We start from the raw sequence: 71586 nt of genomic DNA, 5'->3' as shown, positions 1-71586 counted from the left end.
CTTGCCTCTTTTCTCTCCCTCTTCCTGTTCCTCCCCTAAGCTCCTTTCCTTCTTGACCTTGAGAGCCCAGTAATGGGTTCCCTCCCATTACTGGCAGTCAGGCAAAGGCAGTGAGAAGCAGGTTCTCTTCAGTTGGGGCGGGGAAATGAAGAGGCAAAGTGACAGGGGGAGAGACGAGAGACCGAAAGTGCTGGAAACATCCCCTGCCATCTCCTCACACTCTACAGCATAGGAACAAGTCCTCTTCACGCCCAACTGGGGAGAGCAGCCCAGCCCCCAGGTTGCAGAGGAAATGTTTTGGCCAGTCACCTTCCGTGATTCCAACTCTGCAGAGGGGAAAACCTGCAGAGGACCTGACCCCGGGCATCCACAGGAGGCAAGGTGGGAATTACGGACCATTTTGCAGGAAAGAAGAGGCAGACTTTGCAGATTAGCCCACAAACAAAACAAAACAAAACAAAACAAAACAAAACAAAACAAAACAAAACACCCAGGTCTCCCTAGAGAGAAGGGGCAGAAGGAGGCGCTCAGTGACCTTTATTTGGGCCAAGACTGCTTTGTCTCAAGGATACAGACACACACGCCCAGGCGGCTAGGGGATCAGCTCTCCGCCAGGGATGAGGAATACCTTTCCCGCCCCTAGGAATCGCTTGTTTCAGTAGCCCGTTCTCCCCCAGATCTTTCCCTCCTTCCCCTTTGTTCTTCCCTAAGATAAATAAACTCTCCAGATTGCTAAACTCTTAGCTCCAAGGGAAGGAATCAGACTTGCAGACTGGTTGCCCGGACTTCGGGTGTGCTAGAAGGAGGGAAGGATTCCTGCCAATGACAGGTGTTACGCAGGTCTCAGCCTTCTGGTTTACTTGGAGGTGGGGTGTACTCGCTGGGCGACCCCTCCCCCAACTGGCATCCAGTGGCTCCAAAACAGTTGCTCCCAGCATAGCCCACAAATGAAATCGCTCTTGACCAGCTGCTCCTTCGGAGCCGCAAAGTTGTTGGGGAGAAGGTATGGTCCGGGGTGGGGGTAGGGGTTAAGAGGACCGGACCACGGACCGGGAAAGGAAAGAAAGGGAGAGGTACTCACAATCCCTTGGGGGTGCGTCCCTCGTCACCCGTTTGCTTCACTTACCATCTCAGTGTAGGCATCCTTGCTGAGCCTGGGGGTCAACTTGATAGTTCCCATGAAAACAAAGAAGAGTCCCAGGGCCACTGAGAGGGCCACGACAGTTATGGTTCTGGGGGATGCCATGGGGTCACCGAGGCAGGTCCCAACTAATCCCTCCGCTGGGCGCACCCCGTCTGTCTAAGGCGCAGGCAGTTAGCACAGAGAGAGCTAGAGGGACGCTGCGGAGGCAGCAGGCAGCTAGAATGACAAAGGGAGGGAGAGGAGGGAGCTCGAGAGAAAAATTGAGAGATCGAGATTCAACCTCTCTCACTACAACAATCTCTGGGTCCTAATGCCCTACGCTTACTCCTGGCCAAAAGCACAGTCTGGTAGTTAAAGACCTAAACTGAGGTGGAAACTTCACATCTTAAAATGGGGGGAAAGTAGGTTATGCTTCGAGGTCAGTCCCTGGGCTGCCTCTGGAAGGAGGAATCAGGGGAGACCTCCTGCCCACCACTTCCCGCCAGGCGCACCTTTTCATCTCTATAGACCTCTAGTTATTCACTCCCTTTTTGCAACCTCCCTCCTTCTCTCCCCTTTCCCTTTCCCTCAGTCGAAAGAGCGGTCCTCAGTTTCTTTGTTTCTGCAGTGGGTTAACACTCAAGGATAAAACTGCAAAGTTGTCAGGCTCCATTGCTCCTGAAAAAGGTTTATTTTTCTCTGCCTGGAAAATCTTTAATGGCTCCTATTGCCCAGTTGTTAACTCCAGAGTTTTAGATTTGGCATTTTGACCTCTGCCTCTCTTTGGAAGTTTAAATTCCAATAGCTCCCATGCCTCCCCTCCTCTCCTATCTACCCAGGGCCCCATACAATCTGAGCTTTCCCACCTCCCCTACATTCCCTTTCCCTACTCCATCACTATTCCTTAACAAATTCAACCTTTTCTTCAATGTCATTTCCGCAAAGCCTTTCCTGATCCAGTCCCAGCTGGATATGGCTTCTCCCTCCTCTGATTTCCTGAAATAATAACCAATATCTGTTTACTAAGTTTACTAAGTGCTAAACAACCACCCTTTACTTGTATTAACTCATTATCTTTACAGCAACACTGTGAGCTAGGTATGAGCTCCCAATTTATGGATGGACCCTTGAGGCACAGGGAAATAAGTAACTTGCCCAAGAGTACATGCTGGTAAGTGGGGGAGAGCCAGAATTCAAACCTAGGCAGTCTTTTTTTTTTAAGATTTTATTTATTTGACAGAGAGAGACACAACGAGAGAGGGAACACAAGCAGGGGAGTGGGAGAGGGAGAAGCAGGCTTCCCGCTGAGCAGGGAGCCTGATGCGGGGCTCCATCCCAGGACCCTGGGATCATGACCTGAGCCGAAGGCAGATGCTTAACGACTGAGCCACCCAGGCGCCCCCAAACCTAGGCAGTCTTAACCTGGGTTAAGAGCCCAGGTTCTTGGGCGCCTGGGTGACTCAGTCTTTGGGCGGGTGCCTTCGGCTCGGGTAGTGATCCAACGGTCCTGCCTCGGGACCCCTGCTCAGTGGAAGGCCTGCTTCTCCCTCTCCCTCTGCCGCTCCCCCTGCTTGGGCTCTCTCTCTGTCAGATAAAGAAATGAAATCTTAAAAAAAAAAAAAAAGCCCAGGTTCTTAACCATTGCCCTATTGCCTCTCCATATACTTCATACTCTGCATCATAAGTATGGCACTGATCTGATTCTGCTTTGCACTTTAACTACACACACACACACACACACACACACACCTTTTTGATGAGGCAGTGTTCATTGAGGTAATAGTGTGGAGTCAGGTCCAGAGGTCCAGGCTTTAAATGCTGGCTCTGCCACTAACTCTGGGAACTTGTCACTTAACTTCTCCGAGCCTCCACTTCCACATTTATAAAATGTCTATGAAAATTCCGCCTCAAAAGTTTGTTGTAAGAATTCAATAGAAGTAAATTGCCTAGCACAGTGTCTAACGTATAATGATGTAGTTCCCTTTTTGCTTCTTTTGTCTTCCTAATCCACCCCACAGTTAGTGTAGCTTATAAGCATTTCAAAGGTAGGAACAACTTCTGTATATCCCCCATAGTACCTAGAACAATATCTTCTGTGCACCAGATCCTAACAAATTTTCCTTGGGGATGGGGGAAACTGATGAATTTAAATGCACATATTATCCCTGGGAGTGGTTAATGCTTTAAGGTTTGGCAATCAGTTACATCTTATTGTGGAAGAATTTCAGTCTTTTGTGATTATGATTAGACCTGTAAATTACTGAGTTCTACAATGCACATACAATTGAATTAGGCACTATAGGAATTATATACCATTTTGCTTTCAAATTACATGATAATGGGAATAGTAATACTAATTATAAAATGTACAAAATACTGAATAATAATACTAATAATAAATATAAGGAAAAAATAACTCATGATCCCAACATGCTGAGATGAACATTGTTATTCTGATTGGTCAGTATTCTTTTTTTTTTTTTAATAATCTTTGAGAACTTCCTTGCCTTCTTTTTTTTTCCTGCCTTTTTTTCTTTTCAATGTTTTCTTTTAAAAAAAAAGATTTTATTTCTTTATTTGAGAGAGACACAGAGACAGAGCATGAGCGGGGGGGCGGGGGAGGAGGCAGAGGGAGAGGGAGAAGCAGACTCCTACTGAGTAGGGAGCCCGATGCAGATGCAGATACAGGGCTTTATCCCAGGACCCTGAGATTATGACCTGAGCTGAAGGCAGATGCTTAACCAACTGAGCCCACCCAGGCACCCCGAGTGGTCAATATTCTAATTGACCTTTTTCTTAAATATTTCTCTATGTACAAAATATATATAAATTCATTTTTCAAAATTTGATCCTACTATAGAGTCAGTTTTATACCCTGCCTTTTTTTCACTGGTTAGCATTTTTCTGTATCATTAAACTTTCTTCAAAAACAATCTTTCTGCATTGAGGATTTCAGTGTTTTTCATCTTCACCAATTTCATTCATAAAAATTTGTATTTTGTGGATTATTGGTGTGTTAGAACATTTTTCATATATTTGTTGGTCATGTGTATACTTGCTGTTTATGTCCCTTTCCATTTTTGTTTTGAGTGTTGGTGTTTTTGATCGATTCATAAGAGCTCTTTATATCATACTGACATCAATTATGTTTTAAATACCTTTCCCAGAGGTGCCTGGGTGGCTTAGTCTTTAAGTGTCTGCCTTCAGCTCAGCTCATGATCCCAGGGTCCTGGGATCGAGCCCCGCATTCTTCCACTCCCCCTGCTTGTGTTCCTTCTCTCTCTGTCAAATAAAGAAATAAACAAAATCTTAAAAAAAATAAAAAAGTATCTTTCCCACTTTGTTTTTGCCAATACATTTAATGGAGTCAAGTGTAGCAATACTTTTATGACTTTTCCATTGCTTTTTTGCTTAGAAAATTCTTCCCAATCTCAAAATTTAACATTTGCTTGCACTTTTTAAAGCTGTTTTATGCTTTCATTTTTTTTTTTTACATTTCATATGTTGATGAATTCTGTCCTTGTTGGTTTGTGATGCTTCCTTTATTGTATATTGGGTTCTTATCTTTTTACTAGGTCAGTCTCAAGGTTTCTATTCCACTGATTTGTTTGTTGATTCTTGTGACAATACTATAATGTTTTAAATATTATAACTTATATATACATTTTAATAGCTCATAAGCCAAGTATCCCATCATTATTATTCTTTCTTTGAAAATTTCATTGCTATACTCCTTATTTATTCTTTTGGGTGAACTTAGAATCACTTTATCATGGTAAATAACTTTGAATCTTGACTGGATTAAATTAAACATATGATTAATTTTTTAAAGCGGTCATCTTACAAAATTTAGCTTTCTCATCTAGAAATATGGCATCAATTTCCATTTATTCAAATCCTAGTCGCTGAGAGATATACAAATATCCTTCTTTTCTTTGTGCAGAGCATATGCCTCTTAAAAAATGTTATTTCTAGGGGTGCCTAGGTGGCTCAGTCGGTTGGGTGTCTTCTTTTTGGCTTGGTCATGATCCCAGGGTCCTGGGATTGAGCCCCACGCGGGGCTCTCTGCTCAGCGGGAGCCTGCTTCTCCCTCTCCCTGCTGCTCCCCCTGCTTGTGCTCTCTCTCTGTCAAATAAATAAATAAAAACTTTTAAAAAAGTTATTTCTAGGGATTCTATGCTATTTTTTGTTGTCATCACAAATGGATTTTTTTTCTTCCTTATATCTCCTAACTGGTTGTTGCTGGCTTATAGGAAAACTATTGATTGCTATTCAGTCACTTTGTTGAACTCTTTTTTCTGAGTTACATCTGAGTGTTTCAACTGATTCCCTTGGGTGTTCTCTGGAGCGACAAATGAATCAGCTACAAATAATGATGGTTTTTGTTTCCTTTTCCAATAGTTATACCTCATTCCTTTTTCATATCTTACTGTGCTAGCTACAGGCCAGCTTCTAAGATTTGCCTGGCCTGGGGCAAGAGTACAAATGGAGGTCCACTTACCACATGTCAAGGAACCATGAATTGGAACACAAAGAGAAGCCAGAAAGCCAATGCTTGTTACTACTGGGAAACAATCAGTGTTATGGAAGAATCTATTGCTATTGAGAGAGGAAGGACTTGACAGGTTGATTTATCTTTTCTCTTACTAAGCACTTCTGCTGCTCAAATTCTCCCTGCACACTAAAGCAGTGTCTGATATCAGCAGCAGCATAACTCACAAACCTTCAAGGCATTCGGATGCATTTGCCTTTTGTTTCAAGCACACAGGGCAAGCAATAGGAAGTATTCCCCTTGCATTTGAAGGATGTTAATTATGAGAGCAGAGGGTTAGGGTTATGTGTTGTGCCACACTGGGGATCCTGGGTGACACAGATGGCCATGTCTTCTTTATTTTTTTTATTTTTATTTTTTTTAAGATTTTATTTATTTTTTGAGAGAGAGAGAATGAGAGAGAGAGCACGAGAGGGAAGAGGGTCAGAGGGAGAAGCAGACTCCCTGCTGAGCAGGGAGCCCGATGCGGGACTCGATCCCGGGACTCCAGGATCATGACCTGAGCCGAAGGCAGTCGCTCAACCAACTGAGCCACCCAGGCGCCCCGGCCATGTCTTCTTTAATAAATTTATTTTTATGTATTTGTAATATGAGGGATCCTCTAAACTGTGGGTGCCAGAGCAGAAGCCCCTCTTGCCCAGGTCTGAGAATAGTACTGGTTGCTTGGAACATTTCTAAGCACTTTTAAATGGCAACAGCTTAGCTTTGTCTTCAATCCTAGTAAGAATGCTTTTAGTAATAGAGAGTTATCATTTACTGAGGGGTTACCATGTGTCAAATGCCATTATAAGTGCTTTACATACATTATCTCATTCATTCCTTACGGCAACGCCCCAAAATAGGAACTATCATTACTGGGCTTTGTTTGGTTAAGTAAATTGCTCAAAGTCACATGTCTGTATGTTACTGAGCTGGGATTTGAAACCCAGGTATGTCTGAAAAAAGTCCATTTTATTAACTGCTACATCATGCTAACTTCTATTTTATCATCTATCATAATGTTAGCTGTTGGTTTGAGATGATTCTTATCTTTATTTGGCTTTGGAGGCAAAATAGAACACTGGATTTTTTTTTAAAGATTTTATTTATTTATTTGACAGAGAGAGAGAGAGAGAGAGAGAGCAAGAGAGGGATTACAAGCAGGGGGAGTGGGAGAGGGAGAAGCAGACTCCCCGCCAAGCAGGGAGCCCGATGCGGGGCTCTATCCCATGACCCTGGGATCATGACCTGAGCCAAAGGCAGACGCTTAATGACTGAGCCACCCAGGCGCCCCAGAACACTGGATTTTTCAGCTTGAACTTGAAACTGAACTGAGTTCCAGTGCCTGGCTCCTACAAAGAGGTGGCCCTCCTTGCTGTCTCTTAGGGCATGAGAAGTTCTATTCTCTTTTTTAAGGTCTATTTATTTATTTTTAGAGAGAGAGGGAGAGGGAGAGAGGAGGGGCAGGGGGAGAGAGCGAGAGAATCTCCAGCAGACTCCTCGCTGAGCATGGAGCCCAACATGGGCTTGATCTCAGAATCCGAGATCATGACCTGAGCAGAAACCAAGAGTCGGATGCCCAACTGACCGAGCCACCCAGGCGCCCCAAGAAATCCTATTCTTGATCCATACCATTCCTTACATCCTATCATTTGCATATTTGTAGGTTTTTGCTCCACCTGTAGAGGTCTCTGGTGGTGACTACACCAGGGGTCATGAACTCACATGCTCACAGAGGGCGAAGAGTTCATGTAAATGTGTAAATCCCATGAGATATTAGGCAACAGATACTAAGTGTTTTGTATAGTGATCCCTGAATGCTCTGAAAATTCTGTTAAGTGAGTTCTCTTATTAGGCCAATTTTTTTAAAAAAATATTTTATTTATTTATTTGAGAGAGAGAGAATGAGAGAAAGCACATGAGAGGGGTTAGGGTCAGAGGGAGAAGCAGACTCCCTGCCGAGCAGGGAGCCCGATGCGGGACTCGATCCAGGGACTCCAAGATCATGACCCAAGCCGAAGGCAGCCGCCCAACCAACTGAGCCACCCAGGCGACCTAGGCCAATTTTTTAAAATTTTTTTATTGTTATGTTAATCTCCATACATTACATCATTAGTTTTTTATGTAGTGTTCCATGATTCATTGTTTGTGCATAACACCCAGTGCTCCACGCAGAACGTGCCCTCTTTAATACCCATCACCAGGCTAACCCATCCCCCCACCCCCCTCCCCTCTAGAACCCTCAGTTTGTTTTTCAGAGTCCTAGGCCAATTTTTACAGATGGGAAAATTGAGGCTCAAAGAGGTGAGGGCATTTGCCCAAGGTCATCTTCTTATGAGTGGTAGAGATAGCAATAGAGTCTGCCTAATAGCAGAGCCTATATTTTGGACCACTATTGGTTTTTAACCTTGGCTGGCCTTAGAATCACCTGGAAATTTCCTTTTAAGGCATATAAGCAGGGCCCATCTGCAGAGATTCTGATTTAATTGGTCTGGGGTGGGTCCCCAGCACTGGTATTTTCAAAAAAACTTTCCAACTGCTTCTAATGTGCGACCACACTAACGAACCCTGGACTCTGTTGCCTCAAAACTCAGCGACCTCAGCGGTATCTCAGGGAAACACAAGGCACATGGTGGGAAAAGAGTGAAAAGTGAAAAGAGAAACAAGGTTATGGTGGGGTGAGTGCCTCTGCCTACATATGTTCTTTATAAGGTAGGTGTGAACAGCAAGCTCTGAGGACAGCTTGCACAGTAATGGCTCTTTCCTAAGCTTCACAAGTAGTGCTAATCGAGACCCTCTACAGCACTGGACTGAATGTGTCAGTTTTATCAAAATCCCAACTGACAGGTAACTATACTCGGCAAATACTGCTCTTCAATTTTAACTCTTTGAGTTACTTCCACAAGAGAACCAGCTGTCAGGGCCAGGTTAGAAACTGAGCCTAACCCAGGCTGTGTCCATTTGCAGTAATCTTGTGTTCTGTGAGCGCAGCCCCTGCACTGTGTTCTCCCCCAGGGTGGAATCTCTTGTCTGGTCTTCCTGGAGAGGCAGAGGCAGTGACTGGAACCTGAAGTTCAGAACATCCCCAGGGTCCCTGAGCACTGAGCCATGAGGAGAGTGTAAGCTTTCTCATGTTCTTACAGCTAGAGGCTCTTCTGTCCTTGACAGAAGGCTATAGAGTACAGAGTACAGGTCCTCTGCTCCAGCAACAACAGCATCACTCGGGAACTTGTTAGAAATGCAAATTTTCTGGCCGTACCCTATACCCACTAAATCAGAAGCTCTGGAAAGGGGCCCCAGCAATCTGTTCTATCAAGTCCTCCAGGGAATTTGGAGGCACACTAAAATTTGAGAACCACCAATGAAAAGCTGAAAGATTAAAAGTGGAGACACAAGCATCAGACGGCTGAGTTCAAGTTCTGGTTCCACCACTTCCTGCATGACCTTGGGCAAGTTGTTGATCCCTCACTAAATGTCAGTTACCTCATCTGTAAAATATAGCTACCAATTTCTTACCTGTAAAATAGGTACTTACATGGGATAATGCACATAGAGCGCCAAGCACAGAGTGAGGCACAAAATAAGGATTCCATACATGCTGAATACTTATTATTATTATTATTTGATTACTATTATTAGGGCTGCTCGGGATAATCACTTTTATTTCCAACATAATTGGATTCCTTTGGAAAAGATCCTAATTACAAAATCAGAAACCAAACAAAATATCTTAAACAACTCAGTGGGGACGGGGCAGAAAGTATTTCATTTACATTTCTTCACAGAATCATGGAACATAAAAGCATAGGAGGGCATCTTAAAAACAATCTAGTCCTACCATTCCATTCAACTTGATAATGGCTCTTAAAAGAAATCCAGGTGCATAGCATCAGGAAAAGAAAGTAGAGATGAGTGTCATTAGTATTGAAGATTTGCTGCGGATGGTGATTTGGAGATGATGGAAATTGTAGCCTCTAGGTTGTTGCAGAATTTGTGCCCTTGGGCTGAGTCCCGGGCATGAAGCTGAGGTTCAGGTACTGATGGCATTCCAATGTGGACCAGGACATGGGAGAGGTGTCCCCCTGTTATTTCTCTACATCTAGTTCTGAGGGAAGAGATGCCAGTGTTGGAATGCTATTAATATTGAATTGCAAATTTCAACACTATAAAAAGCAAAGGGTTGGGACCTTATTAAGTGAGAAAGTGAACATCAGCACCAGCCATGTAAATGCGAGGTAGTAAATATCTGTGTTACCTTAGAAACCAGAACATAAAGGTAGCTAGGTAGTTTGGTGACAGTTTCCAGGGTAATTCCTCCCACATACAACATGAGAGCTTTCCTATTATGTTAACTCTTTCTCTATAAGCCCACTGGACCCTCACTCAGTGTTCCACTATCATCTCTCTCTCTCTCAAAAAACTCCCTTTCTGACCTCCTTATTTTTTGTAAGTGCCAATACCATTCTCCTAAGTACTCTCTTCAAAAACCCTTGATGTTTATCAGGGAACTGAAGGGCCCCAAAAGTAATATGTATCTCCAAACCTAAGAGATACAGTTTAGAAAAAATTAGAAACATAAATCAGGAAATGATAGACTCTTCAATAGAAAAAAAATTTTTTTAAAAAGCTCACAGTGAATGAAACTAGCCATCTGTGACTCTTCCCTGAAGCAACTTCTTGTAAATATAATTTGTAGATATACTGCAGATGAGATTAAGATGCTTCCCAATATCTCACCTGGGAGCAACCAACCCAGAATGTAATTCATGTAAGATGAGCTGTTACCTTGGCAACTGTGACATGAGGATAGGAGGCAGGTAATATTGTAATGACAGAAAATTCTGGTAAGTAGTTAGAGGTGATGGAAAAAAGAACAGTGGAGAGTCAGTGTTTATCCAACACTCTTCAAGTAACAGGAACGCTGGTCTGGAAAGCATGTTACAATTAACCCAAAGACCTCTCTCAAAACCATTCATCTCTGTTTAAATTGCAAGTGACCTTCTGATTGCTAGTTTGGTTTCTCCAGTACATAAATAGCTGGTAGGTATAACCCTAGATAGGAGATAAGAATATTTCAGTCACTAGAAACTGGCTTGTAAGCCAGTAGCCTAAAAATCTGCTACATGTAAGTTAGTCCCTCAGAGTCTAAATCACCTCCACAGGAACTGATAAAATCTGGTTCTCAGTTTCATAGTCTGGACTGTGCGGGCTTTACCAAGATGCGTCAATTCACTTTTTTTCTCTGATATTTTACTATTTTTCCTTATTATCAATGTAATGCCTGTCCATTGTGAAAAAAATTTGAAAAGTACAGAAGTGAAAAGCTGACAAGTGATTCATTCCTAAGTCTGCTATCTAGAGGCAACAATTGTAAAGAATTGTTGTATTGCCTTCCAATGCATTTTTTGCTTTATACATATAGGATCATACTGAACGCATAATTCTTTATCCTGCCTTTTTCATTTAAGGTTGCCTTCTACACATATTTCCATGCTGTTACAAACTTTTCAAAGACACAATTTCAAGTTAAATTTTTCCTAAAGTGTAACATACATACAGAAAAGTGCACATATCAAGAGTACAGACTGATCCATTTTTGCCAAGTGAATACACCTCTATAACCAGCACCGAGATGAAGAAATAGAATATTATCAGCACCTCAGAAGCCCCCTCATTCCCCCTGCCAGCCACTCCCCACACCCTAAAGGTAATGCCCTTCTGAATTCTAACACCATACCATGAGTGTCATTTTTAGTGTCTCTGCAGTAGTCTATGGACGGACCATATTTTATGTAATAACCATTCCCTATTTTTCCAATGTTGGACCTTAAAGATGCTTTTTAATTTAATTTAATTTTTATTTATTTATTTATTTGAGAGAGAGAGAGAGAGAGAGAGAGATAGCGAGAGAGAGCACAGAGAGGAGAGGGAGAAGCAGGCTCCCTGCCAAGCTAGGAGCCCGACGCAGGGCTCGATCCCAGCACCCTGGGATCATGACCTGAGCTGAAGGCAGAGGCTTAATTGACTGAGCCACCCAGGAGCCCCAATGCTTTCTTAATTTTTAACTGTAAGACCCTTCACATCTCTATCTCCTTAGAATAAACTTCCCGAGGTGGAATTTCAGGGGCAAATGATGTGATATTTTAGAAGATTCTTTTTTTTTAAAGATTTTATTTATTTATTTGACACAGAGAGACACAGTGAGAGAGGGAACACAAGCAGAGGGAGTGGGAGAGGGAGAAGCAGGCCTCCTGCTAGCAAGGAGCCTGATGCGGGGCTCGATCCCAGGACGCTCCATCCCAGGACCCCAGGATCACGACCCGAGCCGAAGGCAGATGCCCAACGATTGAGCCACCCAGGCGCCCCAAAAGATTCTTGATTCTAATTGCTTTCCAGGAACTTTATATCAATTTACAATCCTACCAGCAATATGCAAGAGCATCTGCCTCACTGTCCATGGTCTACTTTGAGGAATAACAGATTTTTTTAAATCTTTGCCAATCTATATACTTTGCATGTTCTGTCATTACTAGTGAGGTAGAACAAAGCACTATTTGACCAATTATATTTCTTTTCCTGTGAATTATTTCTTCAAACCTTTACCAAGGTCTCTATTGGGGTCACTGTGTTTTTCTTATCCGTTTATATAAGCTCTTTATACAATAAAGATAATGACCCTTTGCCAGACTTGTATATCTTTTTCCTTTGATATGTATTATTTAATTTGTTAATTATATCTTTGTCATATAGAAATTCTTAGGGTTTATGTAGTAAACTCGACCTACTTGGTGTTTTTTTTCCTACTGGTTTTCAGTTTAGAAAGTCCTCCTATGTCCAAATTTCAGATGCATAATTATCTATATTCTATTTTAGGGCTTTTTCGATTTGATTTTTTTGAACTTTCAACTAATCATCTAGTATTTCAGTTGATGCATGGTGGTAGGTCTCAAATTTTAATGGACATCACTATCAGTGCTTGTTAAAAATGCAAATATTTCTGAATACTATCCCCCTGAGATTTTGATTCTGTAGGTATGGGGGGTGGTTCACAAACCTGCATTTGTTACAATCACCCCAGCTGATTACATTGCAGATGGGCTCTTAATCCATTTTTAAAAAATTCTTTTTTTAAAGATTTTATTTATTTATTTGAGAGAGAGAGCTTGAGCAGGGGGGAGGGTCAGAGGGAGAGGGAGAAGCAGACTCCCTGCTGAGCAGGGAGCCCCACACAGGACTCTATCCCAGGACCCAGGGATCATGACCTGAGCCTAAGGCAGTTGCTTAAAGGACTGAGCCACCCAGGCGCAGCCCACATTTTGAGAAATTCTTACAGAACACAGTGTAACCTGCCTTAGTACAGAGACTTAGTGTCTCCCATCTGGATGACTGTAGCAGTCTCCCTCAACTTCCAGGCCACTACACCCTAAAATCTATCCTACATACAACATCTAGAGTTCTGTTCCAGAAACATCTCATGAAAAACTCTTCATTAGTTGCCTATTGTTAAGAAAACTAGATCAAGCCCCTCATCCAGCACTCCAGGCCCTTCATTATCTTTCCTGACCTAGTGACCTAATAGGCCAGAAAGCTAATGACTTGGTACAACCCTCCCATCTAGCCTGGCCTGCCTCCTCCTGGGCCTTGGACACAAATTGCTCATTCTTGTTTTCCTGCTGCAGCTCCTACCTCTTCTCAGGTTATACAAATCTTAAGCATTCAACTCAGTTCTCACATTCTTTTCCTTCCCTCACTATCCGGATTTTCATTGCTTTGCTAGAATTACCAAAGCCCATTATTGTGTATTCTTTCATTGTGAGTCTTCCCATGGGGTCACACAATTTAGAGGGCATGGTCTGTGCATCTATTCCTCTCAGCCTCTAACACAGTCACACCTGAAGAATGTGGTTAATGGAAGTGATTTTAATACATTTATTTCTGAAAGCTAATGCCGTAGCCTCTCAGAAATCTCCTCTGGACCAAAGTGAGAATGACAAATTTCTAGAAACTTCACGTTGTGATTTGGTTTGCTGATAACCAAGTTAAGCAAAGGTTATCTTGGCCTCATCTCTTATTTAATTTAACAATATTGCTTGTCACCTCTGACATGTCCATTTATTGACTTTTCCAGTTGAAGAGTCTAACCTTTTATTTATTATGGGATATTTCTTGCCCCTCTTACAAATGTGATGATTTCTCTTTTATAGAAGAACATGCTTTATCAGATTAAATAAATATAACAGAGTTAATGGCTAAATAATTACATTATAGCTTCCTTAATTTCTTTTCTCTCTTTACCCTTCAGGGTTCTGCCTTCTCAAATGACAAACTTTCTTTAAAGCAGTTCACTTGGATGCTCAGAACAGGTGGGGGTGGGGGTGAGTGAAAACATGCCCTTTCCCTTTCAAGTAGACAAGGGGAGGAGTCAATTCAATTCATCAAATATTCATTGAGCTCCTATTAGGGCACCAGGCTCTGTGCTAGGCACAACAATAAATGCCAAGATGAGAAATGATAATGGAGCTGAAGAGCATGGGAAGGAGAAGAAAAGGGAAGAAGAGGTAGAGGAAGGACTAGAGCTGGCTATCTGCATAAAAGGGGACTAAAAAAAAGAAGAGAAAGGGAGAAGAGAACCAAAGGTGCATTCTCCAGCCTGGTCTCACTTGATAGCAATGTGCAAGCCTAGAAACCTGAAGCAATGGTTTTAGTTCAAATAATGCTTAAGAACCATTAGAGTGGTTAGGAAAGGCCATGAATTGAGGCAAACCTTTACCTGCTCAAGCCTTTGGAATGGGGAGTAAAAGATCTCTCTCTTTTTTTAAAGGGTATATATGCATGTGTGTGCATGTTTGTGTACATATACAGTATATAAAATTATTTTTGGATGATAATAGCTAACAATGAGTGTGTGCTTACTCTAAATACTTTACGTATATTAACTTATTTACTCTTTATCACAACCCTGTGAGGTAGGTGCAATTATTATGGACATTTTTTTCAGATGAGGAAACTGAGGCACTGAGCAATTAAGTAAGTTGCCCCAGTTCACATAGCTTATATCTGGCAAGTCTGGGCTTTGAACTTTGGTCTGGCTGACTTAATATCTGCTGTTATTTGTGGTACTTGGCCATGTTTAACCTACTGCTGTACTTACTAGGGCTAGTGCACTGCCTTGCACATAATAGGCATGTTATACTTTGAATAAATAAATAACTGAAATGTTAGCTATAAAGTGCTTTCCACTAAAGTCCAATTACTATTAAATATAAAAATTAAGTGTCATTAAATGTGGACTATTTTAATTTTATTAAAAACATTTTTTTTTTTTTACAGCACACACGTGTGCATACTTCAACATTCTCTTACTCATTTGGCTGGGCTCCTGACCCCTCTAAAAATTAGAGGAATCACTGAATGTAGTCCGGGAGCTGGTAGATGAATTAGTGGTATCTGATATATTTTTGGAGTAGTGTTGTTGTGTTGGCAGGGTCCGGAACCAATGGCCAAGAGAGAATTCTTGAGATGTCTTCGGTGCAAAAAGGTGGTTTTATTAAAGCACAGGACAGGACCCATGGGCAGAAAGAGCCGCTATAGCCTCGGGATTGTGAGGAGCAACTGATTATATATACTTTGGGGTTCAGGGAAGTAAAGATAAGGGAAGTTCCAAAAGGATTTTCATATGCTAAAGAAGACTCACAAGATACTGGAGGCCTTGCTATTGTCAAACTAAGGTTGTTTTTCCCTCTAGCAAGGCATTAACTTTAAGACAGTTGGGAGCTTTGTCATTGGGCGGCAGGTTATAAGGACATTTAATTTTACCTACGTTTCCTTCTGCCTTTCTTTCCCACGTCAGTATCTAGCCTCCTGTCTTTTGAAGTTGAAAAACAATTCTTGCCCTGAGGATTTAGTAGCCCTGCGTGGGATCCACTTAAGAAACCACATTTACGGGGCGCCTGGGTGGCTCAGTCGTTAAGCGTCTGCCTTTGGCTGGGGTCAAGATCCCAGGGTCCTGGGATCCAGCCCCATATCGGGCTCCCTGCTCGGCAGGAAGCTTGCTTCTCCCTTTCCCACCCCCCCTGCTTGTGTTCCCTCTCTCGCTGTGTCTCTCTCTGTCAAATAAATAAATAAAATCTTAAAAAAAAACCCAACAGGTTTACCTTGTCATAAGAATGTAACACTTTTCTGTAGCAATATAAAATAGAGGGAGAACGAACGCCTGAAAAACCCTAGGGCTCCAAAAAGGGCCGACTTTTACAAAAAGTTGCGATTTGAAGAAACCACCCTACCCTTCATCTCCCAATCTTCCAAGCCATCATGGATCTGAGCCTATAATTTTGGCTGAGTTAAATCGCAAGCACCCCTGCGATGGGTAGCGCTATTCACGCTGTAGTTCAGATTTCTTCGTGATTTTTGAGGTTTATCCAGGTCCGCCAATGGGACCGGGAGAAGAGCAGGCGGTGGGCGGGGTCGCTAGGAGGGAAGGAGTGGGGACCTTGGGGAGAAGCCTTGGGGCGGGGAGGGGAGGGGGCAATAGGGCGTTGAGTGATTTGGAGGAAGCTGTCTAGAGAAGCGCCCGGTTAGGGTAGAGAGGAGAGCTCCCCGAAACTGGCTGTCCGGGGCAGGCCCGGCTGACCCGCGCCTGGGAGGAGCCCCGCGTCCCGTCGCGCCTGCCCCGGCCTGGCTGCGTGTGCGTCGGGAGTCGAGCCGCCGTGCGCACCAGGAAGTGACTCGGCCCAGCGGCAGAGATCCAGGCCGGCCGCTGGCTTTTTCGTTGGCCGCCTCAGGTTTGTAAGAGGGTTTATTGGTTGCAAAGGTATGGGGGGCGGGGGGGTACGTGGAGAGCTCGGAAAGCCCGACTGAACCCGTACTGAAGAGAAAACTGCTTAGCGAGCCAGTCCGCCTGCGTGGCGGGGAATTGAGGAGGCCGGCGGAGGTGGGGGACGCGCGGACCTGACCTATGTTGGCTGTGCAAGGTTGCGGCCAGCCCTGCGTCCGCCCGTGCTGTGACCTCAGCCCTCCCTTGGCCCAAGTTCAGTGATAGTCTTTCCCACAGACACGGTGGATAGAACTTGCCCGGAGAAGAGGGGTATGGAGGGGCTGGTGAGGGGGTCTGGTGGGGGAAGGACCTGATGGAGCGTGCATTGCAGCGAGGACTCAGCAATACACCTTTATGTCCATCTTCTCTAGCCAAGAACCGTGTGTGGGGCCAGGCCAGCTGAAGGAAGGATGAACAGAGAGTGTAAGCAGGACCCTTGTCTGTGGGTTAACATTTTGCTCCAAGAAGCTCTTTGGCCCCACATGGATCAGACCTACCACATAGTCTCAGATTGGAATCTCTGAGCATTTCAGGCAGGTTAGTTATTCCAGCCCTAGAGATTTAGCCTTCCTTCCTATCTAGCAGCTCTGGACCCTGAGTCCCTTTCCGATTAATTCCTATAGGAGAAACTGAGCAGATGTCACACACTTTTTTTTTTTTAACCCAAGCATTTATTTTAAAACAGGAAAACCTCTGAAAAGAAACTAGTCTTTTCTGTGGGCTGTTGCCTCCTCCGACATCAAGAAACAAAGAAACATAATTCACTTTGGTATTATTATGCTGCCTTGAAAAATATATTTCACTTCAGAAATTACTAAATATGATGAAAGGGTCTTTACCAGGCGCGGTGACCGGTTGGCAATAGTGGGGTCCTATTTTAGACCAAACCTGATAATTTGGAGGAAGAAACCTAGATGCACAAGAGCCTACTGCTGGGATACAGGGCAAGTAGAACACAGTCCTGGTGGCATTCACCAGTGAGCGGACCCACACACTCAAAAAAAGTCTGAATGTTGTGGGGTACAGATAGTTGTCTTCAGCCCTCAGCTCCCCTGTCCCTCCTCTGCCAACGCCTAAATGGGCCTGTAGCACACCCTCCCCCTGCAGTCTGCCCCCATTCTGCCCATTCCTTATTTTTTGTCTCCTACCTCTTCACTCATTTCCTCTCTCTGGCTTTTGCTTTTCTTCATATCAAATACGTACTTCTGTCTCACTTTAGAAAAATGTTTATCACAGATCACACACTTTTGATAGTATTCATAGGTGGTCCGGGGCAGGCCTTAAGCTCACCACACTCCAGCAGGCACTAATGCAGAATGTTATGAAAGTTCTTTGGTTTGTGTTTTGTTTTATAAGTTTCCCACATAATTTTACTTATCCTAACGGCACTCACAGGCTTTATTACATTTCGCCAGTTTTGCAGGTCAGACACGTCGAGGCATGAAGAAATCAAGTGATGTGCTTCAAATCAGAGCCTAAGGAGGGGCAGTGACATGTCAAATGCCTACTGTGTTAGGTGCCATCCTGAGCACTTCATATATTTGAGCTCCTTTAATTCTTTTTTTTTTTTAAGATTTTTCTTTATCAGAGAGAGAGAGAGAGAGAGAGTGAGCACAAGCAGGGGGAGTGGCAGGCAGAGGGAGAAGCAGGTTCCCCGCTGAGCAGGGAGCCTGATGCCGGCCTCGATCCCAGGACACTGGGATCATGACCTGAGCCGAAGGCAGACACTTAACCGACTGAGCCACCCAGGCATCCGAGCTTGTTTAATTCTTAGCACAACCTTGAAAGGTACTAGTCCTATTTTTATAGATGATGACGCTGACATTCATAGTGCTTTAAGTAACTTGCCCAAAGTCACATAGCTAGTGAGCAGCAGAGCTGAGATTAGAATATGGCTCCAAAGTCCATGTTCTTAATAACTTGCCTTTTCCTGGGAGTTGTGTAGAGGGTGCTATCTATTAACACCTCAATTTTGAGACAGCTTAAGTATGTTTTGTTAGAAATTTCTGAAGATCCCCTGCAAATGCTTCCATGTTGTGACAGTTATGTTCTTTAGTATTTTGTAAACACACAAAGTGGTATATGGGCTAAATACTATAGCACCCATACCAGCATCCTTTAAGTTACCCAGTGGTCACAGCATACTAATTTCTCAGTAATAAGAGGAAGCCATGGAAGAATCTCTGTTAATAAATCGGTTACATACATTGGAAATGTGTGTGTGTGTGTGTGTGTGTTCTGAATTAAGGTATGACTTAACATTGGGATGTAATCCAAGGTAGAGGACAAGGGCAAAAAGGTAATTTCACAGCTCATCATTAAGGTGTCCAGCCAAGTCCATTCACGTGTCCTTGGTACCCAAACAGGTTACACAGCAGTGATCAGACATCATAAAGTAAATAGGCACCAACACTGAGTCCTGTGTTGGAGGCAAAGGGATTCCTTCCTCTTTCCAAAGTGAGGCCCTCACCTGTTCTGACTCTTTCAGCTTTTGCCTTATAGTTACTCCTACTTGTCCTCCCCTCCCCTGCCCCATGCTCCCCTTTGTCAGTATTGCCACCCCCACCCAGTCCTGTATTGTCTTTAAGCATCATGACAGTTAACTAAGTTTTCACCAGGTACTGGGCACTGTGCTCAGAGCTTTACAAACATCAGCTCTATTTAATCTTCTGCTGGGTACTTTTTTTTTTTTTAAGATTTTATTTATTTATTTGAGAGAGAGAGAATGAGAGATAGAGAGCACGAGAGGGAAGAGGGTCAGAGGGAGACGCAGACTCCCTGCCGAGCAGGGAGCCTGATGCGGGACCCGATCCCGGGACTCCAGGATCATGACCCGAGCTGAAGGCAGTTGCTTAACCAACTGAGCCACCCAGGCGCCCTGCTGGGTACTTTTTATTAATTATCCTTTATTTAACTCTTATAACCACTATATGAGGTAGGTACTATTATTATCTCCACTTTACAGATAAAAAAAAGGAAAGTCATGGGGAATGATTGACTTGCCAAAGGCCACCTAAGTAGTAAGTGGTGGAGTCAGGGGACCACTCAGGTCTGCCTGACTCTAGGGTCTCCATGCCTAAGATCTCAAACCTTCATTTGTCCCTCCTATCTGCCACTTACTCCTTCCTTATTTCACTTCTTTCTTTGGACTCTGACTTACTGGATATGTCAGTGTCTTACCTAAAAGCATCTTCCTTGGCCTCTAAGCTCCATGTTCTCCTGGGTCACCAGCATCTCTTCTTGTTCTCCAGATACTGTCTTTTTCCCAGGTGTAGTCATTGGTCTTTTGCTCTTCTCTTTACTGAAAGCTCCTTTTAAAAAAAAAAAAATCTTACAGCTTGTACTTATAGACACTCAACCAAATCTCTAACCCGGACCTCTCTCATGACTCATAGTACTGCTTCTCTACTTGTTAGATGTTTCCATTTGGATATTTTCCTTACCATTGCAAACACATGTCTCAAACATGAATTTGCTTTTTTTTTTTTTTTTTTTTTAAGATTTATCTGTTTGAGAGAGAGAGAGAGAGAGAGCATGTGTGAGCAAGGGGAGGGGCAGAGGGACAGAATCTTCAAGCAGTCTCCCCACTGAGTACAGAGGCCAATGCAGGAGGGCCTGATCCCATGACCCGTGAGATCATGACCTGAACCAAAACCAAGAGTTGGATGCCCAACACAGTGAGCCACCCAGGCGCCCCGAACTTGCTTTTTTTCCCTCTTTTTAGTTTTTATTTTTTAATTAAATTCTGGATTTAGAACTGATTTAGAATTATATCAGAATAATAGAATTTTATTAAATTCTTGATTTAAATTCTTTATATGTTCAATTTAATTAGTTTCAGGGATAGAATTTAGTGATTCATCAGTTGCATATTAAAACCCAGGCTGATTACTTCAAGTGCCCTCCTTAATGCCCATCACCCAATTACCTCTTCCCCCTACCCACCTCCCCTTGAGCAACCCTCAGTTTGTTTCCTAGAGTTAAGCATCTCTTATGGTTTGCCTTGCTCTCTATTTTCATCCTATTGTTTTTCCTTCCCTTCTGTTCATCTGTTTTGTTTCTTAAATCCCACATATGAGTGAAATCATATGGTATTTGTCTTTCTCAGACTGACTTACTTCGCTTAGCATAATACCCTCCAATTCCATCCACGTCATTGCAAATGTTAACATTTCATTCTTTTTGATGGCTGAGTAGTATTCTGTTGTATATATACACCACTCTTCTTTATCCATTCATCTGTTGATGGACATCTGGGCTCTTTCCATAGTTTGGCTATTGTGGAACATTGCTGCTCTAAACATTGGGGTGCATGTACCCCTTTGAATCACTATGTTTGTATCCTTTGGCTAAATACCTAGTAGTGCAATTGCTGGGTCATAGGGTAGCTCTATTTTCAAATTTTTGATGAATCTCCATACTGTTTTCCAGTATGGCTGCATCACTTTGCATTTCCACCAATGGTGTAAGAGGGTTCCCCTTTCTCTGCATCCTTGCCAACATCGGTTGTTTCCTTTGTTGTTAATTTTAGCCATTTGGACTAGTGTGAGGTGGTATCTTGTTGTGGTTTTGATTTGTATTTCTCTGATGTGGAGTGCTGTTGAACGTTTTTTCATGTGTCTGTTGGCCATTAGTATGTCTTCTTTGGAGAAATGTCTGTTCATGTCTTCTGCCCATTTCTTTACTGGATTTTTGGGGTGTTGAGTTTGATAAGTTCTTTATAGATTTTGGATACTAGCCCTTTATCTGATAGGACGTTTGCAAATATCTTTTCCCACTGTGTAGGTTGCCTTTTAGTTTTGTTTACTGTTTCCTTAGCTATGCAAAAGCTTTTTATCTTGGTGATGTCCCAATAGTTCATTTTCGCTTTTGTTTGTCTTGCCTTTGGAGACGTGTCTAGCAAGAAGTTGCTGCGGCCAAGGTCAAAGAGGTTGCTGCCTGTGTTCTCCTCTAGGATTTTGATGGATTCCTGTCTCACATTTAGGTCTTTCATCCATTTTGAGTTTATTTTTGTGTATGGTGTAAGAAAGTGGTCCAGTTTCATTCTTTTGCATGTGGCTGTCCAATTTTCCCATCATCTGTTGAAGAGACTGTCTTATTTTATTTTATTTTATTTATTCATTTGAGAGAGAGAGAGAGAGAGAGAGAGCAAGAGCATGAACAAGAGGGAGGGTCAGAGGGAGAGGGAGAAGCAGGTTCCCTGCTGAGCAGGGAGTCTGATGCGGGGCTCTATCCCAGGACCCTGGGATCATGACCTGAGCCGAAGGCAGATGCTTAACCAACTGAGCCACCCAGGCCCCTCTTGCTGTATCAGTTCTAGCAATTTTTTGGTAGAGTCTTTTGGGTTTTCTACATAGAGTATCATGTTGTCTGGTAAGAGTGACAGTTTGACTACTTCTTTGCTGCTTTGGATGCCTTTTATTTCTTTTTGTTGTCTGATTGCCGAGGCTAGGACTTCTAGTACTATGTTGAACAGCAGTCGTGAGAGTGGACATCCCTGTGGTTGAACTTGCTTTTCATTAACCTCCCTATTTCATCTTTATTTCTCTACATAAAGCCTCCATCAGCTCACTGTTGCCTTCATAATAAAGTCCATATTTTATTCAGGCATTAAAGTTCTTCCAGATCTCACTTTGATGTAACTTTTCAACCTCATTTCCTCTGTTCCCCAAAATGAATTACTGTTTTAGCCAGACTGGTCTAGCCATCTGTTTCAGCTCCCTGCCATCCTTTAAGTTCTGGTGCAAGGCTTACCTGCTCTGGGAAGCTTTTCCTGAGCATTTGTCAGGAACTAAGCACATTGTGTTATTTATTGTCATCTTTTTCTGCATCTGCACTTGATGTTCTCAATTAGATTGTAATCTTGTGTGGCACGGTGTCTTGCACATAGTCTAGCACGTACTAAATAGTAGTTGACTGGTTGGTTTTGGGTGGGAGGGTAGAATATAGAGAGGGACTAGCTATAGAAGTGTATCTAGAGTGTTGAACTCTTCCCTGGAGAACAAAGAGTATATTTTCCTCATCTTTTTATTTTGGGAACCTAAGCCAGTACCTGACATGCAGTAATTCAGTTCCATTCAGCAGGCCTGCTTTTACCAAGTGTTGACTCTGTGCCAGGCACTGTGCTCGGTGCTGAGCTTTTGTAAGGGTTTGTAAATGAATGAAGGGGTTTGGGAGTTGTGCTTCTGTTTCCCAACTTCTGTTTGTTCACTTTTCATGCAGGTGTTTCTGTGGTTTGCAGGGATTAAGAGAAGAGTCCCAATGCATAGCCCGAGATGTTTCCTCTCCAGGGTGGGTCTCCTCCCCAAACCAGGATCGCTCCCCTGGTGTGCCACAAAGCGTCCAGGTTGGTCACAGCTCTTTTTGGGCTCAGCATGTGAGGGAAACTTCACCGATGTGATACCCAAGAAGTGTCAAAGAAGACAGAAAAGTCAGAAGAAACCAAGCCATGTTGGACCACTTGATGGTTCCTGGCAGGAAAGGTAAGACCCAGGCGGATATTGTTTCCCATTAGCAAGTCTGAATCTCTGGGTCTCCTAAAATTCTGTATTCCTGATGTAACTAATGTGGCATTGCAGGGGGTCAAGGGGGTGCCTGAGGTAGGATACCCAGGGCAAATTTGAAGACACCTGAAGAATGTTGGTGGAGATGCTTTGTGATGGCATATTCTCCTTGCCTCTAAGTATGTTTTTCACAGAAATGAGATATTAAACTGGGACCTTGTCTCTATAAAGGTCCAGGGCAGGTATGCTGAAAACCAGGAATCCAGAGAGCGATCAGATGGCTTACAAATGAATAGTCCCGTTGCAGCCATGCAAACACAAATATACCTCATTTTATGCAACAAATGTATTTTCTAAATCAAATTATATTTTAAAAGCATTAGGGAGGTGAGCTATTTAAAGGAACCCAACAGTGAAGCCTTTTGTAATATGATTAATTACCTCCTGATAAATCTGGATTTTTCTTATATTAAGTTTGCCCATCTGTTCTGCTTTGTTAAGTAGACAGCACCAAAATGGGCTCTTCTCCCAGACTGTATCTCCCCAGAGGCATGAGAGTTAGGTTTTCTGAATAAGTAAAATGCCAGAGAAAATGGTGGCAGGAAGTACTTATGCATAGTAGGTGCTCAGTACATATTTATATAATGAATGAAGTGCCTGAACTATTTTTTTTAAGGCTGGCTGATGTTGTGACGCCACTCTGGAGGCTGAGCTATGAGGAACAGCTCAAGGTTGGTACCCAGCTTATGTTTTCACTCCGCAGTTCCATCAGGGGGAATGGTGCCAGACTTGTAGGGAGCTTGACTGGACAGCTCTACCCAGATCCCCCAACAGGTGCTTAAAATCAATATGCTAATGAAAAGCTTTTTTCTTTTGTTTTTTTTTTTTAAAGATTTTACTTATTTATTTGAGAGAGAGAATGAGAAGGGGAGGGTCAGAAGGAGAAGCAGACTCCCTGCTCAGCAGGGAGCCTGATGCGGGACTCAATGCTGGGACTCCAGAATTATGACCTGAGCCAAAGGCAGTCGCTTACCAACTGAGCCACCCAGGTGCCTGAAAAGTTTTTTTCAAATGTATTTAGTTTTTTATATTAACATATACTGTATTATTAGTTTCAAAGGTAGAATTTAGTGGTTCGATAGTTGCATATAACACCCAGTGCTCATTACATCACATGCCCTCCTTAATGCCCATCATCCAGTTACCCCATCCCCCTCCCCACCTCCCCTCCAGCAACCCTCAGTTTGTTTCCTAGAGTTAAGAGTCTCTTATGGTTTGCCTCCCTCTCTGGTTTTGTTCTAATTTTATTTTTCCTTCCCTTCCCCTCTGTTCATCTGTTTTGTTTCTTAAATCCCACATATGAGTGAAATCATATGGTATTTGTCTTTCTCCGCCTGACTTATTTCGCTTCGCATAATACCCTCCAGTTCCATCCACATCAGTGCAAATGGCAAGATTTCATTCTTTTTGGTGGCTGAGTAATATGAATCTGAAATTTTAACTTTACACCTGTTACGTCTTCCAAACTCTGGAGACATACTGGGAAATGCCTGTTTCCTTTCTCCCTTGCTTTTTTGTTATTCTCCGTATGTGTGAGTAGCAAGTACTCTTGCTGCTTTATACATAGCTGCACTTTACAACCCAGTAGCCACTATAGCTACATGTGGCTATTTGATTTTAAATACAGTCAATTCTGCTGTAATGCTTGTTTTAAAAACACAAATTTGTTCCAAGGGATTGATAGACTTTTTTTTAAAGATTTATTTATTTATTTGAGAGAGAGAGAATGAGAGAGATAGAGAGCACGAGAGGGAAGAGGGTCAGAGGGAGAAGCTGACTCCCTGTCAAGCAAGGAGCCCGATGTGGAACTCGATCCCGGGACTCCAGGATCATGACCTGAGCCGAAGGCAGTCGCTTAACCAACTGAGCCACCCAGGCGCCCCAAGGGATTGATAGATTAAGGAACAATTTGAACATAATGCAAATTTCACGTTGGCTTAGCAGTGATTTCTTTTTTTTTGTCCACGAGAAACACCAGATGAAAGAAGCAAACTGTACCCAGCAGAACCGTGCTGCATAAGAATGCATAAAATGAACACGCACACATGCTTCAAGCATCTACAGGTTCCCGCAGTTCACTGAGTGTGGTATGAGCCACGCTCATCCACGTCTGCTGCTAGATCTTTCTGTGTGTGACACATAACCCTCCTTTCACCACTTCAGGATCATTCCCAAGTGGACAGCCACTTCCACAAGCAAACTTCAGGTCTTTGTCAGGGTAAAGTGCCATTCTTATTGTAGTATCTATCTATAAATTTCTTAACCTTTTATTTTTTTTAATTTTTAATTTTTTATTATTTTTTTAAGATTTAGTCATTTGAGAGAGAGTGCACAAGCAGCAGGAGGGGCAGGGAGGGGGAAGCAGGCTCCCCACTGGGCAGGCAACCTGATGCAGGACTCGATCCCAGGGCCCTGATGCAGGGCTCAATCCCAGGACCCTGAGACCATGACCCAAGCCGCTTAACCAGCTGAGCCACCCAGGCGCCCCATTTCTTAACCATTGAATGTGGAAAACTATTACTCTTTTTGTTAGGTTCCTATCCTTTCTATGTGTGATACTATAAAGTTTTGGAATGTTGTGTGCCTAACCCCATTTTTCCCATGAGCCCTGTGATTTTTTTTTTATTTTAATTCCATGGGGCACCTGGGTGGCTCAGTCGGTTAAGCGTCTGCCTTCGGCTCAGGTCATGATCCCTGGGTCCTGGGATTGAGCCCCACATCGAGCTCCCTGCTCCGCGGGAAGCCTGCTTTTCCCTCTCCCACTCCCCCTGCTTGTGTTCTCTCTCTCTGTGTCTCTCTCTGTCAAATAAATAAAATCCTTAACAAAAAAAATAAAATAAATTTTAATTCCAGTATAGTTAACATACAATATTAAATTAGTTTCCAGTGTACATTATAGTGAGTCAACAATTCTAGTTGTTAGTGCTCATCAAGGTAAGTGAACTCTTAATGCCCTGTGATTTCTTTCATGTGATTTTGCGTAGCATCGCGTAGAAATGCGTATGTTCTGATATAGCAGAGGCAACTAACTATATACGTTAACTAAAATTAAATGAGATTAAAAATTCAGTTCCTGGGGCACCTGGGTGGCTCAGTCGTTAAGTGTCTGCCTTCGGCTCAGGTCATGATCCCAGGGTCCTGGGATCGAGCCCCGAGTTGGACTCCCTGCTTGGCGGGAAGCCTGCTTCTCCCTCTCCCACTCCCCCTGCTTGTGTTCCCTCTCTCGCTGTGTCTGTCTCTGTCAAATAAATAAGTAAAGTCTTTAAAAAAAAAATTCCATTCTTCTGTCACATGAGCCTCATTTCAAGTGCTCATTAGCCACATGTGACTAGTGGTTACCATATTATATGGCATATAATACCAACATAAAACATTTCCATTATCACAGCACTGACCTATAGCTTGGGTGTTCAATCTGAAAGACCGGTTAAAATGAAGAGCTTACACAAGAGCTCACTTTTGACCTTTCTCCCAATACCTTCTTAAGTCTATTGCTGTCCCATCATTACGGGTTCCTTATCTGCTAAGACCATGACCCAAGATTCTGTGGGACAACCTTCTCTTTTCCTCTTTGTTTTCCATTTTTCGAGGTGATACTGCATAAGTCTCTCTGTTTAATTACGTATATTCTTTTGTAGGTAAAATTTGAAGCTCAGAAGAGAATTTTACGGAGACTAGAGTCTTACCTCCAAAAACTCAATGGAGTCAATGTGACAACATCTGCACCCAGAGCTGAGGGGCTCTCTTGTCTTCTCCATCCTATTATACCCTCTGTAAGCCACTACTTCCCTATCCTTTATCTACTAAGTCCCCTTAATAGCTAATAATATCAGTCAGTACCTGCTGGGCACTTTCTGGAGACCAGGCCCTATGCTAAGTGATTAGCATGCATCATTGTCTAGCACATTGTCTGTGCTAAGTGATTAGCATGCATCATCATTGACTGTTTATAGTCACCCTGAGGGGTAGGTACTATCATTTTACAGATGAAGATGTTGAGGTTCAGAGAGATTAGGTAATTTGCCCAAGGACACACATTTAGAAAGTGCCAGAGCTGAGGTTCACACTCAGGTCTATTTGAGGCAAAGCTCACTTTCTCAACCACAACAGTATTACCTCTGTAGAAAGATTTCAGACTTTGGAAGCTGAATGAGGCCTCAGAGAGGCAGAATTTAATTTATGGCAGAGGTTGGCAAGCTATGGCCCTTAGGCCGTATCTGTCACCCACCCCTGCTTTTTTGTAAAGTTTTATTGGAACACAGCTGAGCTTGCTTGTTTATGGATTGTCCCTGGCTGCTTTTGCACTGCATGGCAGAGTTAAGTAGTTGTGACAAGGACCATATGACTTGCAAAGCCTAAAATAACTTGTTATCTGGCTCTTTACTGAGAAAGTTCGCTGACCCCTGCTTCATGGCAAGATTGAAACTCCTTTCCACTATGAAGTGCCTGTGGAGTGTCTTGACCTCAGCTATGGACTTTCACAAACGTCATACCTTCCAAGAAAGTGCCATTTATTTGTCCTCATCCAGAGAACATTCTTATGTTCCTTTTATTGCTGTTCTCTTTGGTTTCATTTGTCCTACTGTGCTTCTCCTGCCCCGCCTTCTCTAGCCTGTCATCAATGGCTACCGAAATAAGTCCACCTTCTCTGTGAACCGAGGTCCAGATGGCAATCCGAAGACTGTGGGGTACTACCTGGGAACTTGGAGAGGTCAGTTGAAGGCCATGACTAGTAGAAATAGCAAACCAAGGGCTGAGAGGAGAGGGAAGGTATAGGAACAGTGTCAGGGGGGAGGGATAGAGAGGAGTGGAAAATATGGCAGCCTTGAAGGAGAAGTCTTTGATGCAGAATGTGATCACAAAGTTAATTTTGGGTGCTTTTTGGTGGGTAGTCATTGTCACATAGCACTAGGAATCACAACTTTCACCCTTTCTTCCTCGAAAAGTCATATGCCTGAGCCCCAGTTAGCACTTAGTAAATGTTAATGTTGTTGCCACTGCCCACTCACCATTGTCATCATCATCATCATTTTATGCTCCTTTTCTGTACTGGGAGGAGTCTCTTTATTAGAGAGTCACCTTTTCTATTTCATATCTCCATATCCCTGAAAACTAGACTTTCTGTGATAAATCTGCCTTAAAGTAATTGGTAGAGGAGGTGAGTCGTGGTAAGGGAGTTCACAGTGGTGTATTTCTGAGACTTAATCCCAGTACCCATTCCCAGATTCCATTCCTGAACTTTCCATTTGCCCATTTTCAATAAATCCACTTGAAACACCATCATTTTATATTAGTCACACTGTTTAATACCCATATGCCTTAAACTGCAGTTCATTAGGGCAGGCACTTGGCTTTTTCCCCCCTGTGTGCTGAATTAAATGAGTATATGACGTCAGTGTTCTATTATTCAGTAACAAAAACAAAGCCCATTATATTTTATTTCCTCTTAAAATCTGAACAGAAAGCAGATCTTGTCATATTGGTGCATTTGAGGCATGAGAGAAAATATTGCAGACTAGCTCTATGCTCTATTAAGAATCAGCTTTGAAATGGCTAGACCAGGAAACAGGTTTTCTCTGAAAAATGGCCTTGAGCTTGAATTAGGTACTTCTTCAAATCTGAGTATGCCTCTCTGAAGGAGGGGATTTGAATGGCCAGACATTTCTAAATAACCTTTCATCAAGAAAACCATATAAAGCAAATTCGTTTTCTTTCTTTAGACAGAAGCATAGTCTGTGTACAGTCTAACCATCTGAAAAACATCCCTGAGAAACACAATCAAGTGGCACAGGTAATGAGAAACAAGGGCTGGTTGAAGATAACCCTAGACATTGCAGTCTGTAACAGTAGTGTCCCTGACATTTTAATAATGGAGCGGCCCCTGGTGCTATAGGGGAGGAGGGACTCTGTTCTGAAAGCATACCTTGTAACACAGAGAGAACATTGATGGTGTTTCATTTCAGGGACAGTGGAGAGCAGGAGAGAGAACTTCATCCATTATTGCTCATGTCAGGCATCCAAGGAATTTAACAGGAAGGAAGTATTAGGAAAAAGAGGTACTGGTGAGGGCAGTCTAACAGGTGACAAGTGTCTGAAATATTTGGAAGACTAGTGTTTTTGGCAGAACAGAACTGAGAAATATCATGGGAGATGTAAGTGGTAAGGCATCTACATCATGAGGTTGGCCTGTAAGACATTTTTATATCCTTCTTTCTTCATGTACCTACTATTTACTGAGTGCCTGCTATGTGTTTGGGCACTGTGCCAGGTGCTGGGGATCCAGTGATGACTCAAATAGGCATGGTACCTGCCCTTGTGGAACTTAAGAAAACAAGTCAAAAGCCTTGCTCATGAGGACTGAACAGCACTCGCAAATGACCCTCTTGTTCCCTGTTAGTTCTTATGAGCACCCACCCTCCTAATGATTTAAGTTCCTGACACTTGGGTGGTGCCTTCTAATAGGACACATCCTGACCTCTAGGATTTCGCTTCTAGGATGCAGCTTCCTTTGTAGAATTGTGCTCCAGAAGTCTTCCTACATGGGCCTCATCAGTTTCTTCTCCCATTCTCTTCAGTAACTTCTCTAAACCCTACCTCTCCTCAATTCCCTACCCCATCACTTCTCTTGCCCTTAGCAGATGATTGTACCTCATTCTTCCCTGAAAAGTTAAGGGTATCACATGAGAACTTTCTTAGCTTCTTCTCCTAACATCTACCAATTCCACTGAAATCTCATCCCTCCTTTCCTCCTATTTCAGTGAAAGAGGCGGTTGGTCTTCCAACCTTCCTATCCTTCCTTGAAACACCATGTTGGACTCATCTCCTCCCTCCTTTAGATCCTTGCTTCTTCATTACATACCCTCTTTCTCCTGTTTCTTTTTAAAGATTTTATTTATTTATTTGACAGAGCGAAAGAGCACAAGCAGGGGGAGCAGCAGAGGGAGAGGAAGAAGCAGGCCCCCTTCCGAGCAGGGAGCCTTATGCGGGACTTGATCCCAGGACCCTGGGATCATGACCTGAGCTGAAGGCAGATGCTTAACCATCTGAGCCACCCAGGCGCCCTTTCTCCTGTTTCTGTACCTCCTTCCCTGTGACCCCTATTGGCTCTTTTCTTTAAGTTCATAAACATATTAAATATCTCCCATTAAAAAAAAACTCATGGTTCTTCTGCCCTTAATACCCCATAGAAATTGATCTTGTCAAAGTCATCAGTGACTCTATTTTGCCAAATCCAATGGAAACTTTCCCTAACTTACTCAACTTTTCTCTGCCTTTGACACCACTTATTTTTCTTATTTCCTTCCTTGAAACATTTTCTTTGTTTGCTTTCTGTGATTCCTTTCTCTGATGGTTTTCCTCCTATCTTGCTGGCCACTTCTAAGTCTTTCCCATTGGATCTCTTTCTCCTCTCCTTTCCTATTATTAAAGTGTTGGTATCCCCCAGGACTCTGTCCTTGGCCTTCTTTTCAAATACATTCATGGGAGATTGCACCCAAGTATAGTTGGTGACTGGAATGACCACCTACAAATTGATAACTCCTAAACTTATATTTGTATTCTGGTTCCCTCTTGAGGTTTAGGAGGTACATTTCTAAAGGGCTATTGAACTTCCTTACTTAACTGGCCTACAGATTCAAATCAGCACTGCCCTAGATCAGGGTTTCTCAGCTTCTGCACTATCGACATTTTGGGTTGGATCATTTTTTGTTGTGTGGAGCTGTTAGGTGCATTATAGGACTTTAGCAGCATCCCTGGCCTCTACCCACTACGTGCCATTAGTCATGACAACCAGAACTGTCTCCAGATGTCTCTTGGCGGGGGGGGGGCACAGTTGCCTCCAGTTGAGAAACACTGCCCTAAACCAAATTTATCCTCTTTCCGTTCAGAATATGCTTCTTTTTTCTCACCTTAGTAAATGGTAGTACCATGTACTAGAGACATGTCATCCTAGACTCCTCTATCTTAATCCCCACCTTCCTCCTCAGCCACATCTAATCAGTCTCCAAGTCTTGTCAGTTTTCCTTCCTAAAAATACCTTGACTCCCCCTCTTCTATTTCCACCACCATTACCACCACCACCATCACTCAATTCCAAGCTACCATCTTCTTTTGCCTAAACTACTACAATAACCTCCAAACTGGTTTCACTAGTTCCAACCCCTTACCTTGGTTTATTCTCTACACTGCAGCCAGAGGCGTCCTTAAAGTGCAAATAAAATCATACCACAATCTTGCTTAAAATTCTTCAGTAGTTACCCAATAGCTTTTAGAATAAAGCTTAAATTTGTTATCTTTGCACTGACAGATCTTCATGAGAAGGTCCCTAGCCTCATCTTCTGCCACATCCTCACCTGCTTTCCTCTTTCTGTTGGTATGGAACTCAAGTTATCCTACCGAGCTATCTTGCTCCTGCCTGAGGCTGTCCTTTCTCCACAGTGCCCTCACTCTTCTGCCCCTGGCTTCTACTTATGTTCAAAGATTCATTTCAAACATTAGATCCTGTAGAAAACCTTATCTGATGCCTCCGTCTGATTAGGGAGTCCGCATTTCTGTACTCTAGTCTAATCTCCCATTGCTTATCTCCTGTTGTTGCATTTGTTACACCATATTGCATTGTTGTGCATTGATTGGTGCTTCCCACATGAGACTGGGAGGTAGCAGCTGGATATTATTTAATTTTGTAGCCCAGCACTTAGCATAGATTCATACACATAGTGGTGCTCAGCAAATGTTTGGTGAATGGATACCTCTTTGCAATATTTAACCAAGTTTCTAGCCCTTCCAGCTTCTGTTGGGCAAATTGTTTACCCTCCACATCTACCCAGACGAATTCCTTTTCCCTGCAAAATTTGTACTGGGACCTAAGATTCAATCCAGTAGGTACTCAAATACAGGCCAGATGCCAACTGTAATAAAAATACTTTATGTATAGCCCTAGGTTGTTTTCACTTCTTTAATACCTTCATCTCTCTCCCTGTTCCTGGTAGTGACAGTCCATTCCATTATGATGATAGGATAACCCTAGTTTGCCCTGATTTGAGGTTTAAATATCTACTCTTGAGTCTTGAGTCAAAATATGAATTTTATGGGAGCTGACAGCCAGAGCACCAAGACCTAAGAAGCAGTCTATAAATAAAATACTATCAAACAATACAAGTACATAGTTTTAAAAGTCAAATAGTAGTAATAGGTTAGTAAGGAAAAGTGATGTTTCTCTGTCCTACCCTTCCTTGCTCTTGAGTCTTGCTTTCCAGAAACCACAGCATTTATTTTAGCTATTTCTTCTGGTGTTCTGTATTTCTAAATAGTACATTATTCTGATGTATTTTGCTCTATCCAAGTTACATATTATTTGTTGACTTCCAGTTATGGCATATAAGAATTTCTCTCCCTTACTTTGTCTCTCTTCCCAAACTACCCTTCTTCTATTTTTATAGCACAATTCTTGGTTAAATTAGTATTTAGTGTTTCTATTGTTATGACTACGTAGATATTCATTCCTGAGCCAAGTACATGTACTAAGATTTTATTTTTCTTTATTGTACAAATTTTCCTTTCATTTTACATTGTGAAAAATTGCAAACATATAAAAGTAAAGAATGGTGTGATGAACCCCATATACCCATTCCCCAGCTTCAAAAACTGTCAGTATGTGTCCAATCTTATTTTATCTATACTCTTACCCACCCCACATTCCACCAACCCGTTTGGATTAGTTTGAGGCAAATTTCAGACATTATATCATATAAAATGTGAAACTTCAGTGTGAGTTCTAAAAGAAAGAACCTAATTTTTTAAACATAACTTCATACCATTATTACATCCAGAAATAAACATTTGTCCCATAATATCAAATATCCAGTAAATATTCAGGTTTGACACTGACGTATCACATAAATGGTTCGAGTTTTGTAGGTGGTTTGTTTAAATCAGGATTCAAACAAGGTATGCACATTGCATTTGATTAACATGTCTCTTCATTCTCTTTTAATTTGTAAGTATCCTTCCCTCTTAATTTTTTTGTCCTTGCAATTTATTTTTTGAAGAAACTGGTTGGTTTTCCTGTGGAAATTCTTATTCTGGATTTTGCTGATTGAATTCTCATGATGTCATTTAATGTTCTTCCTCTGTCCCCTGTATTTCCTATAAACTGGTAGATCTAGATGACTAGATTCAGATTTAACTTGAGGTGAGAATATTTTTAATGTGTATATGTCTGATGGGCTCTTTTTTGGTGATGTTAAGATTGAATTGTGAATTCAGTGTCATCAGCCTGATCCACTCATTAAAAAATTTCCTGTCAGGTTTTCACCTAATGGTTTTCGCAGTCATTGGTGATCATTACCTAGTCAATCATGTCTTCACTTATTAGTTAGAATTCTTCTAAAAATAACTTTTTCTTATCAGCTATTTGGTTACCCTGATGTACTGATACAATCAAGACAGGGTAAATCCTTGGTTCTTTCACCTTCTTCAAAAGATGATCAGTTAAATTTGTTTGTTTCAGTATCATGAAATCATGGTTTTTTTTTAAGATTTTATTTATTTGAGAGAGACAGCAAGAGAGCACAAGCTGGGGGGGGGGGGGGAGAACAGAGGGAGAGGGAGAAGCAGACTCCCCACTGAGCAGGGAGCCTGACATGGGTCTCGATCCCAGGACCCTGGGATCATGACCTGAGCCGAAGGCAGACGCTTAATTCACTGAGCCACCCAGGTGCCCCGAAATCATGGATTTTTAACATCCTTGATATGTTTTAGTCCCCTGAATTTACTATTATTTTTTGGTACTCAAATTGTTTTGTTTGTAGCCAGTTGGAACTGCTTTAAGTTGTCTCAGCCCTAGGATGGCCCTAGTAGTTCTGGAATGATAAGGTATTTCTAGCACATCTAGTCTTTTCTGCCTGAGACTGGGAATCAACCATTTCTTCAAGGAATCCTTGTCCCTTTTAGCGGGAAATGGCATTTGGAGGCACGGTATGGGTGCTAGGGGTGCTTACTTATAGTGGGTTGGTAATGCTTCAAGGCCTTTCTAGTGGACAGAGCCAGGGAATATTTTCTTAAAGAGAAAATATTAGTTCAGAGTGATATATTAAAATTAAATTTGGAATGACAGAACTTTTACTGAAATCCTTTAATTTTTATATTTTTATCTTTTGTCTTACAATGAAAATTTGAGTCCTGACATTAACATAATTATTTATTCTATTCTACTATATATATATCCTACTGTATGTATTATAATTTCAGAACATGAGTACCAATATTATTACCAACAACTGATAACTGAAAAGAGCTTAAGATTTATATCCAATTCCTTTTTGTCACATCATTGTGCTACTTAAATACTACCTCTCTTTGTGGTTAAGCCACTAACTTGGAGTGCCTGGGTGGCTTAGTAGGTTAAATATCCCACTCTTGATTTTGGCTCAGGTCATGATCTCACAGTCCTGAGATCAAGCCCCATGTTGGGCTCTGCACTCAGCGCAGAGTCTGCTTGAGATTCTCTCCCTCTCCCTCTGCCCCTTCCCCCTACTCGCACTCTCTCTCTCTTTCTTTCTTTAAATAAATAAAAAAAATTTTTTTAAGACTAACTTGATACTTGATGCACAGGTTCTTTTTTACTTTTTTTATTTTGCTTCCTTTCAAATTTTAGGGATTGAGTTTTTTCATTTTTATTAAATTTTATTTTACAATTTTGTGAAGTATTTACATGGTTCCAAAGTCAAATCTACATAATAAAGGTACCTTTATAGAGGTCTAGCTTTTATCTCTGTCCCTTCTACCCAGTTCCCTCCCTCCTTCTATAAGTAACAAGTTTTGTTTTTGCTTATTTTTTAAAAAAAATAAGCTTTTCTTAGCTAAAAGGTAGCTTAATATGGACCCTGTTCTGCACCCATTTTTTTAAACAATTTTTAAAGGTTTTGTTTATTTATTTATTTTAAAGATTTTATTTATATGTCAGAGAGAAAGCACAAGCAGGAGGAGCAGCAGAGGGAGAGGGAGAAGCAGGCTCCCCGCTGAGCAGGGAGCCCAATGCGGGATTCGATCCCAGAACCCTGGGATTGTGACCTGAGCCAAAGGCAGACACTTAACCGACTGAGCGACCCAGGTGTCCCTTTAAGGTTTTATTTTTAAGTAATCTCAATATCCGATGTGGGGCTTGAACTCAGAACCCTGAGATCAAGAGTTGTACATTCTATTGACTGAGCCAGCCAGGCGCCCCTGCACCTGACTTTTTTCACATAATATTGCACTTCATTTTTTAAAAAGATTTTATTTTTTTCATTTGAGAGAGAGTGAGGGAGAGAGAGAGCGTGAGAGCGCGAGCGGGGGGAGGGGCAGAGGGAGAGAGAGAAGCAGACTCTCCACTGCTGAGCAGGGAGCCCAATGCAGGGCTCAATTCCAGGACTCTGGGATCATGACCTGAGCCAAAGGCAGATGCTTAACCGACTGAGCCACCCAGGTGCCCCTGCACTTAATTGTTTTTTTTTTTTTTTTTATAGCTGCATAGTCCTATTCAGTGTGATGGATATTTATAACTTTTTATTGGCATGGATAATTACCTCATTTTTCCATTGGTTTAGTTTTCTGTGAACCTATTGCTAATTTTTTTTCTCAAGTGCTCTAAGAGCTCTGTCAAACATTTATCTGCCTTCTCCATATGCTCAACAACTTGAGTTCAGTTTTTTTCCCTGAAGACCTTTTTCTTGGAATCTTCCATCCTAGGCTCTCAGGGTCTTTTGCATGGCTATTATCCCAGGACTCCTTTTGCTACTCTCCTGTCTTCCTTTTTCCTGTCTTTCCTTTCCCATTTGGCTGGAGTACAACCTCCATTAGATTCCTGAGGAAGTGTGCCTAGGAGGTAAAGTTTTGGAGTCTTTTCATGTCTATAAATGTCTTTTCTTTCCTGACATATGACTGAAACTTCTTCTAGATTTCTAGATTTGGGTTTGAATAATTTGCCTTTATAAATTTGAAGATATGGTTTTGTCATCTGGCCACCAGTGTTGTGTGAGTCTAAATGCTACTTTAAGTCCTGATCCTTTGTAGGTAATTTCCTCTTTTTCTCTAGAAGCTTTATCTCTTTATCTCTGAAACTTCATGACCCAGTGGGCCTTTTTTTTTTTTTCATTCATTGTGGTGGGTACAAATTAGGACTTGCCAATCTGGAAGCTAATACTTTCAGATGTGGGAAAATTTCCTGTATTATTTCTTACCTCCTTTCCCTCATTTTCAATATTTTCCTAATATCTCCTATTATTTGAATTTAGGACCTCATGGATTGAGTCTGTAATCTGCTGCTCATTCCTCTTCTATTTTCTCTCTCTGCCCTTTTGTTTTCCTTTCCGTGAAATTTTTTTGATATAAAAGCCAACATCTTAGGGGCGCCTGGGTAGCTCAGTCGGTTAAGCGCCTGCCTTCGGCTCAGGTCATGATCCTAGGGTCCTGGGATTGAACCCCACATTGGGCTCCTTGCTCAGCAGGGAGCCTGCTTCTCTCTCTCCCTCTGTTGCTCCCCCTGCTTGTGTGCTCTCTCTCTCTCTGTCAAATAAATAAAATCTTAAAAAAGCCAACATCTTTATTGAAATTTTTTGCTATCCTACCTTTAAATTTCAAAAGATTTTTCTTGTTCTCTGATCCTTTTGTATAACATCTTGTTCTTTTTTTTAGTAATATAAAAGTAATGTAGTGTGTGTATGTGTTTGTGTGCGTATGTATTTTTTTCTGTTCTTTGAATCGTCTGTTCCTTCAGGAATTTTTTTCCTGTTTTGGTCATTGTCTTTCACACTGGAGACTTTATTTTTTTTAAATTTTTTTTGAAGATTTTATTTATTTATTTGACAGAGACACAGCGAGAGAGGGGACACAAACAGGGGGAGTGGGTGAGGGAGAAGCAGGCTTCCCGCCGAGCAGGGAGCCCAATGCGGGGCTCGATCCCAGGACCCTGGGATCATGACCTGAGCCGAACGACTGAGCCACCCAGGCGCCCCCACACTGGAGACTTTAACCAAACAGCTGTTGATACTTGACTGACTATTCATATTTAAGAGTGAGGCCTTAAAAACCTGATTGGCAGTTCAGCTTGAGTGGGTTTGTTGATTCTTGGCTTTACTCCAGGTGGTTATGTAATATGTTTGTCTCAGGTGATCTTTACCCTGGAGCTATTCGGTTTCTTGAGAGAATTATCTCCAAGTTTCCTGCCTGGCTGCTGGCCTTTTAGAATTGAAGAGTGGGAAAGTGGTGGGATTCCTACCGTTTAGAATGCAGGCTTACATGGAATCTTCCTGTTTCCACCCCTCTGTCACTCTTAACAGTGCCTGGTATCTCCAAATTCAGTGCTTTTGTGAGTTCATTTTCTCCTGAGAAAAAGATCTCCAGTCTCTTGCTACAGGAAGATGGATGTTCTTGGTAGGATGAGGATATTTACCAGTTTTGTGTCTAGACTTTCAATTACACCCTCTTTTTAAAAAAGATTTTGTTGGGGCGCCTGGGTGGCTCAGTCGTTAGGCATCTGCCTTCGGCTCAGGTCATGATCCCGGGGTCCTGGGATTGAGCCCCACATCGGGCTCCCTGCTCAGCAGGAGGCCTGCTTCCCCCTCTCCTGCTCCCACTGCTTGTGTTCCTGCTCTCGCTGTGTGTGTGTGTCTCTCTCTGTCAATTAAATAAATAAAAAATTAAAAAAAAGATTTTGTTTATTTATTTGAGAGAAATTGAGAGTGCACAGAGGGAGGAGAAGAGGGAGAGGGACAAGCAGACTCCATGCTGAGCACGAAGCCCCATACAGGGCTCCATCTCAGACCCTGAGGTCATGACCTGAGCCGAAATCAGGAGTCTGAGGCTCAACCGATTGAGCCACACAGGCTCCCCCTTGTGCCTTACTGGCACCTTCAGGTTTGAGCCTTCCCAGGGTTGTATGGAGTGGGGCACCTGGGTGGCTCAGTTGGTTAAGCGACTGCCTTCGGCTCAGGTCATGATCCTGGAGTCCCAGGATCGAGTCCCACATCGGGCTCCCTGCTCAGGGGGGAGTCTGCTTCTCCCTCTGACCCTCCCCCCTCTCATGTGCTCTCTCTCTCTCATTCTCTCTCTCTCAAATAAAATCTTTAAAAAAAACTTATATCTCATCAGGTCCCCCTTTATAGGCAATCTGGATGTAGTTTCCTTCATCTTGCTTCAGTTATCACTTCAGTCTGCTTTCCATCTTCTGTGATTTTAGTTTTGCTCTTGTCTGTCATTATCTTTGTTCTCCCTTTCATTTATTAATTCAACAAGTGCTATTGAGTACCTACAAGTGCCAGGCACTACTCTTCTTGGTGCTTAGGATGCAATAATGAAGGAAATATCCCTTCCCTTGTAGAACTTACATTTTAGTCAGGGAGATAGATTTTTTAAAAAACATAATAAAGTACTCTGAAACAAATAATGCAATATATGTTAAGAAAAAAAAAGAAGAAGATAGCAGGAGGGGAAGAATGAAGGGGGAGAAATTGGAGGGGGAGACGAACCATGAGAGATGATGGACTCTGAGAAACAAACTGAGGGTTCTAGAGGGGAGGGGGGTGGGGGGACGGGTTAGCCTGGTGATGGGTATTAAAGAGGGCATATACTGCATGGAGCTTCGTGTGTTATACGCAAACAATGAATCATGGAACAGTACATCAAAAACTAATGATGTAACGTATGGTGATTAACATAACAATAAAAAATTTTTAAAAAGCAGGAAAAAAACCATAATAAAGTAAATTATATGGTATGTTTGAAGGTGATAAGTGTGGCTATGGTCTGAATGTTTGTGTCACCCCAGATATCATATGTTGAAATCCTAACACCCAAGGTGATAGTATTAGGAGGTGGGGCCTTTAGGAGGTGATTAGGTCATGAGGGCAGAGCCCTCATGATTGGGATTAGTGCCCTTATGAAAGAGACCCCAGAGAGCTAGCTTGTCCTTTCCTCCATGGGAAGTTACAAGGAAGAGATGGTTGCCAGGGAGGAAACAGATTTTTGTTAATTTTTTAACTTTTTTAAATTTAAATTAATTAACATATAGTGTAATACTAGTTTCAGAGGTAGAGTTCAGTGATTCATCAGTCTTACATAACACCCAGTGCTCATTACATCAAGTGCCCTCCTTAATGTCCGTCACCCAGTTACCCCATCCCCCTACCCCCCTCCCCTCTAGCAGCCCTCAGTTTGTTTCCTATGATTAAGAGTCTCTTATGGTTTGTCTCCCTCTCTGGTTTCATCTTGTTTCATTTTTTCCTCCTTTTCCCTATGCTCCTCTGTTTTGTTTCTTAAATTCCATATATGAGTGAAATCATATGGTAATTGTCTTTCTCTGATTGACTTATTTCGCTTAGCATAATACCCTCTAGTTCCATCCACATCGTTGCAAGTGGCAAGATTTCATTATTTTTGATGACTGAGTAATATTCCATTGTATATATACACCACATCTTCTTTATCTATTCATTTGTTGAATTGTAAATAGGATCGATTCCTTGATTTCTCTTTCTTCTTTCTCATTGTTAGTGTATAGAAATGCAACTGGTTTCTGTGCATTGATTTTATATCCTGCCATGATGCTGAATTCCTTTATGAGTTCTAGCAGTTTTGGGGTGGTGTCTTTTGGGTTTTCCACCTAGAGTATCATGTCATCTGCCAAGAGTGAGAGTTTAACTTCTTCTTTGCTGATTCGGATGCCTTTTATTTCTTTTGTTGTCTGAGGCTAGAACTTCTAGTACTATGTTGAGCAATAGTGGTGAGGGTGGACATCCCTGTCTTGTTCCGGACCTTAGGGGAAAAGCTCTCAGGTTTTCCCCATTGAGAATGATATTTGCTGTGGGCTTTTTGTTTATGGCTTTTATGATATCGAGGTATGTTCCCTCTATCCCTACATGCTGGAGAGTTTTAATTAAGAAAGATGCTGTATTTTGTCAAATGCTTTTTCTACATCTTTGAGAGGATCATATGGTTCTTGTCCTTTCTTTTATTAATGTGATGTATCACCTCGATTGATTTGCGGATGTTGAATCACCCTTGCATCCCAGGAATAAATCCCACTTGGTCCTGATGAATAATCCTTTTACTGTACTGTTGGATCCTCTTGGCTGGTATCTTGGTGATAATTTTGGCATCCATGTTCATCAGGGATGTTGGTCTGCAATTCTTTTTGGTGGGGTCTTTGGTTTTGGGATCAAGATAGTGCTGGCCCCATAGAGAAAGACTTTGGAAGTTTTCCTTCCCTTTCTATTTTTTGAAACCACTTCAGAAGAATAGGTATTAATTCTTCTTTAAATGTTTGGTCGAATTCCCCTGGGAAGCCACTGGGCCCTGGACTCTGGTTTGTTGGGAGTTTTTTGATTGCTGCTTCAATTTCCTTGCTGGTTATGTGCCTTTTCAGGTTTTCTATTTCTTCCTGTTTCAGTTTTGGTAGTTTATATGTTTCTAGGAATGCATTCATTTCTTCCAGATTGCCTAATTTGTTGCCATATAGTTGCTCATAATATGTTCTTAAGATTGTATTTCTTCAGTGTTGGTTGTGATCTCTCCTCTTTCATTCATGATTTTATTTATTTGGGTCCTTTCTCTTTTCTTTTTGATAAGTCTGGCCAGGGGTTTATCGATCTTATCAGTTCTTTCAGAGAACTAGCTTACAGTTTCATTGATCTGTTCTGGTTTTTTTTTGGTTTCTAGTTCATTGATTTCTGCTCTGATCTTTATCACTTCTCTTCTCCTGCTGGGTTTAGGCTTTATTTGCTCTTCTTTTTCTAGCTCCTTTAGGTGTAAGGTTAGCTTGTGTATTTGAGATCTTTCTTGTTTCTTGAGAAAGGCTTATATTGCTATTTTCTTCCCTCGAAGGACCGCCTTTGCTGCATTCCAAAGGTTTTGAACAGTTGTGTTTTCATTTTCATGTTTCCATGAATTTTTTAAAAATTCTTCTTTAATTTCCTGGTTGACCCATTCATTCTTTAGTAGGATGCTCTTTAGCCTCCATGTATTTGAGTTCTTTCCAAATTTCGTTTTGTGATTGAGTTCCCGTTTCAGAGCATTGTGGTTTGAAAATATGCAGGGAATGTGAGGAAACACATTCTTGTAAGACACTGCATCTGCCAGCATCTTGATCTTGGACTTCCCAGCCTCCAAAACTGTGAGACATACATTTCTCTTTTTATAAGTCACCCAGTTTGCAGTATTTTTGTTATAGGGGCCCAGCCAGATTAAAACAAGTGCCACAGGAAAAGTAGAGCAGGATCAGGAGGATAAGAAATTCTAGGGTTGGAGGAAGCCTAGGTTGTAATTTTGTTGTTGTTCTAGAACTTAAAAATATTAAGTAAGCTTATTTAGAGAAGAGGTAGGGAGTTAAATCATGATTCTATAAGTAACAGATTTTGTCAGTGTTTATCCTTTGAGATGATAAAAATATGGAATGTTTCATGAATTTGCATGTCCTTCTTGCACAGGGGCCATGCTAATCTCAGTATTATTTCAATTTTAGTATAGGTGCTTCCAAAGTGAGCATGGGTTATAATTTTAAAAGGGCTCAAGGTAGGCTTCATGAAGAAGACAGTATTTGAATAACTGGGGAGCAGTTTTGCCTTGCACAGGACATTTGGCAATATCTGGAGACATTTTTGGTTGTTATCACTGAGGGATGATTGGGCAGTGCTACTGGCGTCTAGTGTGGGTAGAGGCCAGAGATGCTGTCAAACGTCCCCCAGCACATGGGACAGCTCCCCACAACAAAGAATTAGACAGCCCAAAAGGGCAGCAGTGCTGAGGATGAGAAACCTTGCATTTAAAACTTAGCGGCTAATAAAAAAAATTAAAAAATAAAAATAAAACTTAGAGGCTGCGAGGGGGTCGGCTATGTAGAGGTCTGAGGGTGGAGCTTTCTTGGAAAAGAGAAAGCCCATCCTAAGATGGGAACGTGACAGGCTTTTTAGAGGAACTGAAAGTAGGCCCAGAAGTGTTGGACATGGGGTAGGATGGTTAATGGGGGCAAGATTATGTAGTGCGTTGGAGGTCATTGTAGGGACTTTGGCTTTTATTCTGAGCCGTTGGAGGTTTTGATGGGCAGGATGTGTCATATGATTTGGGTTTCACAGAATCACTCTGGCTGTTGTGTTGTGTATGGATTATTGGAGGACAGGATAGAAACAAGGAGAGACCAGTTGGGAGGCTGTTGCAGTAATCCAAGTGAGAGATGATATAGAGCAGTGATAGTACTGGTGGAGATGGATGTATGTTGAATTGCATAATGAGGACATCATTGGTGACCTTCACATGAACCATTCTGGTGGAGTGGTGGGGACCTGATTCTAGTGGGTGAATAGAAGGAGAGGAGTGGAAGGCAGTGAATAAATACGGTTCTTTTAAGTTTTTCTACAAGGAGGAGCAGTGAAATATAACAGTGGCTGGTAGGGATAGTGGGGTCAGGAAGTTCCCTTTCTTTGTTAAAGGTGGGAGAGTAAGAGCTTGCTTATATGTTTATGGGAATGTTCTAGTAGTAAGGCAGGAAAATGATGATGGTGCAGGAGAAAGAGAAGGGAGAATTGGTGGAGTAATGAGCTTAAATCAGCTTGTGCCTTTTTTATTCCTTTATTTCATTTTAGTAGGATTTCTTTTAGAGAGTGCGTGCATGTGTGCATGCAGGGGTGGGGGTGGGGCCAAGGGAGAGGGAGAGAAAGAATCTTAAGCAAGCTCCAGGCCCAGCACAGAGCCCAATGCGGTGCTCGATCTCATGTCCCTGAGATCATGACCTGAGCCAAAATCAAAAATCGGACGCTTAACCAACTGGGCCACCCAGGGGCTCCCATTTTAGTAGGATTTTTATAAGGAATATTCTGTTATTTTAACTAGAAGCCCCTTTCACTCTTCATAGTTAGGCCTTGCCATATAGGAATAAGAGTTTCAGTCTCCATTTTATAAATGAAGAAACCAAGGTCTCGGTTCATACAGTGGAGGAGCTGTATTTCATATCTATTTACCATTATCTTTCAGGTCGGACTCAGTTTTTCAATTTCCTATCCTTCCGGGACCCCAGTGACCTTTGAATCTTGCTTCCAGAAAACATTGCTTTCCAACCAGCCAGTAACTAACAGTTGAACCGGTCTTTTTTATTAAAATCACCAACCTCAAAATTTGAAAAATATGTTCAGTGTAGTTAAGCATATCTTATATTGCATGTTTATGACAGTGTAGCAAAAGTGATTAAGTGCAGCCTTAATTGACTTTACCCTCTCAGACAGCACTTTTTTTTGGTATAACTTCTCCTTCCATGCATCGTTTGGGGGTTTGTTTGAAAATACAGTGGAACTAGAACACACGTATTACAAAAATGAAAGGAGCTAGTAAATCAGTGTGTCCTGTTGTGCTAGCCACTGGCTTGTGTTTGAAAAGTTTAGCTTTAAGGATTTTTGCTATCCCAGCTACTAAATCAGGATTGCATCTGACTTGTACTCACAAGGAGGAAATGAAGCATCCAGCTAAGCCATGGTGTAGTTGGTACCTGGTTATATGAAGGAATATAGAAATGATGGGTGTATATCAGGAAGTTAAAAATAAGAGTGGAATCCTAGCAACCTAGTGCTGTATTAGGAGTTGCTTCCAGGAGGAATTCATAGAAATAGAAGATTATTGTACTTCATAGTGTACATAGAATAAATTGAGACTCTACATAGAAACACCTTTCCTGTTCATTCAGTCATACTTTATTTCAATAATAATTATTGAGCACCTACTATGTACCAGACTAAGGATACAATTCTAAGCCTTCATGGAGCTTAGTGTTTGGAAAATACAATGGATAATATTCCTCTGTGAGGTTGCAGGGCAGGGATCCTGTTTCTTATATCAGTACATTAGTTTGCTAGAGCTGCCATAATAATAAAATACCACAGACTGGGCAGCTTAAACAACAGAAATTTATTTCCTCAAAGTCTGGAGGCTGGAAGTCTAACATTAGGGTGTCAGCAGGTTTGGTTTCTTCTGGGCTTCTCACCTTGCCTTGCAGATGGCCACTTTCTCACTATATATTTACATAGTCTTCTCTCTGTGCACACCTGCATCCCTGGTGTCTTTTTGTGTGTCCAAATTTCCCCTTCTTATAAGGATAACAGTCAGATTAGATTAGGGTCCATCCTAACTACCTCATTTTTAACTTAATCACCTCTTTAAAGGCCCTATTTCCAAATACAGTCACATTCTAAGGTGTTGGAGGTTAGGACTTCAACATAGGAGTTTTAGGGGGACACAGTTTAGCCCATAACCCTTTACCCGTTGGACCCCCAAAATTCATATTCTCCTTACATGCAAAGTACATTCACCCCTTCATAACAGCCCCCAGTTTTTTAAGCTCTACACCCAACATGGGGCTTGAACTCATGACTCCAAGATCGAGAGTCACATGCCAGCCAGGCACCTCCAACAGCCCCCAATTTTTTTTTAAGTTTTTTTTTTTTTTTTAAGATTTCACTCATTTGCCAAAGATAGAGCGGGAGTGAGAGAGAGAGAGTGAGCGAGCGCGCAAGTAGGGGGAACAACAGGCAGAGGGAGAAGCAGGCTCCCTGCCGAGCAAGGAGCCTGATGCGGGACTGATCCCAGGACCCCAGGATCACAACCCAAGCTGAAGGCATATGCCCAACCGACTGAGCCACCAAGGCATCCCCAGCCCCTAATTTTAAACCCATTCCAGCATCGACCCCAAATCCCAAGCCTTATCTGAATATCATCTAAATCAAATGTGGATGAGATTCAAGGCATAATTCATCCTAAGGCAAAAATCTTCAAGGGCACCTGGGTGGCTTAAGTGGTGGGTTAAGTGTCTGCCTTTGGTCAGGTCATGATCTCAGGGTCCTGGGATCGAGCTGCGCGCTGCGCGTAGGGCTGCCTGCTCCATGGGGAGCCTGCTTCTCCTTCTCCCTCTGCCCCTCCCCCTGCTCATGCTCACACCCTCTCTCTGAAATAAATAAAATCTTTAAAAAAAAATCTTCAGCTGTGAACCTGTGAAACCATTACAAGTTACCTGCTTCCAAAGTACAATGGTGGGACAGATAATAGGGTGAACATTCCCATTCCGAAAGGGAGCAGTTGGAAAGAGGAGAGGTATCATAGGTTCCAAGCAAGTTTGAAACCTAGCAGGGCAAATTCCATTAGATTTTAAGGGTCAAGAATTACCCTCTTTGGCTCGATGTTGTGTCCTTTGGCCCATTGGTGTGGCAGGCTCATGCTTCAGGCCCTGGACATTGGCAGTCTGGCCCACTGAAACTGAGGCTACAACCTTGCCCCCCTGGGGTCTGTCCCCTCTGGGCCTATAGTGGTAGCAGCAGTCCTACTGATCTCTGAATTGCCTTGGGGTCATTCTTCTCTTTTCTTGAAGGATAACACCTTTTGGCAGTCAGATAGGTCTATTGTCCTGTCTTGTGGAATCCCAGAAGTCTGATAGCCTTCCTTTATTATATCTTGTCTCTGTCCCCTTTAGTCAAAGCTGGCCTTGTTTCTGTTGATAAAACTTCATCTCTATTCCTGGCTTCTGCAGAGATGGCTGATTGGATCCATGAGTCACACCTGTAATCACTTTATCAAAGGATTGTCCAGCCAGACCTCGGTTTTGCCTCCTGAACATGCTTTCATATTATATGGATAGTCTGAGATTTTTCCAAACCTTCAAGTTCCGGTTCCTTTTTGCTTAACAATTCCTTCTTCAATGTATCTTTCTCCTCTCCATACATTTTACTATGAGCAGCAAGCAGAAACCAGGCCACACCTTCAACACTGCTTAGAAATCTCCTTAGCTAAATATCCAGGTTCAGCACTTAGAATTTTTACCTTCCACCCAACACTAGGACACCATTCGGCCAAGTTCTTTTTTGCTTTATAACAATCAACTTTTGTCCAGTTCCCAATAGCATGCTCCTCATTTCTTTCTGCGATCTCACCAGAATCACCTCTGATATCCATATTTCTGCCCATAGTCTCTTCAAGGCAATCTAGGCTTTTTCTAGCATGTGCCTCAAAACGCTTCCAGTCTTTACCCATTCCCAGTTTTAAAGCCACTTCTGTATTTTTAGGTATTTGTTACAGCAGCATGTCACTTCTTGGTACCAAAATCTGTATCCGTCTACTAGGTACATAACAAAGTACTGCAGACTGCGTGGCTTAAACAACAGAAATGTATTTTCTCACAGTTCTGAAGGCTAGACGTCCTAGATAGATGTTGGCAAGTTTGGTTTCTTCCGAGGCCTGCCTCCTTGGCTTGTAGGTGGCCATCTTCTGTGTCTTCACATGATCTTTCCTCTGTTCGGGCATTCCTGGTGTCTCTGTGTGTGTCCCAATTTTCTCTTTCTTGAAAGGACACCAATCAGTTGTAGTAGGGCCTCATTTTAATTTAAACACCTCTTTAAAGACCTTATCTCCACATATGGTCACATTCTGAGGTACTGGGGGTAAGGCTTCAACATATGCATGGGGCTGGATGTAATTTAGTCCATAACAATCACTCAGCATGAATAATCACCTGTGAAACTTGTTAGATTTGTCTGCATAACAATACTGTTTTCTTCCTAGTACTATGAAGTATTCCTTCGACAGTCCCCAATGGAGCCCTGCCTTCTGTTCCATGAAGGTGGGTACTGGCGTGAGCTCATAGTCCGCACCAATAGCCAAGGGCACACAATGGCCATCATCACTTTCCATCCCCAGGATTTAAGACAGGTGAGACTCACAGAATGATAAAGGGTGGCTTCTGTAGCAGCCCTTGTTTTCACTATCCTGCAGTTGGTTTTGGAAGTTTCGGGGCAGATTGCAGAAACTACACATCCACAGAATATTTGTGTGGGTTGGGAAGAGGGGTCGGGGGTGAGGAGGAGATAGCGAGGTACTCTAACCATGCTGCTGGCATAATCAAACCACAGAGACTGAGGTGAGGTTACCAAGTTAATTACCATGTGAGGACTTCCAAGTATTTTCACAAGAACTTGGCCGGTGGAAGTTGGTAGGTACTCTACTGATTCTAAAAGCCAATTCAATAGAGAGGAGAATATAGTCAGAATTTCATAACTCAAATAATATTTTACATTTGTAATTCACTTAGGGCTTTGAAACATTCCCATGTTAAAATATTCCTGTACTTAATGTGATCATCTCAACCCACCTGTAAAGTAGGTGAGAGAAGGAAAAGTATTGTCATCCTCATTTCAGATGAGCAAATAGAGGCACAGAAGTACCCAAGGTGAAGAGCCAGTAAATAGCCAAGCTAGGGCTTGAACCCACGTCATTGATTCCTGACCTTTTTTTTTTTGTAATTTAAAAAAAATGAGTATAGTTGACACACAATTCCTGTGGCCTTTTATTTTTATGTATTTTTTTAAGATTTTATTTATTTATTTGACAGAGAGAGACACAGCGAGAGAGGGAACACAAGCGGGGGGGTGGAAGAGGGAGAAGCAGGCTCCCCGCTGAGCAGGGAGCCTGATGAAGGGCTCGATCCCAGGACCCTGGGATCATGACCTGAGCTGAAGGCAGATGCTTAATGACTGAACCACTCAGGCGCCCCTCAAAGTAGATTCTAAGGCAGCAGGTATTACTAGAGATAAAAGAGAAGACTTAATAAAGGTAGAAGGTTCCATTTAAAAGGAAAATACAACAATTTAAAATTACGTACACTTAATAACTGACAGAACTACAGGAAAATACACAATGCTACTTTAATGGGAGATGCAGTAAATAATGGTGAGCACAGACAATGATAAAAACATTAGTAAGTTTAATCTACATATGTAAAAAAAAACCCTATTTATTTATTTATTGAAATTCCAGTGTAGTTAACATACAGAGTTATATTAGGCCAGGTATACAATATAGTGATTCAACAGTTCTATGCATCACACGGTGCTCATCATGACGAGTGAACTCCTTAATCCCCATCACCTACTTCACCCATCCCCCCACCCACCTCCCCTCTGGTAACCATCAGATTGTTCTCTGTAGTTAAGAGTCTGTTTCTTGGGGGCGCCTGGGTGGCTCAGTTGTTAAGCGTCTGCCTTCGGCTCAGGTCGTGATCCTAGGGTCCTGGGACAGAGCCCCATGTCGGGTTCCCCGCTCTGTGGGAAGCCTGCTTCTCCCTCTCCTGCTCCCCCTGCTTGTGTTCCCTTCTCGCTGTCTCTCTCTCTGTCAAATAAATAAATAAAATCTTAAAAAAAAAAGTCTGTTTCTTGGTTTGTATCTCTTTTTCCCTTGTTCATTTGCTTTGTTTCTTAAATGTCACATATAAGTGAAATCATATGGTATTTGTCTTTCTCTGACTGATTTATTTCACTTAGCATTTATACTGCCTAGCTCCATCCATGTTGTTGCAAATGGTAAGATTTCATTCTTTTTTATGGCTGAATAGTATCCCATTGTATATATATACCACCTCTTCTTTATCCATTCATCTGTTGATGGACACTTGGGCTGCTTCCATAATTTGGCTATTGTAAATAATGCTGCTATAAACATTAGGGTGCATGTATCCCTTTGAATTAGTGTTCTTGAATTTAAAGAAATGGGCAGAAGACATGAACAGACTATCTCTAAAGAAGACATACAGATGGCTAGCAGACACATGAAAAAATGCTCAACATCACTCATCATCAGGGAAATGCAAGTGAAAACCACAGTGCGATACCACCTCACACCTGTCGGAATGGCTAAAATCAAAAATAAAAGAAACAACAAGTGTTGGCGAGGATGTGGAGAAAAGGGAACCCTTCTGCACTGTTGGTAGGAATATACTGGTATGGCCAGTGTGGAAAACAGTATAGAGGGTACTCAAAAAGTTAAAAATAGAAATACCTTATGATCCAGTAATCGCACTACTGGGTATTTATCCCCAAAATACAATTCTTGGCCTTTTAACTCTAGAGCTCCAGCATAGTTTATTGTGATCTGTCCTGTGTCAAGCTAATGTTTAGGTTCTCTGCAGTGATGTAAGAATTTTAAAATGTTCTGAATTCAAAGAAAGAATTTAGTTACCCTGATCATTCCCTCCCATGCCCTCTTTCTTTTTTTTTTGAGAACTCACATCTGAGGTGGTATTTGAGTGGGTGGTTGGGATATTTGAAGTGGAGAGACATAAAGGGAGTTGAAAAGTTATTGCTTCTTCATAATGAGGCAAAAACTTAGTTTAGTTCCTTGTTTACAGTAGGAATAACTCTCACACTTTCTTTAGAAGACTATTAAGGAGGCTCAAATTGGAGAAAGCACCATGTCTATTGTATGGGATTTGTCAAAAGCTGATAAGCAAAGCGATGCTTCTGCCAAGATGTGTAAATAGTGTATTTTTTGTCATGTAGAACATTGCTTTATCTTAAGTGTTATTTATAATAGGATTTGAGAAAGGTGCCTTCTTGTCTGACTATTGCAAGGCTGATTATTATTGTAGAGTTTGGAGAGAAAATTTGTCAGAGATGAGTCTGTGCTTGACTCCTGATTTTGTGATCTGGGCAGGAGGAGCTCAATGTTCAGAAGGAGGCTGTCAAGAAGTTTTTCACTACTGGGCCAGGAGCAGTCTGTGACTTGACATCACTTTACTTCCAGGAAAGGTAAACCTGGGGTAGCCAGACAGCAAGCAGGGTGGCTTGCCATATTCTGAGCTGTGGCTTGCTGAGGCAGGGCTGCTGACTGGGGGGGAACTGGGCTAAGTGATACCGGCCCCTGTACACCAGCCAGGTCCCAGAACCCAGGCCAAATTTAGATGAGAGGGTGTCTGCATATACCTCCATCCCCCGAGAGGGAATTCTTCCGGATCTTTCAGGGCCATGCCATGGGGGCTGTGTCTCCTGGCTGAGATGCTGCCCACTCCCCCCCACCCCCTGCAAACCAGTAGAGATGGAATGGTCTGCTATTCCAAAATGCTTTTTTAAAAATTCTTTTCCAGGGGCACCTGGGTGGCTCAGTTGGTTAAGTGTCTGCCTTCAGCTCAGGTCATGCTCCCAGGGTCCTGGGATTGAGCCCCGCGTTGGGCTCTCTGCTCAGCGGGGAGTCTGCTTCTCCCTCTCCCTTTGCCCCCTGCTTGTGCTCTGTCTCTCAAATGAATACATAAAACCTTTTAAAAAAAATTATTTTCCAGCACTATGACGCGTTGCAGCCATCAGCAGTCCCCCTATCAGCTCCTATTTGGGGAACCCCACCTCTTTGAAGATCTCCTGGGCTTGAAGATCCGCATCTCTCCAGATGCCTTTTTCCAGATTAACACTGCTGGTGCAGAGGTGCTATATCGGACAGTGCGGGAGCTGAGCGGAGTGAACTCTAACACCATCCTCCTTGATATCTGCTGTGGAACTGGCAAGTGGCAGCCCAGGGCAGAATCTACATGCTACTTAGCTTCCATCTATCCAGCACCCAGGGCTCAAGTGGGGAGGTGATGGTGGGTGGTGCAGGCATACCATCATTGGTTTAAAATCTTAAAATAGGGACACCTGGGTGGCTCAGTCGGTTAAGCCTCTGCCGTCAGCTCAGGTGATGATCCCAGGGTCCTGGCATCCAGCCCCACATCGGACTCCCTGCTCAGTGGAGAGCCTGCTTCTCCCTCTCCCTCTGCTGCTCCCCCTGCTTGTTCTCTCTCTCTCTCTCTCTCTCTCTCAAATAAATAAAATAAATAAAATAAAATCCTAAAATATCCTCCTCTTCTCCTTCCTCAGGTGTGATTGGTTTCTCTCTGGCTCAGTATGCCTCGCAGGTCCTTGGGATTGAGTTGGTGGAACAGGCAGTAGAAGATGCCAGGTGGACTGCAGCCTTCAATGGTACACTGCTCGTGTTCTGGAGAGAAATTAAGAGCTCCAGTTGCTTCTGTGCTGTGTAAAGCATTGTGTGGGAAAGGGCATCGACTATACCCATGACCTATGGAGAAGGAGGGAGGGTGTCCTGGAGTGATTGGAGTTGGGTCCTGATGGTTTTCTAAAAGAGGTCCCAATAGCTAATCTCCCCCCTTTTTTTCTATCCAGAAGACGAGCCCGAGGCAGTGAACAGGCCTAGATGATAGGAAGAGAACTTGGCAAAACTTTGGATAATAAAGAAGAGGAGCCTTCTTGACATTAGACTCATGAGGCATTATAACATAATACAGTAGATTTCAAACAATTGTTAGCCACAGAACCTTTTCTTTGAACAAAATCGTATGCCACACTACAATATAGAAAGCAGATCTCCTTGTTCTCTCTACCCTACCTCCAGACAACTCTTGAGGCTCTGAAAATCTCTAATGTAGCAGAAAGAGCACTTGAGTAAAAGTCAAGGTTTTCTTCTTGGTATAGGTACTTATGTGCTATGTGTCACTAAGTTTTAAAATAACATGTTCTAGTATCTCAAGCTGAAAGGCCTACTGAGATATTGCAAAGGAAAATGTGTTGGCAACAATGAGGCAGGTCCAAAAGTGTTTTTTTCCTTGTTATTTGGAGGTATGCCAGACCCAAAGGCAAGATGGCAGAGCCCTGGCTCCTGTACATTTCTGTGAAGCTGAAACTCTCCCTCCCTTGCCCCTTTCCTCACTACTGGGCTTGAGTTTTGACTTCTGTCCTGGGGGCCTCTCTTCTGCAGGCATCACGAACTGTGAATTCCACGCTGGTCGAGCAGAGAAGATTTTACCACAGCTACTAAAGTCAAAGGAAGATGGGCACTTCATTGTTGCTGTGGTGAACCCAGCCCGGGCAGGACTGCGTAAGAATGGATAACTCTCCTGTTAACAGAACTAGTTGGGTGTTCTCATGATGTCCACCATCTTTAGTCCTTTACTCCCATATAGTGCTAAGGGGGCTCCCAGTGGGCTGGCTCTGACCCTACTTCTCTATTTCTAACCAATCCTAGGTGCTAGCCAGTTGGTAGTTTCTGATAACCCAGACCATGATAACTTAATTATATTAATCGCAGGGCACCTGGGTGACTCAGTTGGTTGAGCGTCTGCCTTCAGCTCAGGTCATGATGCTAGGGTCCTGGGATTGAGCCCCACATGGGACTCCCTGTTCAGTGGGGAGCCTGCTTCTCCCTCTGTCCCTCCCCCCACTTGTGCTCTCTCTCTCTCTTTCTCACTGTTTCTGTCTGAAATAAAATCTTTAAAACAAAAGTAATTATATTAATAGCAATGTGTTTCTTCCTTCAGACTATCAGGTGGTTCAAGCCATTCGAAACTGCAGGGCTATCCGCACACTGATTTTTGTTTCCTGCAAGCCCCATGGTGAAACCACAAGGAACATCATTGAGTGAGTCTTGACTTCTTTTATTATTTTATTTTTTTAAAGATTTTATTTATTGAGAGAGAGAGCATGAGAAGTGGGGACAGATGGAGAGAGAGGAGGGGGAGAAGCAGACTCCCTGCTGAGCAGGGAGCCTGATGCGGGACTCGATCCCAGGACCCCAGGATCACGACCTGAGCCGAAGGCAGCCACTTAACCAACTGAGCCACCCAGGCACCCCAATTGACTTCTTTTTTAAATTATTTTTTCCTGAATATCAAAGTAATCTGTACTTACTGTACAGATTTAGAAAACAGAGTAATATAAAGAGACAGAAAAAAGTCATTATACTACTATCAGCAGTTAGTTATAGAGCCAGGTCTCAGGTAAGGCAAGTAAAGCAACTCACTTTGGGTGCAAAATTTAGTAAGAGGGTGCACAAAATCTCAGTAATTAAGATACATTTATAATGCATTATTTTCAAAAATCAAAATTAGTCCCAAGAAAGCCATGATGAAAAACACATTAAGATCTTTTTTTTTTAAAGATTTTGTTTATTTATTTGTGTGAGAGAGAGAGAGAGAGCCAGAGCGCACACAAGCAGGAGAAGCGGCAGGCAGAGGGAGAAGCAGCCTCCCTGCTGAGCAAGGAGCCTGATGCAGGACTTGATCCCAGGACCCTGGGATCATGACCTGAGCCGAAGGCAGCCACCCAACCAACTGAGCCACCCAGGCGCCCCACATTAAGATCTTTTTAAAAAAAACCAAGATCCACTCCTGTGCTTGCTAAACCCTGTCTCACTCACCTTACTCTAATCCTGGTCCTGGTTCCAATAAAACTTTATTTAAAAAAAGCAGGGAACCAGTCTGCAGGTTATTTCCAATTTGATTTTCCAAAATATTGCATTAAAATATTATTTGTTTGATTACTGAGTATTTTGCACCCTCTTAAATTTTGCACCCAAGGTGAATGCCTCTTTCTTCGCTGTAGTTCTGGCCCTGGTCAATTCTTTTTGAATTTTGAAAAGTTTTCTTCCTTCTCTCTGTCTCTCTCTTCCTCTTCGCCTCCCTCTTTCCCTCCTTCCCTCCCTCCCTCTCCCTTTTACATAAGCAATACAATTTGCAATATTTGAACAACATAGGTGGGTATGAAGTACAGGTGATGTGCCTGGATGAAATAAGTGAGAATTAAAAGTAAATGAATTGAGCTCTCAAGTCAGTGATCTAGAAAAAAACAATAAACCTAGAGGAAACTAAAGGGAGAAATTAATAATGTTAGACAAATCCAGAAATGAATGAATGAACTACCCAACAAAAAAAAAACCCTATAGACTTGACAAATAAGCAAGAAGATGTTATTGGAAGAAGAAAATAAAATAGATAAATAAGTCTAATCAAGAATATAAAGGAATAAAACATAAAAATATAAAAAAATGAGAAAAAGCATAACTACAGCTATGAGGAAGTTTTTAGTTTTTTTTTTTTTTAAGATTTTATTTATTTACTTGACAGAGACACAGCGAGAGAGGGAACACAAGCGGGGGGAGTGGGAGAGGGAGAAGCAGGCTTCCTGCCGAGCAGAGAGCCTGATGCGGGGCTCGATCCCAGGACCCCAGGATCATGACCTGAGCTGAAGGCAGATGCTGAACGACTGAGCCACCCAGGCGCCCCTATGAGGAAGTTTTTAAAAATTATAAGAAAGTATTTTGTACAACTTGCTCACAATACATTTAAAAACCTAGATGGGCAATTTTCTGGGAAAATGAAAATGGGTAATATTAATTGCAGAGGATATAGGTAAGCCTACACAGACCAGTAACCACGGAAAAGAATGGAGAAAGTTGTCAAAGAGCTGCTTTTTTAAAAAAAAAAGATTTTATTTATTTATTTGACAGAGAGGGACACAGCGAGAGAGGGAACACAAGCAGGGGGAGTGGGAGAGGGAGAAGCAGGCTCCCTGCTGAGCAGGGAGCCCGATGCGGGGCTCGATCCCAGGACCCTGGGATCATGCCCTCAGCTGAAGGCAGACACCTAACGACTGAGCCACCCAGGCGCCCCGTCAAAGAGCTTCTACCCAAAATAAAAGCATGAGGCCCATGTGTTTTCACAGTCTTATTTCCTTGTCTGTTCTTGCATGTTTACCTCTTCCAGTTGTCTTTATTTTAATTTTTGTTACACTGTTTAAAAATGTTTTTGAGTATATGATAAAGGTGGCACCTCACAGCAATGGGAAAAAGATGGACTGTTCAATAAATGGTGATGGACAACTGGGTAGCCAGGGTGAAAAAAAAGTTGGATCTGTATCTCACCCTGTATATACCAGGATAAATTACAAAGGAGTCAGAGATTGAAATGTAAAAAGGGGAAACCATAAATGTAGCCTAGGAAATCATAGAATTTCTTTATAATCCTGGAGTGCAGAAGCCCTTTCTAACTATGAAAATTCAAAAGCCATATACTAAAAGGTAGTTAAGTCTGCCGACATAAAAAATAACTTCTCCCTTTGTTATACCATACACAGAAATGAATTCAAAACAGATCATAGAACTAAATGTAAGGGTTGAAACAGGAATAAATCTTTGTGACCTTGGGTTAGGCAAAGCTTTCTTAGATATGACATCAAAAACCCAACCAACAACAACAACAACAAAAAATATATGTATCAAATACGTGTGTGTGTGTGTGTGTGTGTGTGTGTGTGTATAATTGGACATCATCACAGTTAAAAAAACTTTTGTGCTGCAAATGATACTATCAAAAAATGAAAAGACAACTAATAGAATGGGAGAAAATATTTGCAAATCATTTATCTAATAAGGGACAGGTATCCAGAAGCCAGGCACAAAGGGCCACATCTTGTATGATTCCTTTTATAGGAAATGTCCAGACTAGGCAGATCTCAAAAGACAGAGTAGATTTATGGTTTCCTAGGGCTGAGCATTGGAGGGTTGCAGAGAAATGGGGAGTGAGGGCTAAGGAGGGTGTGATACCTTCTTGGGTTAATGAAAATATTCCAGAATTGATTGTTCTGATAGATGGACAACTCTGAGTATACTAAAAACCACTGAACAGTATAAATGGGTGAGCTATATGGTATGTGAATTATCTCTCAGTAAAACCGTTAAAAAAAAATAACTTGCATGATAAAAAGCACCAAAATCAAAGATAGGAGACAATATACAAACTGGAAAAATATTTGTAGTTTATATCATAAAGAGTTTTTTCCTTAATTTATAACAAACTCCTAGAGATTGATTTAAAAAAATGACATATCTAATGAAAGGTTAGTATCCGAAATGTATGAACAACTTATCTGGGACGCCTGGGTGGCTCAGTCAGTTGGGCATCTGTTTTTGGCTCAGGTCATGATCCCAGGGTCCTGGGTTCGAGCCCCACATCGGGCTCCCTGCTCAGCGGGGAGCCTACTTCTCCCTTTCCCTCTCCCTGCCTCCCTTTCCCTCTGCCTCCCCTGCTTGTGCTCTCTCACTCTCTCTCTGACAAATGGATAAATACAATATTTAAAAAAAAAGAACTTATCAAACTCCCAAAAAACAAAAATCCAGTTAAGAAATAGGCAGAAGACATGAATAGACATTTTTTCAAAGAAGACATGCAGATGGCCAACAGACACATGAAAAGATGCTTAACATCACTCATCAGCAAGGAAATGCAAATCAAAACTGCAATGAGATATTACCTCACTCCTGTCAGAATGGCTAAAATTAACAACACAGGAAACAACAGATGTTGATGAGGATGCAGAGAAAGGGGAACCCTCTTACACTGTTGGTGGGAACACAAGCTGGTGTAGCCACTCTGGAAAACAGTATGGAGGTTCCTCAAAAACTGAAAAATAGAACTATCCTGTGATCCAGCAACTGCACTACTAGGTGTTTACCCAAAGGATACAAAAGTAGTGATTTGAAGGGACAAATGCACCCTGATGTTTATAGTAGCATTATCAACAATAGCCAAACTATGGAAAGAGCCCAAATGTCCATTGACCAATGAATGGATAAAGAAGTTGTGGTGTGGGGGCGCCTGGGTGGCTCAGTTGGTTAAGCGACTGCCTTCGGCTCAGGTCATGATCCCGGAGTCGCGGGATCGAGTCGCGGGATCGAGTCCCGGGATCGAGTCCCGCATCGGGCTCCCGGCTCAGCGGGAGCCTGCTTCTCCCTCTGACCTTCTCCCCTCTCATGCTGTTTCTCTCTCTCTCTCTCTCTCTCTCTCTCTCTCTCTCTCTCTCTCTCAAATAAATAAATAAAATCTTTAAAAAAAAAAAAAGAAGTTGTGGTGTGTCTATATATATGTGTATATATGTGTATGTGTATATACGTGTATGTGTATATACGTGTATATATATGTGTGTGTGTGTGCACACACGCGGGAATATTACTCAGCCATCAAAAAGAATGAAATCTTGCCATTTGCAATGATAGGGATGGAGCTAGAGTGTTAAGCGAAACTAGTCAGAAAAAGACAAATACCATATGATTGCACTCATATGTGGAATTTAAGCAATGAAACAGATGAGCATGGAGGGAAAAAAGAGGCAAACCATAAAAGAGACTTTTAACTATGAAGAACAAACTGAGGGTTGCTGGAGGGGAGGTGGGCAGGGAGATGGGTTAAATGGGTGCTGGGTATTAAAGAGGGCACTTACGATGAGCACTGAGTGTTGAATGTAAGTGATGCATTACTAAATTCTACTCCTGAAATTAATATTACACTATATGTTAAGTAACTGGAATTTAAATAAAAGCTTAAAATAAAAGAAAAAGAAAAAAGTACAAAAGAAAAATGAACAGAAGAAAATATAAATGTGTTTATGAACCATGAAAAGATGCTCAGTCTCTTCCACTGTAAGTATGTGGTATGTCTCTTCAATTAGTCTTATATAATTCTCTAAAGCCATATATGTGTGTGTGTGTGTGTGTGTGTGTGTGTGTGTGTGTAATTTTTCTAATATAGGTCTTCTTAAGGTTAATATAAGATACTGTAAAGTTTTTATTGCTATTATGAATGGGATCTTTTTCATTACTTTTTCTAAGTGGTTATTGCCAACCTTGTGTCCAGCTTCCACATTCTTTTATTAGTTTTATTTGTTTTCTAGTTAATTCTCTTGCTTGGTAGCTGGCCATTTTCTTGGTAGCTGGCCATGTGACCACCATATCAAAACCAGTTTTGTCTCTCCTTCCAATACTTTTTGTTTCTTATTACACTGGATAAGAAAATGTTCCCTTGTAGGGGCGCCTGAGTGGCTCAGTCAGTTAAGCATCTGCCTTCAGCTCAGGTCATGATCTCAGGGTCCTGGGATGGAGCCCCACATGGGGCTCTCTACTCAGCAGGGAGTCTGCTTCTCCCTCTCACTTTCCCTCTGTGTATGCTCTCTCTCTCTCTTCCTCTCTCTCTCTCTCTCTCAAATAAATAAAATCTTAAAAAAATTTTTTTTAGAAAATGTTCCATGGTAGAAGCAATAGTGAATATCTTGCCTTGTTCTGATTTCAGTGGGACAGTGCTATTTAAACTGTTGAGAGTCAGCCAGGGAAACAAGAACTCTTCTGCTTTGTTGGTTTGAGAGTAAATTGGTACAACCTTTTTTAGAACAGTTTAGTGGTACATGTCTCAGGGCCTTACAAACATATAAGCCCTTCAACTCAGCCGTTCTACTAAACAACTAAAAATGTGTGCAAAGATAAAACTATTAAGGATATTCATGGAGGGACTTTTTGAAATAGTAAAGTGTTAGAAACAGCCTAAATTTCCAATAGCAAGGGATTAGATAAATAAACTATGGTACACACGTTTAATGAAATACCAATAAATGTGAGGTAGACTGACATATAGTGGAGAGATGGATATGATCTCTGATGAACTGAAGAAACTAGTTGTAAAGCAGTATGTACAATATGTAGTGTGACTCCATTTTAAGAAGCCAATTTAAATATACATATTTAGAAAGATATATCCTGAGAAGTCAGCAGCGGTTCTCCTTGGTGAGTTTATAGGTGAATTTTTGTGCCTATTTTTGCTGGACTGCCTTTGAAGTAAGCGAAATGAGTAATCTTTGAAAAATTTCAATAGAATAATCCATTAATATTTGTTAATTACCTTTCATGTACAAATCATACAGAAACATATATGACTTAGGCTGCTTGCTCTATTCACTGTTGAACTCTGTATCACAACCTGGGAACACAGAGATGAATAATAAACAGTTTTTGCCTCGTTTCCACCCTTAAAAAAATTATACTCCACTGAGGAAGATGGCTAAAAAAAAAAAAACCCAGGTAGTTACATTAAATATGGTAAATGGTGTTATAGAGAGAAACATAGGGGACTGTTGGAACACAGGGAAGGGCTTAATTTTTTTTTAAAGATTTTTTATTTATTTATTTGACAGAGGCAGAGATAGCAAGAGCAGGAACACGAGCAGGGGGAGTGGGAGGGGGAGAAGCAGGCTTCCCGCTGAGCAGGGAACCCGATGCGGGGCTCGATCCCAGGACCCTGGGATCATGACCTGAGCCGAAGGCAGACGCTTAACGACTGAGCCACCCAGGTGCCCCGGGCTTAATTTTTTTTTTAAAGATTTTGTTCATTTATTTGACAGAGACAGAGAGAGAGAAAGAGGGAGAGAGCACATAAGCAGGGGGAGCAGCAGAGAGAGAGAGAGAAGCAGGCTGTCCACTGAGCAGGGAGCCCGATGCAGGACTCGATCCCAGGACCCTGAGATCATGACCTGAGCTGAAGGCAGACGCCTAAGCAACTGAGCCACCCAGGCGCCCTGGAAGGGCTTAATTTTTAAGAAGTGGTGTTCCTATAGGTTCTCCTTGGTATCTAGGAACTAATATTATGATGTTTCTCCAGGCTGTGCTGTCCTCCAGACTCTGCTAAGAAGCTTGTTGGTGAGCCTTTTGTCCTGAGAAAAGCTGTGCCTGTGGATCTCTTCCCCCACACCCTACACTGTGAACTGGTGCTCCTCTTTGCTCGATAAGCAGCCTCCTACGGGACTGCAGGTTGTTTATTTTTTATTTTTTAATTTTTTAAAGATTTTATTTACTTGAGAGAGAGCGAATGAGCACAAGTGGGGTCAGCAGCAGAGGGAGAGGGAGAAGCAGACTCCCCGCTGAGCAGGGAGCCTGTTGCAGGGCTCGATCCCAGGACCCTGAGATCATGACCTGAGCCAAAGGCAGACGCTTAACCAACTGAGCCACCCAGGTGCCCCTGCAGGTTGTTTATTAAGGCTGGAGTTTTAGTACCTTCCAGGTCTGGCATCTTGCTACATTGCAGATCCTGAGAGCATTATTGGAGAAACCAACCTTTGGATCTCAAGCAGGAAGAATATACAGGTGCCCCTTGAACAACACGGGTTAGGGCCACTGACCCCCCTACACAGTCGAAAATCTACCTATAACTTCTGACTCCTCAAAAACTTAACTGCTATTAGCCTGCTGTTGACTGGAAGCCTTACTGATAATAGAACCAGTGAATTAACACAGATTTTGTATGTCACATGTATTATATACTGTATTCTTACAAGAAAGGAAGCTAGAGAGAATAAAATGTTATTGAGAAAATACATTTGCTGTATCTTATTTATTGAAAAAAAATCTGTGTATAAATCTGTCTGCACAGTTCAAACCTGTGTTGTTCAAGGGTCAACTATAGCAGGCCTTCTATCTGATACAGATTTATAACCTTAGTTTTCAGGTTCCCTAGCTCTCACAGATGTTGGCTTGGTTGTGGCCACTCCTCGGCCCTAGATCTAGACTGTTCTTTCCTATTGCTGTCAGCCTGTCATGGCTGCCTTGATCCTAGTTCAGTCTAATCTCCTCTGTCTGACTCTGTTTGTGGTGTGGAGACAATACAACTAAGCTTTTCTCTGCAGCTGGTAATAATAACACATTGACTTCGGTCTCTGTATTTGCTGAGAGATTTTGGTAGATATGTTCTGCATTCCTTAAGTGGCCAAGGATTAGAACTAGAAACAAATCTAGCTTTTTTAAAAAAAGTAGCATAAGCTATAATGTGCTTGCAGGGTGACTGTGTGATCTCAGAGCTTCATCCCTTTGGGTTTTCTAGGCTTTGAAGTTCTAGAATACCCTTCAAAAATGGTAGGAACAATAGCACCAATCAGCTCTCACATATGGAAGGAGAATTGGTTATAGTAGAGACACTGGGAAAGAAGATCTTCAAAGAAGAGACTGAATACCCGTAACTGTGCCATGTAGTATATGGATGCAGAAAGCTCCACAATCCTCTAATGATCTAGTATATAATAAACTGGATATGGAAACTGACATCCTCTAGTCCATGATTTCTTCAACTCTGGAGTTGTCCCTGGTTACTTCTCCAACAATTTGGATTGTATTTTAAGTCTTTTAACAGCCTAAAGACATGTACAAAACTGATTTACAAAATTATATTGGGTCAACTAGTATTTTTCTCAATCCTAAATATGGAGAAACCTCCTCAGAAAAAAATGTGGCCATTAAAGCCACTACATACATATCCATTTAAAAAATGCTAGAAAGAAATGTAAAGTGATTTAAAAAAAGTGTTGACTTATGGCAGTCCGATAAGTTTTATTTTCATTTCCCTATTTTTCATTTTATGTAATGGGAAAGCAACTTTTATCTTCTCTTTTGTTCCTCATATCTGTAAGTGGCAAAACTGTCTATTAGTTACCTAAGCCAGAAACCAGAGTTAGGTCTCTCAGTCTCATACCCAACTGCCTACAAAGGGGGTTCCACCTGGATATCTTCTGGGTACTCCAAACTCAACATATCTAATGTTGCATGCTTCATATCTGTCCCCCAAACTTGTTCTTCCTCCTATATTCCCAGTCTTGATGAATATACCAATCTATTCAGTCACTCAAGCCAAAAGCTTGGGAATTATATCTGAGTCCTTCTTCTCTGTCTCCTTCCCCCATCCAACATATCACCAAGTCTCCATCCCTGTAGGTTACCATCGTTTCTTACCGCATTATTGCTCAAAAGGCCATCTTCTTTTTTAAAAGATTTTATTTATTTTATTATTTATTTGAGAGAGAGAGAGCACAGGCAGGGGGAGGGGCAGAGGCAGAGGGAGAAGCAGGCTCCCCGCTGAGCAGGGAGCCTGATGTGGGGCTCGATCGTGACCTGAGCTGAAGGCAGATGCTTAACTGAGTGAGCCACCCAGGTGCCCCTCAAAAAACCATCTTCTTAACTGATGCTGTGGTATCCACTCTTGCCCCTATCCATTCCATTCTCTACAGCCATAGTGAGTTTTCTAAAATACCAATGTCATTATGTTTCTCCAGTGCTTAAAATCTGTCATTGGCTTCTTACTGCTTTTAAAAAGTCCAAAATTCTTTAAAAAAAATGATTTTATTTATTTATTTATTTGAGAGTAAGAGAGAGCATGAGCTTGGGGTAGGGGCAGAGGGGAAGGGAGAAGCAGACTCCTCACTGAGTAGGGAGCCTGACTCGGGCTGTGAACCCAGGACCCCGAGACCACGACCTGAGCCAAAGGCAGACACCCAACTGACTGAGCCACTCAGGTGCCCCAAAAAGTCCAAAATTCTTTTTTTTTTAAGTCCAAAATTCTTGATGCACCCTCTATACCCCTTCATAATCTGGACAGCCTTATTTTTCTATGCATTAAATTCCTTTCCCTGGAAAAGATAAATTTCTCCCATTCTGGTCCTTTTCATACTCTGTTCCTCAGCTTGGAATGCACTTTTCATTACCTCTTCTGGCTAATTTTACTTATCTTTCTGTTTTTAACTTAGATATTCCCCTAGGAATATAAAATTGGCTGTATAATCAGCTTCCTGCTAATTTTGTTAGTGTTATTATCTTGTAAGATGATTTTAGAATCATGCTTCTGTCATCTTTATCATGAAAACTTTCAAATATACAAGAAAGTTGAAAGAATAGCACAACGAACACCAATATATTCACCAAGGTTCAGCAAATGTTAATATTTTGCCATATTTACTTTATCTGTGTATCTGCTCTTTGGTAAACTATTTGAAAGTAAGTTGTAGACATGCCACTTCACCTTTAATCCCTCAGCATACATCTTCTAAGCAGGACCTTTTTCTATGTAACTCTATGGTACATGATACCATAAGCACAGCTAAAAGAAATTAACAGTACCTCACTGATCTTCACAAATATTATCTAATATCGAATCCAGTGCTTCCTGAAGTATGGTTTGCAGACCGCTTGATGGTACACAGGGAGATAAGGAGCTTGGACCATAGTATATCAGTGAACCACATACTTCACTGAGAAAGTATGTCATAAAAACTGAATAAAACAATGTGCTTAGTGACATAGTTCATTTACATCTATGGGCTGTTTGAGTAGCACTGCTCTGTATTCACATTTCCCCAGCTGTCTCCTAAATGTCTTTTTTTTAAGATTATTTATTTATTTATTTATTTGAGAGAGAGAAAGAGCACAAGCAGGGGGAACAGCAGAAGGAGAGGAAGAAGCAGGCTGTCTGCTGGGCAGGGAGCCTGACACGGGGCTCGATCCTAGGACTCTCGGATCATTACCTGAACCAGAGGCAGATGCTTAACCGACTGAGCCACCCAGGTGCCCGTAAATGTCTTTTATTTAAAGATTTTATTTATTTATTAGAGAAGGAGAAAGAAGACTCCCTGCTGATCAGGGAGCCTGATGCGGGACTTGATCCCAGGACTCTGGGATCATGACCTGAGCCGAAGGCAAGTGGTTAACCAACTGAGCCACCCAGGCGCCCTCCTAAATGTCTTTTTTTTTTAATTTTTTTATTGTTATGTTAATCACCATACATTACATCATTAGTTTTTGATGTAGTGTTCCATGATTCATTGTTTGTGCCTAACACCCAGTGCTCCATGCAGAATGTGCCTTCTTTAATACCCATCACCAGGCTAACCCATCCCGCCACCCCCCTCCCCTCTAGAACCCTCAGTTTGTTTTTCAGAGTCCACAGTCTCTCATGGTTCGTCTCCCCCTCCGACTTACTCCCCTTCATTCTTCCCCTCCTGCTATCTTCTTCTTTTTTTTTTCTTAACATATATTGCATTATTTGTTTCAGAAGTACAGATCTGTGATTCAACAGTCTTGCACAATTCCTAAATGTCTTTGATAGCCATATATATGGCTATATGTTCATATGTTGCATTTGGGTGTGGTGTTTCTTTTAATTTAGAACAGTCTCTCCACTTTTTTTTTTTTTTTAATGGCACTGACTTTAAGAGACTGGCTCTGCCCCACATTAGGAATCTAATTGTAGTGTCACCAGCCATCCTGTGACTGTCCTGCTTTAAAAACTGGTCCTGTATCCCAGAATAGGATGCTTTGTTTCCTTATGGTGGTGTTTAGCTCTTCCTTCCAGCCCCTGAATTTCCTGTAAATGAGAAGTGCTTGGGATCAGAGGCTTGATTTGATTCGATTAAACCATTTTTTATAAGAATGCTTCATGAGCAATGTCGTGTGCTTTATGTCACATCTTAGCAGGAGGCATGTAATGTAAGTTGTCCACTCTTAGTGAAGGTGATGATTTAGGTAGTGGCCCTCAGAACTCCCCATGTGATTTTCTCTTTATAATTAACAAGAAATCTGTTGGGTGTTACTTTGGTACCATATGATTGTCCTGTTCCCCAGTAACATCTCACCTAAAGATTTTAGCATCCGTTGATTATTGTTTCCTGACTCAGTAATTTGGTTTTCTGATTTTTAAAATGTATTCCCTGGCTTGGTGATTTAATTGGGGTTGGAAAATGTTGATTCCCTAATTCTGTCATCCAGTCTATTTTTCTTAGCTGGCATTCTTGTGTTTTGTTTTGTTTTTTTAATTTTATTTATTTGACAGAGAGAGACACAGTGAGAGAGGGAACACAAGCAGGGGGAGTGGGAGAGGGAGAAACAGGCCTCCCGCAGAGCAGGGAGCTGATGCAGGGCTCGATCCCAAAGGCAGATGCATAATGACTGAGCCACCCAGGCGCCCCAAGGCATTCTTGTGTTTTGATGAGCTTTTCCTCATCTATGGAATATGAATCAAAAAGGGGAAGTAAAAGCCTAATTCCCCTTGAACAGGAATTTTCAGAGCCAGAAGTTGATGTAATAGTTATTTCCAATAGTAGCAGTTTTATTGATTTATTTTTATATTGACTCAGTGTTTTTCTTATTTAAATTCAGTATTTTACACTCAGTTCAGACACTTTCTTTGTAATATTAGCCCAAATTTTCTCATTTGGCCAGTGATAGTCCCTTCAGGCTGGCTCCCATGTCCTTTTTTTGTACATTTTTTTAAAGTTTTTATTTTAATCCCAGTTAGTTAACATACAGTGTAATATTAATTTCAGGTGTACAATATAGTGATTCAACACTTCCATACAACACCTGGTGCTCATCACAAGTGCACTCCTTAATTCCCATCACCTATTTAACCCACCATCCCCCTCCTCCCCTCTGGTAACCACGAGTTTGTTCTCTATAGTTCAGAGTCTGTTTCTTGGCTTACCTCTCTCTCTTTTTTTTTTCCCTTTGCTCATTTGTTTTGTTTCTTAAATTCCACAGGAGTGAAGTCTTTCTCTGACTGACCTATTTTGCTTAGCATAATACTCTGTAGCTCCATCCGTGTCATTGCAAGTGGCAAGATTTCTTTTTTTTATGGCTGAATAATATTCCATTGTGTGTGTGTGTGTGTGTGTGTGTGTGTATACCACATCTTCTTTATCCATTCATCAGTCAGTGGATGGGCTGTTTCCATAGTTTGGCTATTGTAGACAACGCTGCTATAAACATTGGGGTGTATGTATCCTTTTGAATTAATATTTTTGTATTCTTCGGGTAAATACCTAGTAGTGCAATTGCTGGATGGAAGGGTAGTTCTATTGTTAACTTTTTGAGGAACTCCATACTGTTTTCCAGAGTGGCTGCACCAGTTTGCATTCCCACCAACAGTGCAAGAGGGTTCCCCTTTCTCCACATCCTCGCCAACACCTTTTCTTTCTTGTGTTGTTGATTATAGTCACACAAGAAATGAATAATCCAATTAAAATATGGGCAGAAAACATGAATAGACATTTTTCCAAAGAAAACCTACAGATGGCCAACAGATACATGAAAAGATGCTCAACATCACTCATCAGGGAGATGCAAATTAAAACTACAATGAGATATCACCTCACACCTGTCAGAATGGCTAAACTCCCATGTCCTTTTGACATTCCTGCATGAGTCTTCGAGCACTTCCTTAGATTCTGGTACAAGATTCCTACGCTCACCATACATTTCCCTGCCCCAGTCCTGGAAACAGCCATTTCCACGGAACCCTGGTTCCTTTTAATGGAGAATGGTATTTAGAAACTAAGACCTGGATGCTGAATGTTAAAAGCAAAATCTAATAGTACTGTATTTCTGTCTGTGAGTTGTAAAACATTAGTACAGTGACCAACTGTCTTGATTTACTCAACCTGGGACTTTAAGTGTTAAAACCAGGAGCATCCTATGCAAACTGGTAGAACAAGTTGGTGACCTGGAATTGGTCACATTGTTAATAGTAATGATTAAGAAAGAACAGTGGAGGGGCGCCTGGGTGGCTCAGATGGTTAAGCGTCTGCCTTCGGCTCAGGTCATGATCTCAGGGTCCTGGGATCGAGTCCCACATCAGGCTCCTTGCATAGCAAGGAGCCTACTTCTCCCTTGGCCTGCCACTCCCCCTGCTTATACTCTCCCCCCCCTCTGGCAAATAAATAAATAAAATATTAAAAAAAAAAGAAAGAACAATGGAAATTGGAGTTGTGATATGTATACCAGTAGTAGCTAAAGTAGCTGTAAATTACCAGGAGATTTAAGGGTTTGTACTAAATCTCTTCCAACTGTAAAATATCTAGGTCTAGAGCAGTGGATCACGAACTTCACTGCACATTAGTATCGCCTGGAGAGCAATTTAAAGTACTGAGCCTTGGACCCAGGACATTCCAATTTAATTGGTTTAAGAAGGGTCTTAGGTGTCAGTATTTAAAAAATGCCCCCCACCCCAGTGATTCTCATGTGCTGCCAGGTTTGAGAACCAGTGGTCTGGGTAGGGCTTTGCCTTTCAAAGTGTGGCCCCTGGACCAGCAGGAGTGGCATCATCACCTAGGAGCTTGTTAGAAATGCAAACTTTCAGACTTCACCCCAACTCGATGAGAAACTGGGGATGGGGCCCACCAATTTGTGTTGTAACATACTCCCAGGAGATTCTGATGCTCACTCAAGTTTGAGACCCACTTGTTCAGAGCAACTGTTCCTCAACCTTGGTTGCACATTAGAATCACCTGGGGACCTTTCAAAACAGAGGTTCCTGGGTGTCACCTCCTTAGAAAGTCAGATTGCCTTCATTTTGGATGTGGCCCTAACATTGTTATTTTAAAAACTCTCTAGATGACTCTAATGTGCAAGTAAGGCTGAAAACCATGGTCTGGGGTTTTTGTCTCCAAGCCTGGTGTTTGACTTGATGAGTGACAGTGCACATCAGATTGCAGATAAAAAACTAGGTGTGTAATGCATAGGCCAAATATCTTGCTTTTTTGCTTCCTCCTCGTCTAGACCCACCCCGGGTCTCTAAGCACTGGTTTGCACTCCTTTGAAAAGATTTTCGCCTGGGTGGCTCAGTTGGTTAAGCAGCTGCCTTCGGCTCAGGTCATGATCCCAGAGTCCTGGGATCGAGCCCCGCATCAGGATGCCTGCTTCTCCCTCTCCCTCTGCCTGCCTCTCTGCCTACTTGTGCTCTCTCTCTCTCTCTGTCAAATAAATAAATAAAATCTTAAAAAAAAAGATTTTCATCCCTTGAAAGCATTCCCTTTACCATTCTTCCAGCAGTTATTTTGGTAGGTGTGGTAGAGAGTGGGCTTGAGATACCATCAGTTGCTAGTAATTCTAGCCAAGCCTTAAAGTAACCCTCACCCATGGCAAGAGAAAAGTGAGCTCATTTTTTAAAGAGATTTTATTTATTTATTTGACAGGGAGAGAGATTGAGAGAGCACAAGCCGGGGGGGAGCAGGAGAGGGAGAAGCAGGCTCCCCACTGAGCAGGAAGCCCAATGCAGGGCTCGATCCCAGGACCCCAGGATCATGACCTGAGCTGAAGGCAGACACCTGACCACTGAGCCACCCAGGCACCCCTAAAAGTGAGCTCATTTTAACATTAATGTAGGACAGTTGTTTTAAGGATTTCTCCTCAGCCTGCTTCTGACCTGTCTTCAGAAGTAGCTTCTCATTAGGCTCAACCTAGAGTTGCTGAACCTATGAGTGCAATTTTGCCATTGCCCTGAGTGCAGGTTTGGAGTTTTACCTACGGCGGTGGTTCCTAGTCTCAGCTTCATGATGGACTCATCTGGGAGCTTTTAAAAAAAGCTCCTGGTTCCTGGGGCTTGGTCCCTAACCCCAGATATTCTGATTTAATTGATCTGGGGTATGGCTCAAGGATCTGGGGTTTTAAAAGATCTCCCAAGGCGATTGTAATGTGCGGTCGGGGTTATTATCCTCTGATTAGGGCTGTGGTTCCCAAACTTGTCTGCATAATAAAATTCCACAGGAATCTTTTAAAGTTTCCAAAACCCAGGCCACACCCAGCACCAATTAAATAATCACAGCCTCTGGGGTGGGACATAGGCATTGGTAATTTTGAAGTTTCCCCAGTGATTCCAATGTGCAGCCAAGTGTTGAGAACCATGGGGTTAGGGTATTTGATGGTTTGGGGTTTGGAAGGGAGAAGAGAATGATTGTCATTTGCTGAGCTGTAAGTCTTCTGACCCTTCATCTTCAAAATCACATTGCCAATTTATAATTTACAGGGGCGTCATTGTCATTTTTCTAAGAGCTGTATTTCAAAATGGCATGGCCATAAAATGCAGTCATGAACCAAATGAAGCTCCCTCAGAGCTTACCAATTATTCAAGTGCAAAAGGACAATCGAAATGGAATATAATTATGTCCCAGACTTAAAAATTTTCTATCAGCTGCTTTGGTTCTAGCATTATATGTATTTCCACATTATATTTCCCATTGTTTCTTCTCAAAGATTAAGTGGGATGGCAATGCTGACATCCAGCCCAGATTCATATAGTGGAGGAACATGTCAATATCAAGTCCATTCCTAACTGTTAGGGATCCTCAGAGTACACAGAGGGGGAGAGGCCTTTGCTCTGAGGACCTAAAAAAAGGAATTTAAATATTTAAAAGTGTTGGCATTTACTGCTTGCTGATTTGTAACCAATCCAAGGAATACCTGAGAAGAGAGGTCCTTATTATATATACTTAGCTGTTTAATAGTTTTCCTCCTCCAACTAGACTGTAAGCTTTGAAGGCATAAGGGCTATCTCCTGTTCACTGTTGCATCTCTGTTTAGCACCCAGTCCAGTGTCTGAAATGTGCAGGTGCTCAGAGAGGCCATATAGCATACTGGCCAAGAGGACCAGCTTTGGAATCAGTCTGACCTGGCCTTGAATCCCGGCTCCATCACTTACATGCTGTGTGACCTTGGGTGAGTTACTTAACCTCTCCAGCCCTCTGTTCCCTGCCCCTCTCCCTGTAAAAGAAGGGTAATAATAGTATGTAGCTCATGGGATTGTTGTGACCCATTCAGCAAGACATTATTTGTAAAGCACCTTGCAAATTGCCTGGCTCCTAGTTTGCGTGCAGTAGGGTGGGAGTTATTCTTAATAATCCAATTACTTGTTAAAGGAATAAATGGATGTCATAGCCTGCTTTCCCTTCCCTCTCTTGAGATTAACAAGCCAAAATAACCCAATCAATTTGGTTTCTGTAAGATTTCAATACTTAATTTCAGGCAAATAAAACCAACGACACATTGGAAAGAGTCTCTTCCCTGTTAGTGTTGGTGTTTCTCAGCATTTACGTTATAGTCAAATATTGCAACTTCTAGTAAAAAGTTTAAATAGAGTTTGGAGAAAAAAATGAAGCATAGAAAACAGATAAGGCCATCCCTCTCATTTTGTCACCCTCAAAATATTGGTTACTAAAATAACCCACTTGTCAAATCCCTTTGTACTGCTGTGAGAAGTGCTAATGTAAGACATGTTTTCTGAAAATAACCGTGATGAGGTGTCATGAATTAAGGGCTTTGGTACAGAAGTGATAAAGTTTCCTTCTGGGTAGAATAGCTCAGGATCATAAATTGCACACAACCTCTACTGGCTTACCTTTTCCACCTCCTAAAAGGAAACTAGTTTTTTTTTTTTTAAACTACACATACTATAAATGCTGCATAGTAGGATTCTAGATTAGATCCTAAACAGAAAAAGGACATTAGTGGAAAAATCGGTGAAGTTGGACTGAAGTCTGTAGTTTAGTAAATAGTATTGTACTATATTGTTAGTGTCGTAGTTTTGATCAACGTACCAGAGTTATGTGAGGTGTTCGTGTTAGGGGAAGCAGGGTGAAGTGTATACAGGAACTCTGTACTATGTTTACAGCTCTTCTGCACATCTAAAATTATTTCGAAATTAAAAAAAAAAACCCAAAACAGTCTTTTAAAAACTAAGCATATTGATTGAAAGCTAATTCTAGTAAAACCAAGTGTGTTCAGGCAGGTGTTCAGGCCAGGGCTCCAGGGATAGAATAGTGCTCACCCAGATACCCAGTTATGTGCATAAGCATTACCTGTGACAAGGTGACAAGGGGGCAGGAGTAGCAGGTAGCTATTATTTTACAATAAGGAATTTCTGGCAGCCTATCAAAAAGCAGTTCCTTTCTTTCAGTATAAGTTAGCCTGGTTCAAAACACAGCAGCCTGACCTAAAAGAGGTCCAAATATACATGCTCCAGTCAAAAGACATAGGGTGTCAGAATGGATGAAAAAAACGACCCATCTACATGCTGCCTACAAGAGACTCATTTTACACCTAAAAATATGCACATTTGAAAATGAGGAGATGGAGAAGTATTTATCACGCAAACGGGTGTCAAAAGAAAGCTGGAGTAGCAATATGTATATTGGACACACTAGACTTTTTTGAAGATTTATTTGAGAGAGAGAGTGCGCACAAGCTTGAGTACATGAGTGGGGGGAGGGGCAGAGGAAAAGAATCTCAAGCAGACTCCCCGCTAAGTGTGGAACCCAACGCGGGGCTTGATCTCACAACCCTGAGATTACAACCTGAGCCAAAACCAAGAGTTGGACACTCAACCAACTGAGCCACCCAGGTGCCCCTGGGCAAACTAGACTTTAAAACAAAGACTGTAACAAGAGGTAAAGGAGGACACTATATCATAATAAAGGAGACAATCCAAAAAGAAGACTTAACAATTTTAAGTAGCTAGGCACCCAATATGGGAGCACCTAAATATATGAAACAGTTATTAATAGATATAAAGGAACTAATTGATTATAATACAATAATAGTAGGGGACTTTAACACCCCACTTACATCAGTGGACAGATCATCGAACCAGAAAATCAACAAGGAAACAATGGCTTTGAATGACGCACTGGACCAGATGGACTTAACATATATATTCAGAACATCCCATCCTAAAACAGCAGAATACACATTCTTTTCAAGTGCATATGGGACATTCTCCAGAATACATCACATATTAGGTCACAAATCAGGCCTCAACAAATACAAAAAGACAAGTCATACCACGCCCCTTTTCTGATGGTAGTGCTATGAAACTAGAAGTCAACTGCAAGAAAACATTTTGAAAGACTACAAATACATGAAGGTTGAGCAACATGCTACTAAACTATGAATGGATGAATGGATGAACCAAGAAATCAAAGAAGAAATGAAAAAATACATGGAAACGAAAGAGAATGAAAACATAATGATCCAAAACTTTTGGGATATAGCAAAAGCGGACGTAAGAGGGAAGTATATAGCAATATAGGCCTACCTTAAGAAGCAAGAAAAATCTCAAGTAAACAACCTAACTTTACATCTAAAGGAGCTAGAAAAAGAACAACAAATAAAGCATAAAGCTAGCAGAAGGAAGCAAATAATAAAGATTAGAGCAGAAATAAATGATATAAAACTAAAAAAAAAACTATTAAAACAGATCAATGAAACCAGGAGCTGGTTCTTTGAAACAATTAATAAAATTGATAAACCACTAGCCAGTCATTTGCTGGCTAATGACTAGCCACTTTTTTCTTAAAAAAGAAAAAGGAAAGGACCTGAATAAATCACAAATGAGAGAGAAATAACAACCAACACCACAGAAATACAATTATAAGAGAATATTATGAAAAACTATATGCCAACAAATTAGACAACCTGGGAAAAATGGATAAATTCCTAGAAACATGAACTACCAAAACTGAAACAGGAAGAAATAGAAAACTTGACCAGACTGATAACCTGC

The 71586-nt window shown here is 41.8% G+C and overlaps 2 protein-coding genes and 1 non-coding gene across 7 annotated transcripts in view; 1 reads left to right on the top strand and 2 right to left on the bottom strand.

Annotated features, from left to right (window-relative positions):
- The window catches only part of TMEM35A (transmembrane protein 35A), a 12023-nt gene extending 10662 nt beyond the window's left edge, over positions 1-1361 (bottom strand). Inside the window, exon 1 of the mRNA XM_025874859.2 lies at positions 1127-1361. Coding sequence (XP_025730644.1) covers positions 1127-1246 — 120 coding nt within the window. The 5' untranslated portion in view covers positions 1247-1361. The remainder of the gene's footprint in view (positions 1-1126) is intronic.
- A 14832-nt stretch (positions 1362-16193) lies between these two features.
- TRMT2B (tRNA methyltransferase 2 homolog B) lies at positions 16194-68627 on the top strand. Of its 5 annotated transcripts, none has more exons than XM_025875052.2 (14): positions 16194-16435; positions 22690-22949; positions 23647-23701; positions 26669-26803; positions 27642-27741; positions 28751-28821; positions 46593-46739; positions 49515-49609; positions 50137-50351; positions 50708-50809; positions 51603-51722; positions 52162-52261; positions 59101-59249; positions 68610-68627. In XM_025875052.2, the coding sequence occupies exons 2-13, from the start codon at positions 22729-22731 to the stop codon at positions 59225-59227; spliced, it is 1488 nt and encodes a 495-aa protein (XP_025730837.1). In that variant the 5' UTR covers positions 16194-16435; positions 22690-22728; the 3' UTR covers positions 59228-59249; positions 68610-68627. The 5 variants fall into 5 exon arrangements, with proteins under 5 accessions (XP_025730837.1, XP_073746061.1, XP_025730760.1 ...); XM_073889960.1 differs by lacking the exon at positions 68610-68627 and adding an exon at positions 60316-60527; XM_025874975.2 differs by lacking the exon at positions 68610-68627 and having other exon boundaries at positions 59101-60307.
- LOC112835555 (U6 spliceosomal RNA) lies at positions 41444-41547 on the bottom strand. The gene has a single exon (XR_003211253.1). It is a non-coding gene; the product is annotated as a U6 spliceosomal RNA (small nuclear RNA).
- Positions 68628-71586: the final 2959 nt, after the last annotated feature.

The sequence above is a fragment of the Callorhinus ursinus genome, unplaced genomic scaffold (genome assembly GCF_003265705.2).
Source record: "Callorhinus ursinus isolate GAN/ISIS: 27379988/994484 unplaced genomic scaffold, GSC_fseal_2.0 scaffold124, whole genome shotgun sequence".
In the NCBI taxonomy this organism is placed as follows: domain Eukaryota; kingdom Metazoa; phylum Chordata; class Mammalia; order Carnivora; family Otariidae; genus Callorhinus; species Callorhinus ursinus.
This window is presented reverse-complemented; position numbering and strand designations above follow the sequence as displayed.

What these genes read in the sequence shown, in the direction of transcription:
- TRMT2B (XM_025875052.2), top strand. Translation starts at nt 22,729, where the DNA reads ATGCATAGCCCGAGATGTTTCCTCTCCAGGGTGGGTCTCCTCCCCAAA. An exon ending in CTACCTGGGAACTTGGAGAG is followed by an intron (nt 27,742 to 28,750) that starts GTCAGTTGAAGG and finishes TTCTTTCTTTAG; the next exon opens with ACAGAAGCATAGTCTGTGTA. An exon ending in ATCCCCAGGATTTAAGACAG is followed by an intron (nt 46,740 to 49,514) that starts GTGAGACTCACA and finishes TGATCTGGGCAG; the next exon opens with GAGGAGCTCAATGTTCAGAA.